The sequence below is a fragment of the Oncorhynchus mykiss genome, chromosome 23 (assembly GCF_057628025.1).
Source record: "Oncorhynchus mykiss isolate SJ-2025 chromosome 23, ASM5762802v1, whole genome shotgun sequence".
NCBI classification, from domain to species: Eukaryota; Metazoa; Chordata; class Actinopteri; order Salmoniformes; family Salmonidae; genus Oncorhynchus; species Oncorhynchus mykiss.
The window spans coordinates 4,016,884-4,088,972 of record NC_143044.1 but is presented as its reverse complement, the minus strand read 5'-3'; the positions used below and the strand labels follow the sequence as shown (position 1 = coordinate 4,088,972).

Below are 72,089 nucleotides of genomic sequence, written 5' to 3'. Positions count from 1 at the left end.
GCCTTAGATTTTGTCACCGGACTGCCTTCGTCAGCGGGGAAGACTGTTATTCTTACGGTTGTCGATAGGTTCTCTAACGCGGCTCATTTCATTCCCCTTGCTAAGCTTCCTTCTGCTAAAGAGACGGCACAAATCATCATCGAGAATGTTTTCAGAATTCATGGCCTTCCGTCAGACGTCGTTTCGGACAGAGGTCCGCAATTCACGTCTCAATTTTGGAGGGAGTTTTGCCGTTTGATTGGGGCTTCCGTCAGTCTCTCTTCCGGCTTTCACCCCCAGTCTAACGGTCAAGCAGAACGGGCCAATCAGACTATTGGTCGCATCTTACGCAGTCTTTCTTTTCGCAACCCTGCGTCTTGGTCAGAACAGCTCCCCTGGGCAGAATACGCCCACAACTCGCTTCCTTCGTCTGCGACCGGGCTATCTCCTTTTCAGAGTAGCCTCGGGTACCAGCCTCCGCTGTTCTCATCTCAGTTCGCCGAGTCCAGCGTCCCCTCCGCTCAGGCTTTTGTCCAACGTTGCGAGCGCACCTGGAAGAGGGTCAGGTCTGCACTTTGCCGTTATAGGACGCAGACTATGAGGGCTGCTAATAAGCGTAGAACTAAGAGTCCTAGATATTGTCGCGGTCAGAGAGTTTGGCTCTCCACTCAGAACCTTCCCCTTAAGACGGCTTCTCGCAAGTTGACCCCGCGGTTCATTGGTCCGTTCCGTATTTCTCGGGTCATTAATCCTGTCGCAGTTCGACTTCTTCTTCCGCGATACCTTCGTCGCGTCCACCCGGTCTTCCATGTCTCCTGTATCAAGCCCGTTCTTCGCGCCCCCGCTCGTCTTCCCCCCCCCCCCCCCATCCTTGTCGAGGGCGCACCCATCTACAGGGTCCGTAGGATTTTGGACATGTGTCCTCGGGGCCGTGGTCACCAGTACCTCGTAGATTGGGAGTGGTACGGTCCTGAGGAGAGGAGTTGGGTTCCCTCTCGGGACGTGCTGGACCGTGCGCTGATCGAGGATTTCCTCCGTTGCCGCCAGGTTTCCTCCTCGAGTGCGCCAGGAGGCGCTCGGTGAGTGGGGGGGTACTGTCATGTATTGTCATGTTGTGTCTTTCTGTCCTTTCCTTTCACCCTGTCTCCCTCTGCTGGTCGTACTAGATTACCGTTTCTGTCCCTCTTTCCCCCAGCTGTTCCTTGTCTTCTCTGACTACCTCATTCACCCCTTTTCCCACCTGTTCCCTTTTTCCCTCTGATTAGGTCCCTATATCTCTCTCTGTTTCTGCTCCTGTCTTTGTCGGATTCTTGTTTGTGTGTCTCATGCCTGAACCAGACTATCATCGTGTTTGCTGCAACCTTGTCCTGTCCTGTCGGAATCTACCTGTCCATCTGAGCCCACGTGTGTTCATCATTAAAGAAACTCTGTTTGTTAATTCGCTTTTGGGTCCTCATTCACGCACCGTGATATGAAGAGACAGATACTATCTTTCAGATTTATTATAAGTCGATAGGCATAGATACAAGAACTATTGTAATTTATCAATGATCTTAACTTAGTATGTCATTTTTACCCAATACAGACTAGGACAGAAGCAGAAGTGTAAAGGTTTAATGCAAGTATTTTACTCAGCAGCTTCAGTGTCTGTCAGAGGCAATCTGAGCTGCTGAGTTGGGGGCTACCAGCCACATGCCACAGATACTTTAACCTTTATTGTATTCAGAGCCAGTGAGCGTGTGCAGAAGAACAGAGACACTGAGCGCGTGCGGTGAAACTGAGCGTGTGCAAAGGACAGGGGTACTGAGAGGGTATACAAAGGAACTGATCATGCACAAGGAAGGGCATTTGATGGGTAGAGGCATTAGCGTATGTCATCAACGCGGGGCTTGAAAGAAGGCATTGATAGCAAGTCTGTCTAATAATCGAGAGACAAATACATTCTTATCTTCACTATCTAAATTCTATAATTAGACCCGTTCATTGAGTTCTATTATTAGAATATAGATGATTTGATTATGATTCATGATTAACAGTGTGTGTAGGACTACATAATGTACGAATGGCCAGAGAGAGATCGATGGCTGTTTTTGGAAAGGTCACATTTGAAAGGTTGTGTGGTACAGTATGTGCAAGGTCTACAATGGACTTGTTTACAGAGAAGTCATTTAAGCATTTCAACAGTAACCGATAGGACTAAGAGAAGAGAAAGAAACTAGACATAGTTTCAAATATATTCTTTGGTAAATTGGTTGTGCAATACACAGTGTGATAAGTCATCTTCCTTGACCTATGCATGAATTTATTTATTTAAAAGTGTTTACACACCCATGTGGTGGAATTTAATACTTTGTAAGTCAGTCAGCTGCTATCTGAATACTTTGTTTATCAGGAATCAAGGTAATACCCAAGTACAGACTGTGTGAAGTAAACAATGTTTATTGTAACCACAGGGGCAGGAAAACGACAGGTCAAGGCAGGCAGGGGTCGATAATCCAGATTAGGAGCTAAGGTACGGCACAGCAGGCAGGCTCAGGGTCAGGGACAGGCAGAGTTCAGTAATCCAGAGGTGGAGCAAAAATACAGGATGGCAGGCAGGCTCAGGGACGGGTAGAGTGGTCGGGGTGTACAGGGTCAGGACAGGCAAGGGTCAAAAACCAGGATGACGAGAAAAAGAGAGGCTGGGAAAAGACAGGAGCTGACAGGACGAATGATGGTAAGCTTGACAAACAAGATGAACTGGCACAGACAGACAGTAAACACAGGTATAAATACCTAGAGGATAAGTGGGGAAGATGGGCGACACCTGGAGGGGTTGGAGACAAGCACAAGGACAGGTGAAACAGATCAGGGCGTGACATTGGTAGTCATTCAGCTACAGTCCATGTGCAGAGGTGCCTTATACAATGGCCGGTCATCCATGACTCATTTTCATCTGTTTTATTCATTTCTGTTAGTCCCATTATGGGTTTGTTACAGTGTAAACTATCACAACCTCAAAACCTAACTGGTCATATTGTAGAATGTGCCACAGCCAGGGCAGGGAGAGAACCCCTAAACGGGATATCCTGATTCTCCTGCAGGACAGATCGAAAGGACATCTACACCTCTCCCATCCATGTGGTTAGGATTTGTCCTGGGCTGGGGGTTGGGGGGAGGGCGATATGGGTGCCGGTTTGGTCCCTTCGCTCTGTCCTGTCCCAGGTATTGGAGTAAATCAGTGGTGCAGAAACATCCAACCAGCTCCATCTGGGCCTGGTTATCTGCAATTCCGGAGCTAAGAGAAGCTGTCAGTCAACCACCACTGACACAAAGAAAGGGATCTCTGTAAATACATTTTATACAGAGAGGGCATAGACTGAAACATACACACACAGTCTTACTCCCCTTAACAAAGACATTCGCACAAAGTGTGTACATACTATAGATGCATACCTGTATATCGTGTGTGCCTGTGTGTGTGTGTGTGTGTGTGCGTCATTGGATATCTGGAGTTTATCTGAGTGTACACAAAGCAGAAACATTCACCCAAACGTTCTCTCCGTTCTTTTCAGAACCGTACAACACATTTAACTCACTCAGGAAGGCTATACAATGTTACACAAATGCTTCTTAGGTTCCTCTTCTAACAAAACTGCTCTGTGCAGAGTTCAAGAACTTAGCAATCTTCTCTCTTTGCCGGATTGTGAATTTATGTGTTCCATTTGGTTGAATTCAATGAGCCACTTCCACGTTTAAACAAACTCTGAAGTGATGTGGCACTCTACTCTGTTCTTCCTGGAGACTTATTAGTAAGAAGTAGTCTTACTTTATATGATTGTGCTATCAGGAATATTAGCATCCGTGGAATGTCTTTGTCATATGTTTCATGAATTTCTCTCTAATGATGTTGCCATTTCAGGATGTGAGAAATGTTCATGTCACGAAGACACGACATTTCTAATTTTCCATGACCCTCTCATTACTCTTTGTGTTCCCTCTTTCTCTCCTCTCCTCCCCCTCTTCTCTCGCTCTCTACACCTCTCTCTCTCTCTCTCTCTCTCTCTCTCTCTCTCTTCCCAGTTCTTTATCTGTGTGGAGTGAGTGCAGCTGGACTTGGAGGGAGAGGGAGAGACAGAAATAGCTGAGGGCGTGCAGGCCGGGCCCTGACCACTGGCATGTATAAGGAAGCAGCAGACTCCATTCCGCTGGACGGAGTATGGTTGAGGAGCACTAAAGAGCACCTAGTCGGCGGCCCACATGCAAGTATACAGCCCTTCCCCACCATCTGCTATTCCGGGCCTCGCTGCCACTGTGGTAGTTCTACTCAGCAACCACATACATAGAGAGTGTGAGAGAAAAACATGAAGAGGAGAGAGGGTTGTGGAACGGTACTGTATTTATTGCTTGTGTTTATAATCTTCTTCTCAGTGAAAGAAGGAGTCGTAACAGCACTAATTTCCCGAAATAACATTATTTTCACTATTCACATTAAATACACAGGCAGGTACTGGGCCACTTTGAGCTGTTGACACTTCATGCTGAAAAACAGTTATTTGGAGGATGCTCTGTCATAGACAATTAGCTAAACATAATTCATCATATTTTTGTTTTAACTTCACAACGCCATGTGGAGCAGTTTGGGTAGCGGGTAGACATGACTTCACCTCCGATGTCAGGTGTTCCACAGAGGTTAATGAGTTATGCTGATGCAAAGCTGCTCAAAGTGTTTATGACAGCCCCTTCTCCTCCCTTCAGCCAAGGCCTTGTCTGGGTCGTATTCATCAAGGCACACCATTAAAACATTGTGCAACAGAAATGTGCATTTGCAATTGGACAGGTGCAGATAGTCCCTCCCAGTTTTAGTTCATTTTCTTCTGTTTGTTGCCAGTTGAATATGACCCTGGTGTTTTGTAATGTCTAATTAAATCCTAGCTACCTGATAAGTGGAGACATAACAAACCTGTGAGATGACTCAGGCCTTCTTAACCCACACAGACATACAGACATTGCTCATTTTGTACCAAAATGAGACACAATACTGAGATACCAAGAACGATGGGCAACTCATTAGGTACAGTCAGCATATTTGCGTTGTGTGTAATATCAGATTACCATAATTGTTGTCTTACCTTGCACCCAGACAATGGTGCAATGGTGTCAAATAAGGGGCTGATCTGAGAAATGGTGACCACAAAATGTTGATCTTTTGAAAGACATACACATTACAACAAAATATATATATATATATTTGCAACATCCCTCATTTCATTGGTTTACTCCTCTAATGTGTCCTACACTAGTGGTCCCATAGTCCCAACAGGTGAGCTGTTTAAAGTTAGTTCTTTAGGCGCCACCTGGTGGGAAAGTTTGGACTACAACGAAAAGCACCTTATGTCAACTTGACTTGCCTTCGGTCTCCAGTTTGTTTCGTGAGTATCTTGAAAAACTTTGGCTGAAATCATCTTGAATATGACTATTTCTGAGGAACTGTGAGAAGATCATTCCAACAGAAATTCTTCTATAGATCAGCTAAGACAAAAAATGAAATTAGCAGTCAACTAGGAAAGCATTCAAGGATCCTCATAAGATTGTTTTATAAGATTCTGCAATTTAAAGAAGATTCTTTAGCAAAATGCTGGAAAGTGTTCTGGGGCTAAAGTCCATATTCATTTGGAAATGAATGATAGAGCCTTCTCTGGATGGTCCAAAGAGCCAGTCAAAATGGTTATATGGTTGCGCAAATTGCTGTGGCTAAGAACAAAGTTCTAGGCTAGGAAGGTTTTTAGCATGGAAGATTATATTAAAGAAAATCTCTAATAATTATGTAAAAAAAAAAAAAATGTAAAAAAGCACCTCTCTCTCTCTCTCTCTCAATTCAATTCAATTCAATTCAAGGGCTTTATTGGCATGGGAAACATGTGTTAACATTGCCAAAGCAAGTGAGGTAGACAACATACAAAGTGAAAATATAAAGTGAAAAACAACAAAAATTAACAGTAAACATTACACATACAGAGGTTTCAAAACAGTAAAGACATTACAAATGTCATATTATATATATATATATACAGTGTTTTAACAATGTACAAATGGTTAAAGGACACAAGATAAAATAAATAAGCATAAATATGGGTTGTATTTACAACTCTCTCTCTCTCTCTCTCTCTCTCTCTCTCTCTCTCTCTCTCTCTCAAAATCAGCAAATGTGTGGCGTAAGTGATGTTTAACTGCTGTAGAAGGAATGCAATGCCACTGCCATGACTGACATATCGTCCCAGACCCACTGGAGAGGAAGTGAAAGGGAATGAAAATCCTAATCTCAGGTGCCAACGGGATTCAGTCCCTTGTCTAGTGATGTCAGTGTAAGGCCACTAGGTAACAGGTAAAGGTCACAGTTTGGCTGCCTTTAATTAGCCACCATTCATTTGGAACTTGAATTAACAGTATTGCTACAAATACCAATAGATGACAACGGTGTGCCCGGTAAAGTTACAATATATGACTCTAAGCAGCTAGTGCTCAAATAAAGAAATGTGTCACCTTAGCGTTTCATGATGAGATTTCCAGAGTTAAATTTTTAACATTTGTTGGCAGGCAGTGTGAGAGGAGTAGATAGTGTAAACCTCTATTTCTCTGTCAGCCTCTCCATCTGCATGATAACAAATTAGCCTTTTCCTTTTCGTTGCATCTCCTCCGTCTGCCACATGGGTTAACAGGAAATGTCTGGCAAGAGAAAGCAGGAGACTGGCAGTAATTAAGGTAGTGTTAAAATAAAGCTGTGTGTGTGTGTGTGTGTGTGTGTGTGTGTGTGTGTGTGTGTGTGTGTGTGTGTGTGTGTGTGTGTGTGTGTGTGTGTGTGTGTGTGCGTGTGCGTGTGTGTGTGTGTGTGCGTGTGCGTGTGCGTGTGTGCGTGAGACAGAGCGAGCGAGAGACATATATGCAATACCACCTGCAGAGGGGCAGTGTTGTCTTAGTTCACAGGTTTGAATCTGCTTTCTCAGGGCATCCCAGAGTTATCATCAAACACCTGTCAGGAGCTGTCAGAGGAATTTACTTCTGAACTTGCTATTCCTGTCTTATCATGTTGGACCTAAGTTACTGACACGGCATGATGGTCTATAGTTTGATTGACATGTAGTTATTTTGATAATAGACATGTAGTCCTTGATAATAGAAGCTAACAGTGTTCCAGAAGTTGATACTTGAGTAATACAACATGCAGCCCTGTGACACTCGGGGGCTGCAAAAGTCTGACAAAGCACAGCCTGTGCTGCACGGGTCATAACAGCGTAGGCAGGGGTGACCTGCCATGCCAAGCTATGCAGTGGGCGAGAGGGCCGGGATTACACGCGTGATGTTGCCCCGGTAATGGAGAGATAGCTAATGAACGTAGTATTAATTTGGTCATGTGACACACAGAGACTGGGCCCCTGATATATGCAGTCATCTCTCGACCCATGGGTGTACATCTTGGGATGTATTTTTATGTCAACCTACCTTTGTTTTCTCAGCAACAGTTTTGACAACCATCCAACACAACCACCAGCACCAGCTATAATAATGGGGGTGAACTTCTGAATCTATATGAAAAAAGTTGATGGCATGTCCAAGAAAACCATGCCTTTTGTCATAGGTAAGATCTAACAATCAAAGAAACTACAGTTTCATGTGTATCTTGGTCACGATTAACAATTAGAACAAGCTGGCTGAGGGCCCATGGCTGGACTGGGATTTGGCAAGACAGTAACATAGTAACCCACTGTGCCCATGGATATTTTTTTTGACATAACAGAGGACTGGTTGATTCCTTTTTACGTTCATAATTATGCTCAATCATGTTTTTGGTGCACTTAAAAGGAGTGTGTAAATCACAGACCCATCCATTAATAGACTATCACATGTAAAAGTAATGCTTAAACTGTCACCTCCTCTGCCTTGGAGATGCTTCTGCTGCTTGGGTACATCAAATTTGTTTTTGCCACATACACATGGTTAGCAGGTGTTAATGCGAGTGTAGCGAATTGCTTGCGCTTCTAGTTCCGACCATGCAGTAATATCTAACAAGTAATCTAACCTAACAATTTCACAAAAACTACCTTATACACACAAGTGTAAAGGAAGGAATAAGAATATGTACATAAAAATATATGAATGAGTGATGGCCGAACAGCATAGGCAAGATGCAGTAGATAGTATAGAGTACAGTATACACATATGAGATTAGTAATGTAGGGTATGTAAACATTATATAAAGTGGCATTGTTTAAAGTGGCTAGTGATACATATATTACATCAAGATGGCAAGATGCAGTAGATGGTATAGAGTATAGTATATACATTTGAGATGAGTAATGTAGGGTAGGTAAACATTACATAAAGTGGCATTGTTTAAAGTGGCTAGTGATACATTTATTACATACATTTTTCCATTATTAAAGTGGCTGGAGTTGAGTCAGTATGTTGGCAGCAGCCACTCAATGTTAGTGATGGCTGTTTAACATTCTGATGGCCTTGAGATAGAAGCTGTTTTTCAGTCTCTCGGTCCCTGCTTTGAGGCACCTGTACTGACCTCGCCTTTTTTTTTTACCTTTATTTTACTAGGCAAATCAGTTAAGAACAAACTCTTGAAGGCCTAGGAACAGTGGGTTAACTGCCTGTTCAGGGGCAGAACGACAGATTTGTACCTTGTCCGCTTGGGGATTCGATCTTGCAACCATTCAGTTACTAGTCCAATGCTCTAACAACTAGGCAACGCTGTCCTTCTGGATGATAGCGGGGTGAACAGGCAGTGGCTCGGGTGGTTGTGGTCCTTGATGATCTTTTTGGCCTTCCCATGACATCGGGTGATGTAGGTGTCCTGGAGGGCAGGTAGTTTGCCCCCGGTGATGCGTTGTGCAGACCTCACTGCCCTCTGGAGAGCCTTACGGTTATGGGCAGAGCAGTTGCCGTACCAGGCGGTGATACAGCCCGACAGGATGCTCTCGATTGTGCATCTGTAAAAGTTTGTGAGTGTTTTTGGTGACAAGCCATATTTCTTCAGCCTCCTGAGGTTGAAGAGGCGCTGCTGCGCCTTCTTCACCACGCTGTCTGTGTGGGTGGACCATTTCAGTTTTTCCGTGATGTGTACGCAGAGGAACTTAAAACTTTCCACCCTCTCCACTACTGTCCTGATGATGTGGATCTCCTTTGTTTTGTTGACATTGAGGGTGAGGGTATTTTCCTGACACCACACTCCGAGGGCCCTCACCTCCTCCCTGTAGGCCATCTCGTCGTTGTTGGTAATCAAGCCTACCGCTGTAGTGTCGTCTGCAAAACTTGATGATTGAGTTGATATACAAAATACTGCACAGTTTCCTACGAATGCGAAGCGGGGGCGGCCATCTCTGTCGGCGCCGGAAGTCAAGTGTAACATATACAAGCAAGGAGTTTTGCTGATTCTTGTTCTGGTAATGTTTTCTCTGTGCCCAACAAGAATTTTGAAAGTAAGGCTAAGGTCATTGAGATTGAGATAGACATCAATGGAATGAGTGTGAGCATGCTTTCCACCCGAACACCTGGATGGCAAATCCTTGGCAAAATGAATACCTCCATTACATGGCAGATAAGTGATACTGAAGGTCACTTTATCAATTGTGCACAAGGTTTATCCCAACACCTCCGAAAGACACACATAAAGTTGAAGTTGGAAGTTTACATACACCTTAGCCAAATACATTTAAACTCAGTTCCTGACATTAAACTCAATTCCTGACATTTAATCCTAGTAAAAATCCCTGTCTTAGGTCAGTTATATCACCACTTTATTTAAAGAATGTGATATGTCAGAAAAATAGTAGAGAGAATGATTTATTTCAGCTTTTATTTCTTTCATCACATTCCCAGTGGGTCAGAAGTTTACATACACTCAATTAGTATTTGGTAGCATTGCCTTTAAATTGTTTATTTGGGTCAAATGTTTCGGTTAGCCTTCCACAAGCTTCCCACAATAAGTTGGGTGCATATTGGTCAACTCCTCCTGACAGAGCTGGTGTAACTGAGTCAGGTTTGTAGGCCTCCTTGCTCGCACACGCTTTCTCAGTTCTGCCCACAAATCTTCTATGGGATTGAGGTCAGGGCTTTCTGATGGCCACTCCAGTGCCTTGACTGTGTTGTCCTTAAGCCATTTGGCCACAACTTTGGAAGTATGCTTGGTGTCATTGTCCATTTGGAAGACCCATTTGCAACCAATCTTTAACTCAAGACTGATGTCTTGAGATGTTGCTTCAATATATCCACATTATTTTCCTACCTCATGAAGCCATCTATTTTGTGAAGCGCACCAGTCCCTCCTGCAGCAAAGCACCCACACAACATGATGGGGTTCTTTGGCTTGCAAGCCTTCCCCCTTTTCCTCCAAACATAATGATGGTCATTATGGCCAAACAGTTCTATTTTTGTTTCATCAGACCAGAGGACATTTCTCCAAAAAGTACGATCTTTGTCTCCATGTGCAGTTGCAAACCGTAGTCTGGCATTTTTTATGGCGGTTTTGGAGCAGTGGCTTCTTTCTTGCTGAGCAGTCTTTCAGGTTATGTCGATATTGGACTTGTTTTACTGTGAATATAGATACTTTTGAACCTGTTTCCTCCGGCATCTTCACAAGGTCCTTTACTGTTGTTCTGGGATTGATTTGCACTTTTCGCACGTTCATCTCGAGGAGACAGAACGTGTCTCCTTCCTGAGCGGTATGACGGCTGCGTGGTCCCATGGTGTTTATACTTGCATACTATGTTTGTACAGATGAACATGGTACCTTCAGGCGTTTGGAAATTGCTCCCAAGGATTAACCAGACTTGCAGAGGTCTACAATTGTTTTTCTGAGGTCTTGGCTGATTTATTTAGATTTTCCCATGATGCCAAACAAAGAGGCACTGAGTTTGAAGGTAGGCCTTGAAATACATCCACAGGTACACCTCCTATTGACTCAAATGATGTCAATTAGCCTATCAGAAGCTTCTAAAGCCATGACATAATTTTCTGGAATTTTCCAATCTGTTTAAAGGTACAGTCAACTTAGTGTATGTAAACTTCTGACTCACTAGAATTGTGATACAGTGAATTATAAGTGAAATAATCTGTCATGCACAAAGTAGATGTCCTAACCGACTTGCTAAAACTATATTTAGTCAACAAGACATTGGTGGAGTGGTTGAAAAATGATTTTTAATGACTCCAACCTAAGTGTATGTGAACTTCCGACGTTAACTCTATAATGTATGTTTATCGTATGGGGCTAGCCAATTTTCATAAATTACAGCCATGCGTTATGTACCGTTAGTACATGATTTTGCAAACTAGCAGAAAAATATAGTCAACATATCATTACAAACAAAAACACATGGCATACCTGATAAAGAAATAAACATCCATAAATTAAATGTTGTGCTGCCCTTATGCACCAACTCCTCTGTAAAGTACAAAATAACAACAGGGGACATGACGCAATGACAACATCTACTGTAGCTTAGCGGGCATGTACAGCATTCACAAATCAACAGATTAAAAGTTCATAAATGCAAAAAGTTAATAAATCTTAACATATTTTTATGGGACATTTTTCAGTAACCTACCTCTTCCACATGGAGACAGTACACAGGGAGAAGGAAGTGTGCGACATTAAAAAGGGCACTTACAACAACAAAAGGAATGTACAGTAATATCAGGCATGTGAACTATTCAGATTTGGTGTAATTATACAACATGAAATGCAAGACATGTTACACAGGGTTAATTGATAGGGCAATTTTTCACAAAGTGTAATGAATTCATACTACAAAATTGTAGGCTGATAATACACAGCCAATACTGTAGGTGGCAGCATTCACCTATAACATTTGTTTGCCGACCGCCATTATACCAACAAATACGAAGAAGAAGAAGAACTTGTCTAAAGATAGGAAGAGTGATGTTGGAAAGATGGCGGAAGCGGATGATGAAGTGGATTCTGAACACAATGGCGGTAGAATCAAGGAGAATTGGAGTATTGTCCAAAATAATAGAAAATGGAGTAAAGTAGTGTACAGTGATGAGAAGGACCCATCATATCTAGTAGGAGTACAGTTTGTTAATGAATGAGCAACTGAGCAGAGTACCAATCTTGAAGAAACCATTTGTTATCCAAACTGGTGGAGAGAGTGCTGGGTAAAGTGAAGGCTGTGAGGATCACGAGAGGTGGCCCTGTTTATATTTTTTTTGCTTCCGCGGATCAGAACACTACAGAGTGTGTTGTGTCTGAACCGATTTGATCTGTTTGAAATGTAGTGTGTGTCTCTTTGGAACAGGGCACCCCTCAAGGGGGTTATATTTGGCGTCTTGTGGTCGATTTTGAAGAGATTACAAATATTCCTGGGGTGACTTGAAGCACGTTGGATGAATCGTGTAGTGATTGGTGAAAAAGTGAGGAGTCTGTGTTTGTTTTAAAAATGGAGTCTCTCCCTACTCAAGTGCAGTTAGGGTATAACTACAGAGTCAGAGCATTTATCCCAAGACCAATGCAGTGTTATCACTGTGAAGCTTTTGGTCATGTATCAAGTGTTTGCAGATGAGAGAAGCCGAGATGTCCAAGTTGTGGAAAAAAACATATGTGTTTATAAAAGTAATGAATGTTGCAATTGTGGTGGGAACCATGAAGCCATGTCTTTTGAATGCTCCACAATTGTGAACGAGAATGAGGTGGCCAAAGTCAGGGCTGTGCAGAGCATTTCATATGCAGCAGCTGTGAAAAGGGTTGAGGGTTTGAATGGTGCACCAGAAGAGTCCATGGTGGTGGATAGGCCTGCATTGCAGGCTGCAGGGGTTGCCTTTCACCAGCAGGATCCTGACATTTTAAAGGTTAAGAAGGTGGACTTTTTGGCCTTTATTGCTATGGTAATTAATGGCAACTGCATAGGTGGAGAGAAGGTCCAGGAAGATCAAATTCATTGTGGATGCACCTCAGAGCGGTTCCTGGGGTTGAAAGATTTCTCAGCGAAATATTTACATGGAATATTGGCGCAAGCCGTACCTCCTTCTCAGGTCTTAGAGCCTGAGAAGGGACACATGTTGAATTGAAAGAAGGAAAAAATTGGAGTTTTGTTTGTTTCGGCAATGTACAATTATATTAGGGTGGATTAAGGTTCACTATTACTTATGGATTTATTATTTAATTGTATTTTGGGGGAGGGGGGGTTTCAAACCGTCCAGTTGGTGGCGGCAATACACCTTTTTGGGTGTAGTCTGCCATAAAACCCACAAGAAGAAGAACTTCTCAAACGGGAGATATAGAAGAAAGACTGATCGCTTCTCCGCAGTAAGGTCACTGACAGACACAATTTCAAACTTTTTGGAGATCAAAATATATAGAATTGTTTGATATTATTTAATAGGTTAATGAAAGTAACAGATTTTTATGTTTAGTTAGCAATTTTATCTGTGTGCTTATAGCTAGCAGACACCACATATAGTTAACACTCATGTTTGGCACTAACGTTAAGTTGGCAAGCTAGGTGACTGTCCATGCCATGGCATGCCTTTTTCTTTAACATTATTCTGGCTCGCGAATTGACTAGATAAACTAGTTTGAGTATTAGCTAGCGTGCTAATCCTGTTAACGTTAACCCGTTGCGCAAACGTAGCTAGCTAGTCTAACATTGAGGTGAATGCGAGGACATTACAGGAGAGTGACTTATTTCTCCCCAGGAGGTCGTCGCCAGCTGTAGCTTGACAGCTAGCTACTAGCTAGCTAAGAAGGTCACTTTCTCAAACTCATCTTTGCTGTCACTGTATGGTTGCTGGGTTGCAGAAGTTTCGTGTCTTACTAGTTACAGTAGCTACATTTTTATATCCCAAACTAGCTTGCTTGACCTTTCAAGTGAGGCACTCCACATTTTGACAGGTAGCTGACCATTCCAATTACAATACTGCCCTGAACAATGACTGTCTGTTGATTAACAGTGACCTTAATTGGCTTGAGGGCAATTTATCCGTAGGTCTCACCTCAGTGTTAGTAGAAACTGCTAAGAGCTTAGACAAATACCCTAAATGGTATTATTTTAGAGGCACTGAGATTATACCTGCTCATCTGACAGAAGCTATCAAATCCATTTGGATACAGACTGGTAGAATGGAATTAGGTTAGAATGGAGGTGCGGATTGGGTTAGGCATTTACATCACAGGTGAAAGACTACAAGAGCTGAGGGCTGGCTAACTCCGCTCCTTGCTCAGTCAACTCTGCTGTACCCAGATCTTGGACCTTTGCTGATATGTATGTTAACCTAATTTCTCTGTGCCGAATATTCAAGTAGCCTAAAGGATTCTTAAAATCAGAAGTTGTTCCTGCACAACAAAACATTCATTATTAATGTGTTATTAATCTTTCTCATTTCTCCCCTTTCTCCAGGCCGGCAGGATGGCCCTGTCAGACAAGGCTCTGGTCCTGGGTGTGTTGGCTGGAGCGGCTGGCCTCAGCCTGGGCACTGTGGTGTTGTACAACAGTAGGAGGGCCGTGCCAACGAGTGGACATGGTGTGCACAGTAAGCTGTACCTCAGCAGTAATGACCAGCGGGTGGCTGGAGCCAGTATGGTGGTCAGGGAAATGCCGGGTCAGGCTGAGGTTTCTGATCGTCTTGCAGCGCTGATCCAGTGTGTGTCAGAGCTGAAGGATGAGGTGCGGGCCCTAAAGAGTGCCATCCCAAAGCTGCAGGATCACGTCAGGGATGAGCTGAGAGGACGCAGCGGCCGGGCTGAGGGGGCTGTGGCGCGCGTAAGGGCAGGCCCACCAAACCGAACTACACCCACACGCAGGAGGAAAGTTGCAGGGGGAGTGGCCAGAGCTGGAGGCCAAAGCTCTGAAGAGGAGGCTGAGAGTGAAGGAGGGTGAGTCCCATCTCTCGCTCTCTCTCTGGGATATTCACATGTTTGGTTCAGATACAGGGGGGAAATCCACCCATCAGTATGATTTCATAAATAAAACAAGGCACTGTTCATAGTATTTCACATGCCTTTATTTCTATGCTAGTGCTGAGCGATTAGTGCTTTGAGATCGTTTCGGATTGATTATATCACGGATTTTGGGTTTGATTGAATAATCATAATTTATTCACATTACTTTAATAAAATTTGTTTTATTTTATTTTATTCCAAGTCATCTCATCTCTATAGAGCTGCTGCCTAAGGCAGAGTGGCGCAGTGGTCTAAGGCACTGCATCGCAGTGCTAGCTGTACCACTAGAGATTCTAGGTTAGAGTCCAGGCTCTATTGCAGCCAGCCACGACCGGGAGACCCATGGGGTGGCGCACAATTGCCCAGCGTCGTCCGGGTTAGGGGAGGGTTTTGCCAGCACTAGCGACTCCTGTTGAGGGCCGGGCGCAGTGCAATGGTGTTTCCTCTGACACATTGGCGCGACTGGCTTCCGGGTTAAGTGGGCATTGTGTCAAGAAGCAGTGCGTGCGGCTTGGTTGAGTTGTGTTTTGGAGGACGCACGGCTCCCGACCTTCACCTCTCCCGAGTCTACGGGAGTTGCAGCGACGAGACAAGACTGTTACTACAAATTGGATATTGGGGAGGAAAAAGGGGTAAAAAAAAGAGCTGCTGCCTATGATGTCTGACAAAAATCACAATTTGAGGAAATACGGCATACTTTTATGACTGCTGAATATCACCTATCAATCACTTAGATCATGTGTTTTCAGGCTCACGAAGCAACTGCTTTCTATCTAAAAAAATATCTATCTATTCATCTATTCATCTATTCATCTATTCATCTATTCATCTATCATCTATCATCTATTATCTATATCTCTCTCTAAAAAAAACTGAAAGAAATGGAATTCAAATAATTGAACCGACGTCGGTCAATTAGTTGTTTAAAAAATGAAAAACAACAGACATTTTGGTTAATGACTCAGTACTATTTTATGTTCAATGGCTCAAGCTCCTTTTACATTTCCTACAATACATAATATTCACTGATATTAATATATGATTGCAGTAGGCTATGTCATCTCCTCTATCAAAGCATCCACCATGCATTTTATACTCAAATGCTGGTTTCCTCTGCCAGCTGCACCACCTTAACCCACCTGTACTTGATCAGTGAGCACAGTTGAATGCATTTAATTTAAAACATGTACATGCTTTGCAATAATGATTTCCCTAATAAGCCTAAGAAGCACATGGACACATCTGAAATAAGGCTACTGATGGGACTTTTGATAAACGCAGGAAATCGTCAATCAAAATAAACGTTCTGCCACAGCGACTGTTATTTTTGTGAAGACTATTTGATTGAGTTCAGACATACAAGGTTTCTATTAGAGGTCGACCGATTGTGGGCGGTTACATTGCACTCCACGAGGAGACTGCGTGGCAGGCTAACTACATGTTACACGAGTGCAGCAAGGAGCCAAAGTAAGTTGCTAGCTAGCATTAAACCTATCTTATAAAAAACATTAAATCTTAACAATCACTAGTTGACTACACATGGTTGATGATATTACTAGTTTATCTAGCTTGTCCTGCGTTGCATATAATCGATGTGGTGCCTGTTAATTTCTCATCGAATCACAGCCTACTTCGCCAAACGGGTGATTTAACAAGCGCATTCGCTAAAAAAGCATTCGCGAAAAAAGACTGTCGTTGCACCAATGTGTACCTAACCATAAACATCAATGCCGTTATTAAAATCAATACACAAGTATATATTTTTAAACCTGCATATTTAGTTAATATTGCCTGCGAACATGAATTTCTTTTAACTAGGGAAATTGTGTCACTTCTCTTGCGTTCCTTGCAAACAGAGTCAGTATATGCAGCAGTTTGGTCCGCCTGGCTCCTTGCGAACTGTGTGAAGACCATTTCTTCCTAACAAGATCGTAATTAATTTGTCAGAATTGTACTATGGAATAACATTGAAGGTTGTGCAATGTAACAGCAATATTTAGACTTAGGGATGCCACCCGTTAAAATACTGAACGGTTCCAAATTTCATTGAAAGAATAAACGTTTTGTTTTCGAAATGATAGTTTCCGGATTTGACCATATTAATGACCTAAGGCTCGTATTTCTGTGTGTTATTATGTTATAATTAAGTCTATGATTTGATAGAGCAGTCTGACTGAGCGGTGGTAGGCAGCAGCAGGCTCGTAAGCATTCATTCAAACAGCACTTTCCTGCATTTGCCAGTAGCTCTTCGCTATGCTTCAAGCATTGTGCTGTTTTTGACTTCAAGCCTATCAACTCCTGAGATTAGGCTGGTGTAACCGATGTGAAATGGCTAGCTTGTTAGCGGGGTGCGCGCTAATAGCGTTTTCATTTGGTGACGTCACTCGCTCTGAGGCTTGGAAGTAGTTGTTCCCCTTGCTATAGAAGGGCCGCTGCTTTTGTGGAGCGATGGTAACAATGCTTTGAGGGTGGCTGTTGTCGATGTGTCCCTGGTTCGAACCCAGGTAGGGGCGAGGAGAGGGACGGAAGCTAAACTGTTACACTGGCAATACTATAGTGCCTGTAAGAACATCCAATAGTCAAAGGTATATGAAATACAAATGATATAGAGAGAAATAGTCCTATAATAACTACAACCTATAACATCTTACTTGGGAATATTGAAGACTCATGTTAAAAGGAACCACCAGCTTTCATATTTTCTCATGTTCTGAGCAAGGAACTTAAACGTTAGCTTTTTTACATGGCACATATTGCACTTTTACTTTCTTCTCCAACACTTTGTTTTTGCATTATTGAAACCAAATTGAATGTTTCATTATTTATTTGAGACTAAAATGACCCAATATGACTCTGTCTTCATCATGTGATATAGTATATGATCTATTTTTGTATTACACTTCCATTCTATTAGCTTTAAAGTAGACCATCTGATTATTATTTATGTATTATATAAAGTTAAAATAAGTGTTCATTCAGTATTGTTGTAATTGTCATTATTATAAAAATATAAATCAGCCGATTTAATTGGTATAGGCTTTTGTTGGTCCTCCAATCGGTATCGGCGTTGAAAAATCATAATCGGTCGACCTCTAGTTTGTATGTGAACTATTTCTAGGATGCGTACTTTTAAGTTTTTCCAAAACTCACTTCACTTGCGCGTAAGAGGGAGTCTTGTGTTACTGGAGCCGGCACATAGGCGGATCAAATGCACCGATTTTATAAGCTGTTACATGTACTAATAATTTTATGATTGCTCAGGACACCAGATGTTTTACCCTTGTTAGAGAAAAGGTGGGCTATCAAGGGCTGATCACACTCTTGGTCCTGACTCGCTATTGAATCCTACTGGGGAGAAATAATGGGTTTTGAAACATTCATTTAAACAAACATTAATTTCTCTGTATTTAGGTGAAATACTTACACAATAGAGACCTGTTGAAGGTCCTACTTGCAGCCAGCCATCTCCCGACAGGAACACAGAACCTATCAGGTGGAGGCTGGGGTTGTGGTGGGAGCAAGAAGCCAGCACATATTAGCAGTGAGTGAGCAGATCCGGTCAGCTTAAAAAGACCGTCAAATACTGCTTAATCAAACTGAATCATTAGCTCATCATGAATCATTAGGTTAGCTCCAGATTTATCTCCTGGCAGAGCTCTGGCAGCAGTCGCCTGGAGCAATTCTTGCTGTAACAACATAACAAGCAGGCCAACAGCCAGCCAGAGTACTCTGGGTAGTTAATCATTGTTGTTTTGGTGTCTTAGTTCAGTCTGTCTGTTGCTGTGCCTCGCACTTCCTCGTTTAGACTTTGAGGGCCTATTCACTGTTACTCAGGCCATCATTTACTACAGGGTGTATGGTTCAGACTGGTGGAACCGGTCCATACTTGAGTGATATAGTTTGGTGTGATAGGAACCAAAATAATAATCAGATGGTCTACTTTAAATCTAATAGAATGGAAGTGTAATACAAAAAATAGATCATATACTATATCACATGATGAAGACCGAGTCATATTGGGGAATTTCTGTTACCTTTTGTAATCAATGGAGTTTGCCTCTCCAACAGGGACGAGGGTAAACTAGTGTTGTCATGATACCAGAATTTTGACTCCGATACCACATTGATACCATGGCATAAAAAGGTGTATTAGCCAAAGTCACAGAATGGCACTTGATCCAGACAGGTCTTTTGAGTTCATATATCATTACATTTAAGTTTTTTTTATGTATGTATTAATTAGTCAGTTATAGAATCATACAATCAATTTCACTTTGGTCAACAACAAAATAAAAACATCTAACTACATAACATGATAATCATTTATTTGAATGATACATTTCTAATCTATTGATAAACTGGGTAAATCAAGATGTCGCCTAGGCCTATTTGCAATAAAGTTATTGCATTGAGTTATTGGGCTTGTTTTGGCTGATTTCATGGAGCTACGGATGAAAAACAAGTGGTTTCGTTCCTGTTGGGACTTATTTTATTGTACTGATCAACAGGCCACTCTAAAATGTGCAGTTTTGTCACAACACCATGCCACAGATGTCTGAAGTTTTGAGGGAGCATGCAATTGGCATGCTGACTGCAGGAATGACCACCAGAGTTGTTGCCAAAAATTGGATGTTTATTTCACTACCATAAGCTGTCAATGTTGTTTTAGAGAATTTTGCAGTATGTCCAATGTGCCTCACAACCACAGACCACATGTAACCGTGCCAGCCAAGGACCTCAACATTCGGCTTCTTCACCTGCGGGATTGTCTGAGATCAGCCACCTGGACAGCTGATGAAATTGTGGGTTTGCACAACTGAAACATTTCTGCACAAACTGTCAGAAACCGTCTCCGGGAAGCATTGACATTAGAGGTCGACCGACTATGATTTTTCGACACCGATAAGATTATTGGAGGACCAAAAAAAGCCGATGCCGATTTTTATATATACAGTAGAGGACAGGACAATAGGCAAGCAGCTTGGTGAGAAGGCAACAACTGTTGGCGCAATTATTAGAAAATGGAAGAAATTCAAGATGATGGTCAATCACCCTCGGTCTGGGGTTCCATGCAAGATCTCACTTCGTGGGGCATCAATGATCATGAGGAAGGTGAGGGATCAGCCCAGAACTACACGGCAGGACCTGGTCAATGACCTGAAGAGAGCTGGGACCACTGTCTCAAAGAGAACCATTAGTAACACACTACGCCGTCATGGATTAAAATCCTCGTGTTTGGAGGAAGAAGAAGGATGAGTACAACCCCAAGAACACCATCCCAACCGTGAAGCATGGAGGTGGAAACATCATTCTTTGGGGATGCTTTTCTGCAAAGGGGACAGGACGACTGCACCGTATTGAGGGGAAGATGGATGGGGCCATGTTTCGCGAGATATTGGCCAACAACCTCCTTCCCTCAGTAAGAGCATTGAAGATGGGTCGTGGCTGGGTCTTCCAGCATGACAACGACCCGAAACACACAGCCAGTGCAACTGAGTGGCTCCGTAAGAAGCATCTCAAGGTCCTGGAGTGGCCTAGCCAGTCTCCAGACCTGAACCCAATAGAAAATCTTTGGAGGGAGCTGAAAGTCCGTATTGCCCGGCGACATCCCCAAAACCTGAAGGATCTGGAGAGGGTCTGCATGGAGGAGTGGGCCAAAATCCCTGCTGCAGTGTGTGCAAACCTGGTCAAGAACTACAGGAAACGTATGATCTCTGTAATTGCAAACAAAGGTTTCTGTACCAAATATTAAGTTCTGCTTTTCTGATGTATCAAATACTTATGTCATGCAATAAAATGCAAATTAATTACTTAAAAATCATACAATGTGATTTTCTGGATTTTTGTTTTAGATTCCGTCTCTCACAGTTGAAGTGTACCTATGATAAAAATGACAGACCTCTACATGCTTTGTAAGTAGGAAACACTGCCGATTTTGCAGGTTATCAAATACTTGTTCTCCCCACTGTGTATTTGTAAAAATGACAATTACAACAATACTGAATGAACACTTATTTTAACTTGATATAATAAATAAAATCAATTTAGTCTCAAATAATGAAACATGTTTGGTATAAATAATGCAAAAACAAAGTGTTGGAGAAGAAAGTAAAATTGCAATATGTGCCATGTAAAAAAGCTACCGTTTAAGTTCCTTGCTCAGAACATGAGAACATATGAAAGCTGAAAGCTGGTGGTTCCTTTTAACATGAGTCTTCAATATTCTCAGGTAAGAAGTTTTAAGTTGTAGTTATTATAGGACTATTTATCTCTATATCATTTGTATTTCATATACCTTTGACTATTGGATGTTCTAATAGGTACTTTAGTATTGCCAGCCTAACTTCGGGAGTTGATAGGCTTGAAGTCATAAACCGCGCAATGCTTGAAGCAGAGTGAAGAGCTCCTGGCAAATGCAGGAAAGTGCTGTTTGAATGAATGCTTATGAGCCTGCCTACCACCGCTCAGACTGCTCTATCCAATATCAAATCATAGACTTAATTATAATAACACACAGGAACAATATAGGTCATTAATATGGTAAAATCCGGAAATTATCATTTCGAAAACAAAACGGAACCGTTCCGTATTTTAACTAACGGGTGGCAACCCTAAGTCTAAAAATTGCTGTTACATTGCACAACCATCAATGTTGTGTTATAATTGTGTACAATTCTGGCAAATTAATTACGGTCTTTGTTAGGAAGAAATGGTCTTCACACAGTTCGCAACGAGCCAGGCGGCCCAAACTGCTGCAATACCGTGACTCTGCTTGCACGGAACGCAAGAGAAGTGACACAATTTCCCTAGTTAAAATAAATTCATGTTAGCAGGTAAGATTAACTAAATATGCAGGTTTAAAAATATATACTTGTGAATTGATTCTAAGAAAGGCATTGATGTTTATGGTTAGGTACACATTGGTGCTACAACAGTGCTTTTTTTTTTGCGAATGTGCTTGTTAAATCACCTGTTTGGCGAAGGAGGCTGTGATTCGATGAGAAATGAACAGGCACCGCATCGATTATATGCAACGCAGGACAAGCTAGAAAAACTAGTAATATCATCAACCATGTGTAGTTAACTAGTGATTATGTTAAGATAGGTTTAATGCTAGCTAGCAACTTACCTTGGCTCCTTTCTGCACTCGCATAACAGGTAGTCAACCTGCCACACAGTCTCCTCGTGGAGTGCAATGTAATCAGCCATAATCAGTGTCCAAAAATGCTGATGACCGATTTTGTTCTGAACACTTGAAATCGGCCCAAATATTTTGGCCATGCCGACTAATCGGTCGACATCTAATTAACATAGCTAGTTTTCTTCTTAGGCCTAATTGTCATTGTCTGGAGATAATACATCTGGCAAAATGTGCAATGAATTGATAAATAATGTAATGATTGTTTAGAGGCATGGGTGCATAACGTGTGGCCCAGAGAGACACTTTTTTATTTTAGGCCATGTCATTTTGGGATTATTCAGTAGCAGAAGGACAGGGTAAAAGGGGCCTGGTAAAAACAATGTCTTTGGTTGTTATCCTTGATCTTGTTTTAAAGAAATGCTGGAGCATCACCCAAGTAAAGCACATGAGAGCAGTGTAACCTGTCTCTTTTGAACTTTAAAAAAAGTTATTTTAGCACAATACAGCCACACAGTAACTAGAAATACATTATTCCTGTGAAGATGCCCATACTTCTCTTTCCGACGCTGTCGGCCCTCATTTTTTTTATTGCCCTTTTTCAGTCTTGTGTTGTGAAACCTACAATTGGCTTTTTCTGGTGTGTTTGCAAAGATATGCAGATCGTGACCAGTGTTGAGGTATTACAGATTGTGCTTGGTCTTGCAAAAACACGAAGTGCCTATTACTGGGAACAGACTGTACTCTGTGCTGCACAGACGTGTGACAAGGAAGGAGGCTTAATTATTTAGCAGGTTAAGGAGTGCATTTGCTCAGTTTAGACATTTGCAAGGAGGAAAGCTCAATCAGTCATCTGTCATAGCTTCCTTGAACTTACCACCTCAACTGAGCAGGCCCATCAATCTCCCAGTCTGTATGCCGAGCTGTCAAAGGCCTCGTTTTAAAGCATTATGTCGGATGCATTTTGTCTCCATCTCTTGCATTCGGAACTTCACGAAAGGCACTGATTTACACGATACAGTCCATTCAGAAAGTATTCAGACCCCATTAATTTTTTCACATTTTGTTACTTTTCAGCCTTATTCTAAAATGGATTAAACATTTTTTCCCCCTTCTCAACCTATACACAATAACCCATAATGACAACAAAAACTGTTTTTTTAGAAATGTATGCAAATGTATTACATGTTTTTTTTATTTTTTATACCTTCTTTACATAACTATTCAGACCCTCTCCTATGAGACTTGAAAATTAGCTCAGGTGCGTCCTGTTTCCATTGATCATCCTTGATGTTTCTTCAACTTGATTGGAGTCCACCTGTCGTACATTCAATTGATTGGACATGATTTGGAAAGGCACCTCTATATAAACGGTCCCACAGTTGACCGTGCATGTCAGAGCAAAAACCAAGTCATGAGGATGAAGGTATTGTCCGTAGAGCTCCGAGACCGGATTGTGTTGAGGCACAGATCATTTTTATTTATTTAATTAAGGCAAGTCGGTTAAGAATAATTTATTATTTTACAATGACAGCCTACCCCGGCCAAACCCTAACCTGGACGAAGCTGGGCCAATTGTGCATTTCCCTATGGGACTCCCAATCAAGGCGGTTGTGATACAGCCTGGAATCGAACCAGGGCCTGTAGTGAAGCCTCTAGCACTAAGATGCAGTGCCTGACTGCTGCGCCACTCGGGAGCCCTGCAGCATTGAAGGTCCCCAAGAACACTGGCCTCCATCATTCTTAAATGGAAGAAGTTTGTAACCACCAAGACTCTTCCTAGAGCTGGCCCCCTGCCAAACGAGGGAGAAGGGCCTTGGTCAGGGAGGTGACCAAGAACCCAATGGTCACTCTGACAGAGCTCCAGAGTTCCTCTGTGTAGATGGTTGTCCTTCTGGAAGGTTCTCCCATCTCTGCAGCACTCTACCAAGCAGGCCTTTTATGGTAGAGTGGCCAGAAGGAAGCCACTCCTGAGTAAAAGGCACATGACAGCTCGCTTGGAGTTTGCCAAAGGGCCCCTAAAGGACTCTCAGACCATGAGAAACAAGATTCTCTGGTCTGATGAAACCAAGATTGAGTTCTTTGGCTTGAATGCCAAGTGGCACATCTGAAGGAAACCTGGAACCATCCCTACGCTGAAGCATGGTGCTAGATCAGAGGATGTTGGGAGTTTAAACTCTTCATGTTGGTTTTTACACTTTACCATGGTGACCACTGCTGCTTAAGCTCCCTTGGAACACTCCAAACTGGATTCTCCGTCTGAATGTTAAATGTACAATCCCTCTCACTGAGAGAATGTTGTCTGTGTAGAACTAGCATTAGATCTTAAGACTTTAATATGGCATTTACAAACCCATTCATTTGGTGCCAAGGTTAAAGTAGCACTACATCAAAGTACAGGGCAACTATTTGTATCATGTTTAGTCCTGTACACTAATTAGTGTGTGCTCTACACACAGTGCGGTTAAAACATTGCACCCAAAAGGATAGGTGATGATTGGCCTTAAAGGTGTTAAGCACTGTCATTGTGTCATCAAAGCAGCTGGAGGGAATTTCTTTCATCCTTCATCTCTATTAAGCTTTTGAAAATATGCTCCGCGACAACATTACTGGAACGCTCTATGTATTAAGGGAGAGTAGCAATCCACAGAGCCAGTGCTGAACATGTCCCATTGGCCCTTTTGATGTTTTAAGCAGTGTTGTATTACAGTAAGAAATGCTAACCCAAATCTGAGCCTTCAAGACAAGTGTAAAATGGTGTACGTAGTACCTGTACTTTTTTTTTTCTCTCTCAAAATGTTCATCATCCTTCTCAACCTTTTATAAGGCACCTGCTGCCACTGTAGTAGGCCTCCACTCTCTTTACCCTTTCGCCTTGTCCCCTAACTAGACCTAAATCGAACTGGTACGGAACACAGTCAAGTTAAAGATGGCTATGTGTGTTTTTGTTTAGTGTTGAAACAGCACCGCGGGCCCTGTGATGATTGTTCCCCATCTGTAAATGGAGGAAGCACAAACAACACACAAATGCATCCTGGTAGGGATGTTATGATGACCATATTACCGCCACACTGGTGGTCACTAGTCATGACGGCAGTCAAATTCCACGTGACCATTACGTCACAGTAATTAGGCTTCTCCAAGCTGTAATGGTCATTAGTAACCTACCAAACTTGCTAGCAGCCTTGTACTCAGCACTCTATTGTCCCTCTAATCACTCTGACATCAATGCAAACTTTATTAAAAACCTAATCAAACACTTAAATGTTTTATAGGCAATGCAATTGTGTGAGAGAACCAAGTTATGGACTCTTATGACTGGAAAGAGCTTCTGGAGAACAGATTTACTTGCCTCGAACTGGACCAATATTTTTTCTTTAAGAGGTTAATGAGTCCGACGTGAAAGATGTACTGCTTCCCGGAGAACAGGTCCAAATCCCTGTCATTCGCGTGAAGAAAATACTGAGGTTGGAGTGCCTTGTGAGGAGTCGTAGGCAAGTGAGTGAATCACCACCACCATCACTTCTATCTGCCAACATGTAATCACTGGAAAACAAACTGAATGATCTACGGTTGAGACTATCCTACCAACGAGACAAATAACTGTAATATCTTTTGTTTCACGGAGTCATGGCTGAATGACGAAATGGGTAGTATAGAGCTGGCTGAGTTTTCCGTGCATCGACAGGACAGAGCAGCTACGTCTGGTAAGGCGAGTGGTGGGGGTGTGTCTATTTTGTCAAAAACACCTGGTGCGCGATGTCTAATATTAAAGAAGTCTCAAAGTATTGCTCGCCTGTGGTAGAGTACCTCATGATGAGATGTAGACCACACTATCAACCAAGAGTTTTCAGCTATGTTATTTGTAGCCGTCTATTTACCACCACAAACCGATTCTGGCACTAAGACCGCACTCAGAGCTGTATAAGGCCATAAGCAAACAAGAAAACGCTCCAGAAGCAGCGCTCCTAGTGGCCGGAGACTTTAATGCAGGCCAACTTAAATAATTTTTACCTCATTTCTACCAGCATGTCACGTGCAACCAGAGGGAAAAAAACTCTAGACCACCTTTACTCCACACACAGAGATGCATACATAGCTCGCCCTCCCCATTTGGCAAGTCTGACTAGAATTCTATAATCCTGATTCTGCTTACAAGCAAAAACTAAAGCAGGAAGTACCAGTGACTTGCTCAATGCGGAAGTGGTCAGATGACGTGGATGCTACGCTACAGGATGTGTTGCTAACACAGATTGGAATGTGTTCTGGGATTCATCCAATGGTATTGAGTAGTATACCACCTCAGTCATCGGCTTCATCAATAAGTGCATCTGCACCGAGCTAAAGGCTAGAGCTGCCGCTTTCAAGGAGCGAGACACTAATCCGGACGCTTTTAAGAAATCCCGCTATGTCCTCAGACGAACCATCAAACAGGCCAGTGGTGTAAAAATACTTTAAAGTACTTGATACTTAAATATATTTTAAACCAAATACTTTTACTCAAGTAGAATTTTACTGGGTGACTTTTACTTGTCATTTTCTATTGAGGCATCTTTACTTTTACTCAATTATGACAGTGGGTACTTTTTCCACCACTGAAAAAAAAAGTGTCAATACAGGCCTAAGATTGAAGCCTACTACACCGGCTCTGACACTCGTTGGATGTGGTAGGGCTTGCAAAAAATTACGGACTACAAAGGAAACCCAGCCACGAGCTTCCCAGTGACGCGAGCCTACACTGAAGCATGCATGAGAGCACCAGCTGTTCCGGATGACTCTGTCATCATGCTTTCCTTACCCGATGTGAGCAAGACCTTTTTTTAAAAGGTCAGTGTTCACTTGGCCGCGGAGCCAGACGGATTACCAGGACGTGTAAGAGCATGCGCGGACCAACTGGCAAGTGTATTCACTGACATTTTCAACCTCTCCCTGACCAAGTCTTTAAAACCTACATGTTTCAAGCAGACCACCAGCATTATGACCACACAAAGGGAGTGCTGCCGGGAAATTCAAGGCATTATCCAGTGCTTGTAAAATTGTGAATGAGAGACTGATGTGTGCAGCCTGAGCAAAAAAACAAAGCAGAGCTCTGCTTTGCATGCCTTTTCATGCAACTTTTTTTTCAAATCGTTAGTTGCATCATGCAGCCTTAGAATGTATTAAAAGTTAAAACATGAAGCCCAATGTTTGTATTACAACTAAAGTTGCATAAATAACTCTAAATTAAGCGTAATAAGGGACACTTTTTCTTTTAAGCGCTCAACACAGAATAGCCGCATGTATGTGCACTCCATCATCCTTTTGAGAAAAAATCCTCTCTATTCAGCTATGTTCAGTTGTATTCATCATACTATAAAACAATACCACAGAATTCTAAGCAAATCTTGGCTGCTAAGTGAACTAGTGTAGCCAACAGCCTTATAGCATAGCCAAATCAGGGCTTAACATAATGACAACTCTGAGTATGCTATTCTGTTCTTCTGAAATAGATGATATGAAGTAAATGTAGTCTTTCTATAGACCAGTCTAAAATAATGGATTTATTGTGATGTTGTAGGCTATATTACATGGATTTGAGTTTTTAAAATGTAGATTGTTCCAAAGGTCTGCATCAGTGGCTTGTAGGCTATGCGTAGAAGCCAGGAGATGCTAAATGTGTTTTGTTAATTAACGGTCAATTACCGTGAGGCCGGCAGTTATTTGCTTGACAATCACCGGCTGACAATTTCATGACCTCCACAGCCCTACATCCTGGGCTTTTTTTCTGTCTCGACTCTAGTGATTCAATGGCCGTGGAATGGTGTGACAGGAATGCATTCAGTGCTCAGCATTGCTGCCTCTCACCATCTTTCATTGAGTAAACAAGCGCGAGAGGGAAAGAGAGGACTGCATGAACGAAAGAAAAAAGGAATGACTGGACAAGTGAATGAATCGGTAAGGCATGATGGAGAGCATGCAACTGGGGAGGTCTCCGCTAGGGATCTGGATAAATACTGTGAATCACTCAATGTACAAGTACATTGTGTGCAAGCGCAAAAAATAAATACACCACAATTTGGAGAATGGTCATCGCAGCTCAAACAAGCAAGTCCATTCATAATTTTAAGTCCTGTTGTATTGGCCGATTTAACTGAAAAAAAATAATATATATTTGAAATAATATAAAATAAAAAATGAGTTCAGCACTAGCCTACAGGTTTGGAGCTTACTCCGAGGTCACTGTGCAGAGAGGGGTTTAGGAACCTGGGTTTGTTTCAGCAGTAGGGAGGGGAGGGGTGAGTTTGGAGCAGGGGTTGGTGTGTGTGACAGTGTGTGGCACGGAGGGAGAAAGACTAGCCAAACTGACTCGCTCTAGTTAGAACTTATGGCAGCAACCCGTTTTTCTATCATTCCATCTGGTAGCCTGTCCTCACTGCATCATCGTTGTAGCGAAAGAAGCTAGCCAGCTAAGTTAGCCTCAATTAGCCTTGCTACTTTAGCTAGCTGGCTATTTTGCTGTGCTCCCCAACAACTCCATTCATATGAAACAACAGCCTAACGGTTGGTTGATCATTGTAGCCAACTCCTCGTTTAGCCTTAATTCTTTAATTTTAATTCCTTTTTGCTTTGATAAGAAATCCCCCACTTCATTGCTACACATGGAGCCTCTGGCTGTAGCCACTTTGATTGGCCGACAGCAACAATAAGCACCATGTCTTTTTCCCCCTTTTTTTTTATGGGGCACACTCATAAAAACAGTCATGTTTTGAATGTAATGGTCTATCGTTGTAGGCTAAATAGCAATGTCACATAGATACTTTTATTTCAATTTATACCAAGCCTTTTCATTGTCAAAATAGGCCTATATTTTTTTTTTGTGAAAATAGAATTCCAACATTGGCTTGCCAGGTTCTTACGTCATTGAATTTTGCTGCCTGCCCTGCAGAGAAGCAGTGTTGCAGTTTTCCTGCAAACACATACTTTTGTCTCAAAGGCACTGATTTAAGTAATCAGCTATTCGGGCCTGAGGTGAGGTATGTGGGGTGAGAGGGATCTAAGATGGGGCCTCCAGTTGTGGGCCCAATATGCACCTGTCAGTAGCCCACTCCAACACACCTCCCCCAGAACCATCGCTCCCAGACACAAACTTTCCCAGAACCACAGATGACGCACACGCAGCTGTTGCCGGACCTTTAATGGAGGCCTTTCATGTTTGAACTTTTTCACTTTCAGTCCTCCATGTCTTTTTATTTCTACCTGACTGTCAGCTTTTTCCCTTCCCCTACTCAAGTGTTAGCTGTGGGTGTAAGTACATCCTTAGCTACAGTAATGGAAAGGGGACCTTTTTCGAAGGCCTAATGCGGGCACATTGTATGCCTCACAATGACCGAGACAAGTGTCCGACACTGAGTGCCATGACAGAGACCAGTCTCCCTGTGTTTGGCACGGGAAACCCTTCAAGTGTCTGTCAGACTTTTTAACTGCTAGTGACAAAATTAAGTGACCCACTTGTGTAAACAAGCATGTCGCTGTTTGCGTGTAAATATGCAGTGAATGTTAATCCGTTATTGGAAGTGTCTTGGAAGCTCCCTTTCTGGAGATACTTTCACCCTTCACTTTACGTTTTATTTCACCTTTATTTAGGGGCGGCAGGTAGCCTTGTGGTTAGAGCGTTGGGCCAGTAACCGAAAGGTTGCTAGATCGAATCCCTGAGCTGTCTTTCTGCCCCTGAACGCAGTTAACCCACTGTTCCTAGGCTGTCATTGTAAATAAGAATTTGTTCTTAACTGACTTGCCTAGAACAAATTATTATTTACAATGCTGGTCTACATTTTTAGGAATGCTCCACTAACAGTAAATTAGAGAATGATCTCCAGCTCAGGACTCCCAGCTATGCATTTGGTTTGCTAACGTACTAGCTTGCAAGATTGAGCTTCTCGGTTACAATAACCAATCCCCTCCTGGATCAAGATCCCTACTGCCTAAATTGGTTTTGTGCGTAATTACATTGTGTGCACTGCCGTACAGGAACGGTATGAAAATCTTCAACCATAGTTTGAACCACCTTCATTCAGTTCATCTTCCTCACACCTATGTTTACTATGAAAACACATTCCAAGGGAACTGAGAATATACACTGATTGTACAAAACATTAGGAACAGTGCTCTTTCCATGAGACTATCCAGGTGAAAGCTATGATCCCTTATTGATGTCACTTGTTACATCCACTTCGATCAGTGTAGATGAAGGGGAGGAGACAGGTTAAATAAGGATTTTTTTAAACCTTGAGACAACCAACTGTGTTCCATTCTGAGGCCATTCTGAGGATGAATGGGCAGAACAAAAGATGGAAGTGCCTTTGAACAGAGTATGGTAGTAAGTGCCACACACACCTGGTTTGGGTGTGTCAAGAACTGAAACGCTGCTGGGTTTTTCACACGTTTCCCATGTGTCTCAAGAATGGTATACATTTAACGTAGAACTATAACTAAACAAAATACTACCCTGTCACTATGAATGTATGAATCTTATTATAATCAAAACACGGAATATAATGTGTGTAGTTTTAGTCAAGAATTAGAACAAAGACTTTCTGTTCCTTGTTAGAAACGAATGGAGCTATTGTCAGACGGCTGGAATACTGTGTTTCTTACAGGACATTCTGTCCCCACTCAGGGAGGGGAGAGACCTTGGGCTTGTAGTAGATCGTTTAACAGGTGTTAGACAATGTGAGAAGGCTTGAACCATATTGCCATTGTATCTGAGAGGAGGGACATTTATGACAATGTGAGGTATATAAACCAATGTACATGGTGTTATGAGCAGAGCTCTCGAGAATAAACACTATTGGGTAATGTTGATGACTGGTCTCTGTATTTTATGTAAATGAGAACCATTCAAATTCTTATAAATGGACAGAGTGTTTTAATGGAATTGGTTAATGAACACGTAGGAACAAAATTCCTCTAACAATTACCTGATAAATTGAGGCTGTTTTGAGTGCAAAGGGGGGTGCAACTCAATATTAGGAAGGTGTAGGCTGTGGTGCTAATGAATGCTTTTTATGTTTCAGGTACATAACAGCTTTAACCGACTCTGAGGAAGAAGAGCAGATTGAGGCTGAGGGTCAGAATCCGTATGAAGTGACTGTGATCGAGCCTCTGAAGGAGTTCTCAGCCCTTCTGGAGAGGGTGGACGCTCTACACGAAGGCAGCGATGGAGACAAGAGGGAGTGCCTCCGCACCATGCTGGATAAGCGGGAGCAGGTGGGCCACATCAACCAACTTTCCAAGTCTTGAGTTTGGATGTCCTAGGGCTAGTAGATATCTGTATTTCTTAAAAATCACAGCAGTAGCAGACATGGGTTCACATAGTATTTGCTTTCTTTCAAAAAATGTCCCATGCGCTTGATTGAGCTTTGCTTGGGTTTGCTTGGTGCAATGCAACAAATTGAATAGTTCCAAAAGAGCAAATCTTGTTCATCTGGCACTGTAGACAGGCCTAATCCAAAGGTGCTTACAGTATTTGAAAGAAAGCAAATACTATTTGAATCCAGGGTGGCGCAGAAGAGCGCCTAGGTGAAGCCTGCCTCCAAATAAATGTCAAAAATATGAAGTTTGACACGAACACCTCTTTTCTTCAGTTTGGACAGAACACTACGTTCTTATGGCGACTAGTTCGGGCCTACGTGGATGTTCATGACATCACTACCAACCTAGAGCAAAAGAAGACCCAAGCAGAAACTGGTAATAAACCACATACTGATCCTTAGCATTCACACCATTTACCAAAGATTAGGATTATACAATTCCAGAAGCTTTTCAGAAATGCCCAGGTTTTTATTTCCCAAAAATCCGAAGGTTTTCAGAAATCTCCCAATTCCGAGGTTAGTGTCCAGAAATGTGCATCCAAAACAGAGCTCCTAGCAGCTCCTGGTATTGGAGCCATGTAAGGTCATTTTTACAGCTGGTTCTGCAGGCCACCCACTTGTTGGCATTGTCCACTTCTCGGAGTGGCCTGAAAGTAGTCCTGAACTGAATGACACCTGGAAAACTAACCCAGTTGACATGAACCTCTAGTAACCATACTATGACCTCAGTCAGCCAGTTTGAGATCTGGCCACAGAGCCAATTGAAAGGGTCTGAGTTTTGGCTATGTTTTTGAGCACATGTCTTCTGTCATCCGAAGGCTTATAATGAAGTACTCACAACTACATGTGCATCACCAATAATGCACGATGAACAATTGACAGGGTCTATTCCTCCATATTAAATTATCTTAAGGAATAGGACAGTTGTGTGTGTGGGGGGGGGGGCTTATTTCCCCCCCCCCCATGCAATCCATCCAGCATGTTCTCATTCTTAGTTTGGCCAAAACAACACTACAAATAACCGTGATCTTTTCACGCTTTTCAGATGTGCAGAATAGTATGACGTAATGCTGTTGTCAAAACAGAAACCTCTCTAACATAGCTTCTATAAAAGGCAATAAAAAAGTATGTATTCTCTTTAAACACACAACCATAATGTTTGTACTATACAGCTGTGATATCATGCACCACTTCCAAGTGAACAGAGGTGTTCCCTCCCCCCAAAAAATGTTTAATGCGTTATGTTTGCATGCTTTTCTTTTTTCCCTGCCTTTGCCAAATACTCCATCCCTGCATTGCTTGTCAGCAAAGTTACACATCTCAGCGCTCTTTGCATGTCTTGTGTTACACTAACTAGTCTCTCATTGCCGTACCACCAAAATCATATTGTCATGCCTCCCTCTGAGATTTGTTGTATTGCAAAAATGGTTTGAATAGTCCACTGGCTCCCAGCAGCAAGATTTTAATTGGATGTTACATTTCAAGAACCCTCCCCCACATGCCCGTAGAAGAGGTGCTGTGCGTTATGTGCGTCACTATTTTCCGTAGGACACCGTTTGTAGATTTGTTACATGTGCTAGTTTTCAAGTTATCAAGTGTGGCTAACTGTCTGCGATTTTATATTTATTGAAAGTGGATTACGCTGTTTAAAGTCAAACGTCACAACACGTTCTAAACTGCTCTGGTGACACACACTTTTTGCCTCGTCTCCATTAATCCACATGGCTGCGCTTTGCTGCCACCGAAAAAATCCTGCCCATTTTTTACATTTTTTGTAAGGACCCAAAAAACAGGCGGTGGGAGGACTTATTCAAGTAAGTAAATACATTTGGAAAAGTAGGGTAACTCAACTGAGCTGCTAGCTAGAAAACTTTACACACTGTTTAGCTAAGTTAAATTAAATGTCAGCAGCTAGCTAATGTTCTATTACCTAGCTATCTTGACATACTCATTGTTTTAAATTTACAGTCTCCAAATGCATTTGTAGATAACATCCATGGAAGAGGGTGAAATTGTAGCTCCGTGAAGGGAGAGCTTAGGCAACTGGATAGGGCAGGTAACTTTGTGGGAGGACATTATGAAAAGTTTACAGATTCAGTTACTGTACTAGAGTAAAACTTTTAGGACAGAGATACTGTAATACCAACTTAATATTCAGTGATGTATAATGAAGCCTGTTTTCTTTTTTATGTTTTCTGTCCTCAAATATGGAGCACTGTGAAAGCCTGTGTTTGCAGATGAAGCGAGAAATCCCAATGAATGTCCCAAGAGAGTAATGGCGCATATCCATACAGTGTTTTACTCAAAAGGCTCAGACTTTTCGGTTTCCATCTACACTTGCCGGCACCCGTGTCTCACTGGGCCATGGCTCCGGCAGACCTACTCTCACTTGGGGCCAAAGCAGGGCCACTGGTACTTTTCATCTTGCATTTCCATAACAATGGCTAACTGTGAACCTGAACACCTCACAAAGCAACTGTGTATACCAGCAGTATTTTTGTATAGAACATTTGCTAACATGGGTAGTATGTGTAGGCCGACCTAAATTAGCACATGCTGTATACAAAAATACAGTTAAAACATCACACAAGCAATGTATAAACCGATTTTATAATTGGAGAAGTCCAACCCTTGTTGGAGGTCTGCTGGGTGTGCAGGGTTCTGTTTCAGCCCATCAGTAATGAGTTAATAATCAAGTGTGCTATTGTTGGGCTGGAACAGAAGTCTGCTCACCAAGTGGATCAGTGGAGCAAGGTTGGCCACCGCTGGTATGGAGTTATTTTGTTAACCCTAAATGATGCTTTAGTTATAATTGCCTACTTATTACTACTCAAGTATCTATTGTTTAGACTAAGATGTCTAATCCTTACATACATACGAGATAGCTTATTTGTACATTTTGTAGTGAAATGTTTAAACTTGTTTTGTTAGATTAACATTGACATTTTTAATAATAGTTGAACTATCACAATCCTGCAATAAAGAGGGGAAGTGGTTCTGTCTTTGTTTCTGTGTTGTATTCTCAAATTAAAATGTCCTTTTTGTCTAGTTGTAAGATCTAGTTGATGTTATTCTTTAACACAGACCCCAAAGCAAATCAGGAGGAGGAAAGAGGTTTATTCAAAGAGGATAAATCATAGATGTTATGGTAGATGGATGTTTCTCCCCTGTCCTCAGGGATTCTCTCCTATGATTCTCGCCAGTGAACAAAGGGACAGGATGTAGTTTATAACCCAGCCCTAGCCTGTGGTTGACCAATTAGAATGCCTTCCAATAAAACTGGGCCAATGGCCAGTATCCTATTTCAGGTTGAATATTTCTCTTCTAAATATTATCTCCAATATGTTTAATTTAATTGTCATTGTCTGTGTATCAGCTGTCTCAATGAATTTGGCAGCTTATCATATGGCATAAACACTGAGTGTACAAACTTAGGAACAGTTTGCCTTCATTGTATTACAGAAACTTTATTGACCTGAAATTAGTATTGAATGTAGGTAAAACTAAGTATGTTCTCTAGAGTCCATAAAAATAACTGATGATTTAAGCATATGAACAGTGCGTTCGGAAAGTATTCAGACTCCTTCACTTTTTCCACATTTTGGTACGTTACAGCCTTATTCTAAAATGGATTTTTAAAAATCCTCAATCTACACACAATACCCCACAATGACAAAGCAAAAACAGGATTTTAGACTTTTTTGCAAATGTATTAAAAAAATAAACTGAAATCACATTTACATAAGTGTTCAGACCCTGTACTCAGTACTTTGTTGACGCACAGTTGGCAGAGATTACAGCCTCGAATCTTGTGTATGACGCTTGACACGCCTGTATTTGGGGAGTTTCTCCCCTTTCTTCTCTGCAGATCCCCTTAAACTCTGTCAGGTTGGATGGGGAGTGTCAATGCACAGCTATTTTCAGGTCTCTCCAGAGATGTTAGATAGTGGTTCAAGTTCGGGCTCTGGCTGGGCCACTCAGGGACATTGAGACTTGTCCCGAAGCCCCTCCTGCGTTATCTTGGCTGTGTGCTTAGGGTTGTTGTCCTGTTGGAAGGTAAACCTTCACCCCAGTCTGAGGTCCTGACCGCTCTGGAGCAGGTTTTCATCAAGGATCTCTCTATACTTTGCGCCGTTCTACTTTCCTTCAATCCTGACTAGTCTCCCAGTCCCTGCCTCTGAAAAACATCTCCACAGCATGATGCTGCCACCACCATGCTTCACCATAGGGATGGTATTGGTCAGGTGATGAGCGGTGTCTGGTTTCCTCAACACGTGATGCTTGGCATTCAGGTTAAAGAGTTCAATTTTGGTTTCAAAATTTTCTCATGTTCTGAGAGTCCTTTAGGTGCCTTTTGGCAAACTCCAAGCAGGCTGTCATGTGCCTTTTACTGAGAAGTGGCTTCTGTCTGGCCACTCTACCATAAAGGCATGATTGACGGAGTGCTGCAGAGATCGTTGTCCTTCTGGAAGGTTCTCCCATTTCCACAGAGAAACTCTGGTGCTTTGTCAGTGACCATTGGTTCTTGGTCACCTCCCTGAACAAGGCAATTCTTCCCCGATTACTCAGTTTGGCTGGGTGGCCAGTGCTAGGATGAGTCTTGATGGTTCCAACCTTCTACCATTTAAGAATGATGGAGGCCATTGTGTTCTTGGTAACCTTCAATGCTGCAGACATTTTTTTTGGTACCCTTCCTCAGATCTTTGCCTCAACACAATCCTGTCTCGGAGCTCTACGAACAATTCCTTCGACCTCATGGCTTCGTTTTTGCTCCGACATGAACTGTCAACTGTGGGACCTTATATAGACAGGTGTGTGCCTTTCCAAATCATGTCATATCAATTGAATTTACCATCTCAATGATGATGATCAATGGAAACAGGATGCACCTGAGCTCAATTCCGAGTCTCATAGCAAAGGGTCTGAACACTTATGTAAAGTTAAAAAACAAGGTATTTTTTAGTTGTAATAGATTTGCAAAAATTTCTAAACTTGTTTTCGCTTTGTCATTATGAGGTATTGTGTGTAGATTGATGAGGAAATGTTTTATTTAATCTATTTTTGAATAAGGCTGTAACGTAACAAAATGTGGAAGAGGCTTACAAATATCTGGGCATCTGAATAGATGAAAAGCTGTCTTTTTAAAAAGTTTATTGTACTTCTATAGAAATAGGTCCTGCCTCTCGCTAAATAGTAGAAAGCCGATTATTCAGTCAACGTTCCTAGACTATGGCGACATCATCTATATACAGTTGAAGTCGGAAGTTTACGTACACTTAGGTCAGAGTCATTTAACCACTCCACAACTTTGTTTAAAAAAAAAACTATAGTTTTAGCAAGTTGGTCTACTTTGTGCATGACAAGTAATTTTTCCAACAATTGTTTACAGGCAGATTATTTCACTTATAATTCACTGTATCACAATTCCAGTGGGTCAGAAGTTTACATACACGAAGTTGACTGTGCCTTTTAAACAGCTTGGATTTTTTCTATTTTTTTTTAATCATGTCATGGCTTTAGAAGCTTCTGATAGGCTAATTGACATAATTTGAGTCAATTGGAGGTGTACCTGTGGATGTATTTCAAGGCCTACCTTCAAACTCAGTGCCTCTTTGCTTGACATCATGGGAAATTCAAAAGAAATCAGCCAAGACCTTCAGAAAGACAATTGTAGACCACAAGTCTGGTTCATCCTTGTGAGCAATTTCCAAACGTCTGAAGGTACCACGTACATCTGTCCAAACAATAGTACGCAAGTATAAACACCATGGGACCACGCAGCCGTCATACCGCTCAGGAAGGAGACACGTTCTGTCTCCTAGAGATGAACGTACTTTGGTGCGAAATGTGCAAATCAATCCCAGAACAACAGCAAAGGACCTTGTGAAGATGCTTGAGGAAACGGGTACAAAAGTATCTATATCCACAGTAAAATTAGTCCTATATCGACATAACCTGAAAGGCCGCTCAGCAAGGAAGAAGCCACTGCTCCAAAACCGCCATTAAAAAGCCAGAGTGTGGTTTGCAACTGCACATGGGGACAAAGATTGTATTTTTTTGAGAAATGTCGTCTGGGCTGATGAAACAAAAATACAACTGTTTGGCCATAATGACCATCGTTATGTTTGTAGGAAAAAGGGGTAAGCTTGCAAGCCGAGGAACACCATCCCAACTGTGAAGCACGGGAGTGGCAGCATTATGTTGTGGGGGTGCTTTGCTGCAGGAGGGACTGGTGCACTTCACAAAATAGATAATTTTATTTCCTCATAATACCATGTGAATATATTGAAGCAACATCTCAAGGAAGGGTACCACATGAGGGAGGAGGACCATGATGGACCCTCCACCTCCAAATCGATCCCGCTCCAGAGTACAGGCCTCGGTGTAACGCTCATTCCTTCGACGATAAACGCGAATCCGATCATCACCCCTGGTGAGTCAAAACCGCGACTCATCATTGAAGAGCACTTTTTGCCAGTCCTGTCTGGTCCAGCGACGTTAGGTTTGTGCCCATAGGCGATGTTGTTGCCGGTGATGTCTTGTGAGGACCTGCCTTTAGAACAGGCCAACAAGCCCTCAGTCCAGCCTCTCAGCCTATTGCGGACAGTCTGAGCACTGATGGAGGGATTGTGCGTTCCTGGTGTAACTCGGGTAGTTCTTGTTGCCATCCTGTACCTGTCCCGCAGGTGTGATGTTCAGATGTACCGATCCTGTGCAGGCGTTGTTGCATGTGGTCTGCCACTGCAAGGACGATCAGCTGTCCGTCCTGTCTCCCTGTAGCGCTGTCTTAGGTGTCTCACAGTTACAGACATTGCAATTATTGCCCTGGCCACATCTGCAGTCCTCATGCCCCCTTGCAGCATGCCTAAGGCACGTTCACGCAGATGAGCAGGGACCCTGGGCATCTTTCTTTTGGTGTTTTTCAAAGTCAGTAGAAAGGCCTCTTTAGTGTCCTAAGTTTTCATAACTGTGACCTTAATTGCCTATCGTCTGTTAAGCTGTTAGTGTCTTAACAATCGTTCCTCAGGTGCATGTTCATTAATTATTTACGGTTCATTGAACAAGCATGGGAAAGTGTTTAAACCCTTTGCAATCAAGATCTGTGAAGTTATTTGGATTTTTACGAATTATCTTTGAAAGACAGGGTCGTGAAAAAGGGACGTTTCTTTTTTTGATGAGTTTGGTAAAACTAATGTATCATACAAGGTTCTGACTTTTCTCAAAAAGAACTTCATTGTGGCTAGCTACTTCTTGTCCCTCATGGTAGCCTGCACAGCCAAATAATCACTCCAGCATTGTATACCATTTCTCCCCTCTTGCTGCAGCTTTGCTGCAAAAACATATTAGAACAGTTGCAGCACATTGGTTTTCTCACCAGCGCTTATTTAGGTAACATTTTTAGTCCGCGCGCACTGTTGCTGCTACGGCACTTGTCTGGTGAGCACCCTTGGAGCTCCGCCCAAGCAAAGCATGTGATTTGTTTGACGTGTTGCGAGGCGTCACTGGGTTTCCACCCCTCTAGCTGATTTCTGCCATTGAACTTCCCCTGGCTTCTAGTGATGGGAAGTTTGGCTCTTGTTAGTGACTTTTGGACTCGTTCAGTCAAAATAAATATTTTTACTAATTTCGTTATTTTAGTCCAGAGCACGCAGGACCCCCTACCAACGAACGATTAACTTAAAACTCAAAAGAGTCATTATTCTACAAGCCTCTTTTTCATGTTGTTCACCATGAGCAGAAAGGAAGAGGCGAAGTGAAAGGTTTGACTCTCGACAAAATCTGTCTAAAATATATCCAATGCCTTTCTATGGGCTTATTTTGGACCTAAGCTTGTTGCCTGCTTTGACGCTTTTGGGACAACGACTCCCATTTGTTAGGGCGGAGAGGGGCTTGGTGAAGCTGTCATTTCTGACTAAGACTTGTAAAAGTATGCTTTAAACAATGTAGATTTTGTTCATTGCTAGGCATACAAATCAGATTTATTTATTGATACATTTGAACCGAGGTCTAGTTATGGCCGCAACCGGACTACATTGTGAACGACTCTTGGTGGAATGCATTGCTTGACTGGTGTGAGGGTGATAAGCACATTCGCAAACTGCAGCAACCCAAGTGATTTGTGTTAGAGTTCGTTGAGCAAAGGCTGTGTGCATGTTTTGGTTCTACAAAGATTTCTCAATAACATACATTTGCATTTGTTCTTGCGCCATACAATCAATTATCAGTTCTTCTCTATGCTGCCTGCAGCATGATCTTTTTTCCTGTGCTCATACAGTGGATTCGGGAATTATATACACTTTTTTTTACCCGTTTTTCTCCCCAATTTCGTGGTATCCAATTGTTTTTTAGTAGCTACTATCTTGTCTCATCGCTACAACTCCCGTACGGGTTTGGGAGACGAAGGTTGAAAGTCATGCGTCCTCCGATACACAACCCAACCAAGCCGCACTGCTTCTTAACACAGCGCGCATCCAATCAGGAAGCCAACCCGGAAGCCACCAATGTGTCGGAGGAAACACTGTGCACCTGGCAACCTTGGTTAGCGCGCACTGCGCCCGGCCCGCCACGGGAGTCGCTGGTGCGCGATGAGACAAGGATATCCCTACCGGCCAAGCCCGCTAGGCCAATTGTGCGTCGCCCCACGGACCTCCCGGTCGCGGCCGGTTACGACAGAGCCTGGGTGCGAACCCAGAATCTCTGGTGGCACAGCTGGCGCTGCAGTACAGCGCCCTTAACCACTGTGCCACCCAGGAGGCCCCTATACAATTTTTTTAAATACACATTTTTACTACTCAATCTACACACACTACTCCATAATGACAAAGCAAAAACAGGTTTTTAGAAGCGTAAAGAATAAAATAAAAACAAGTATTCAGACCCTTTGCTATGAGACTAAAAATTGAGCTCAGGTACATCCTGTTTCCATTGATCGTCCTTATGATGTTTCTACAATTTGATTTGGAGTCCACCTGTGGTAAATTCAATTGATGGTTGTCCTTTCAGAATGTTCTCCCATCTCTGCAGCACTCCACAAATCAGGCCTTTATGGTAAAGTGACCAGATGGAAGCCTCTCCTCAGTAAAAGGCGCATGACGGCCTGCTTGGAGTTTGCCAAAAGGCACCTAAAGGACTCTGACTATGAGAAGCAAGATTCTCTGGTCTGATGAAACCTAGATTAAACTCTTTGTCCTAAGTGCCAAGCGTCACGTCTGGAGGAACCTGGCACCATCCCTACGGTAAAGCATGGTGGTGGCAGCATCATCCTGAGGAGATTCTTTTCAGCGGCATGGACTGGGAGACAAGTCGGGATCGAGGCAAAGATGAACGGAGCAAAGTACAGAGAGATACTTGATGAAAACATTATCCAGAGTGCTCAGGACCTCAGACTTTGGCAAAGGTTCACCTTCCAACAGGACAATAACCCTAAGCACACACCCAAGACAACACAGGAGTGGCTTCGGGACAAGTCTCGGAATGTCCTTGAGTGGCCCGGACTTGAACCCGATCGAACATCTCTAGAGAGACCTGAAAATAGCTGTGCAGCAATGCTCCCCTTCCAACCTGACCGCTTGAGAGGATCTACAGAAAAGAATGGGAGAAACTCCACAAATACAATTGTATCAATTTTAGAATAATGCTCTGACGTAACAAAATGTGTAAATAGTCTGAATACTTTCCCGAAGGCACTGTATATATGCCTAATACATTTGTATATACTGTATATGACGTGAACAAACGTGCTTCCGGTATTGTGTATACTGAGCTTGTGTTATCCTGCAGTAGCTTTGTTAATTTCCTCATTCTCTCCCCTCAGGGAAGAAAGTTGGAGAGGAAGCTGTAAAACTGAACCCTATGTGTGCCGAAAGTCATCAGTGGTGAGTCTTTTTCACTCTAGCCATACACTACACATACATCGTCTTAAACCTATGTTCCAATCCTAGATGGGAAACTCGATTAGTTTGTAACCCTAAAGTTATGTAACTTATGGCTTGGTAATATGTACATTTATCCACTCAGATCCCAAAAGAGTGAAATGTTGTTACCTCTCCTTGCATGTCCACTCCATTGATTGCATATATTTTAGCCTCATTGTTGTTAGCATAAGTACATTTGACTCAGCCGGTTAGTGAGTCACTCTTCCTCCAACACCCATCTATGAGCACATTGGCTGTGTAGTGTGCACTATGCACACACCCACATTTCCAGACATGTACAAGCACATTGAAATGAACTAGGTAAACAGAGGCTAGTGTTAAAACCTATTTGAGGTGTGTGTGTGTTTTAACTATACTTGTCGGGACCTTGAAGTCCCCAGAAGATTAGTAAACTGACATTTTGTTAGTCCCCACAAGGTCAAATGCTATTTCTAGGATGTTTAGGGTTAAGGTTAAAATTGTATTCAATATATGAATATTTATTTCAGTCTTTTACCATTCTAATTTTCGGAGTGGACACGTTGTTTGCAGAGCCACAACCTATGCTACACTTGTGAAAAACACGTTTTAGTTCCATTTACGAGTTTTGTCAATTTAGTCATTTGTTTGGAGTGCTCCTGTCAATGTTGAGTAAGGATGCCCACATAGAAGTAGGGCCTACATGCTACTAGGCCTGCATGCAAATGTAGGCATATAAATGTGCCCATTTGTGGATCTGATAGTATTTCTGATTGGCTTCACGCACCACCACTAATAAGCTGTGGAGCTTCTTTTTTCACCACAAACAGCAAGCAAACAAAGTCTGTTTTTACATCCACCGAAAATGACAATAGTTCCTCTATGTATTTGAAAAACCTTTCCAGCTCTCCTTTTCGATAACCACTTAGTGTGAAGGGGAAAAATGTCATGCTCTTATCCAGTGGAAACATCAAAAAATGATTACTTCTTATCCCTTGCTCAAATAGCCTACAGCTGTGTCTGTCCCGGAGCTCACTGGTGCTGGAAACTCTGAGCGGCAGAATATTTTATACAATGTTGCAAGTTTGCTAGCACAGCTTTGGGCCAGACCAAAGTTAATAGTTGATACAATGTTTCAAGTTGCAGACAGGCCATGCATAGCCATAGGGCGCCACACAATTGGCCCAGCGTCGTCCGCGTTTAGCTGGGGTAGGCCGTCATTGTAGGTAAGAATTTGTTCTTAACTGACTTGCCTAGTTAAATAAAATAATTTAACAAAAAAAAATGATTTCTAGAATGATTTCTAGGATATTATTTTATTTATGTTTTATTCTACCTGCAGGCTGCAATTGTTTTATTTGTTGGCTCTATGGGCTATTATTACATAGTTGGAAATGGCAATAGAAGTTACTTTTTAGGTTTGTCATTTTCGTAAAGGCATGTGGGAGACTCGCCAAACTTATGAAAGAAGGTACTCTGGTCAAATGAAACTAAAATGTAGCTTTTTGGCCATCAAGGAAAATGCTATGTCTGGCACAAACCCAACACCTCTCATTACCCCAAGAAAGCCATCCCCACAGTGAAGCATGGTGGTGGCAGCATCATGCTGTGTGGATGTTTTTCGTCGGCAGGGACTGGTCAGAATTTAAGGATTGATGAATGGTGCTAAATACAGGGAAATTCTTGAGGGAAAACTGTTTGTCTTCCAGAGATTTAAGACTAGGACGGAGGTTCACCTTCCAGCAGGACAATGACCCTAAGCATACTGCTAAAGCAACACTTGAGTGGTTTAAGGAGAAACATTTAAATGTCTTGGAATGGCCTAGTCAAAGCCCAGACCTCAATCCAATTGAGAATCTGTGGGGTGACTTAAAGATTGCTGTACACCAGCGGAACACATCCAACTTGAAGTAGCTGGAGCAGTTTTGCCTTGAAGAATGGGCAAAAACCCCAGTGGCTAGATGTGCCAAGCTTATAGAGACACACCCCAAGAGACTTGCAGTTGTAATTGCGGCAAAAAGTGCATCTACAAAGTATTGACTTTGGGGGGGGTGAGTAGTTATGCACACTCAAGTTGAGTTTTTTTGGTCTTATTTCTTATTTGTTTCACAATAAAAAAATATATATTTTGCATCGTCAAAGTGGTGGGCATGTTGTGTAAATCAAATGATACAACCCCCCCCCCCCCCCCCCCCCAAATCAGTCATGGATGAATTTATATCCAATGAATATCTTTAGTTAGTACAAGGCCTGAAACTTGCAATAGGACTTGCCCATGATAGAGGTTCAGAAGCCTCTGGTTTTGGGTGAGTGACAGAGTAGCCCTGCAGCTGTCCCTAGAACAGTGACTCATGCCTTCTTGGGCTGCAGTGTGTGGTTGGAATGTTGTCCTTACAAGCATCTAGTTTTAGAGTGCCTTGCAATCCCTGCCAGGTAAAATAGGACAAGGCCAATCATCACTCTACTGATTCAAAAGGAACCACTCAGGAAAATTCTCAGGTACTACATATTGATTTGATTTAAGATTGTGTGTGTCCTCGTTATGCTGCCAAAGCACACAAGGCCATGGCAGGAGATTGTCTGTGTGAACTAATCTTGATGATAACCAACAGTGACTTCAGAAAGTATTCACACCCCTTGACTTTTTCCACATCTTGTTGTTACAGCCTGAATTACACTTTGGATGGTGTAGCAATAACCCAGTCACTACAAAAATACAGGCTTCCATCCTAACTCAGTTGCCGCAGAGGAAGGAAACCACTTAGAGATTTCACCATGAGGCCAATGGTGACTTTAAAACAGTTATTTGAATGGCTGTGCTAGGAGAGAACTGAGGATGGATCAACATTGTAGTTACTCCACAACACAAACCTAAATGACAGAGTGAAATGAAGAAAGCCTGTACAGAATACAAATATTCAAAACATGCATCCTGTTTGCAATAAGGCACAATAGTAAAACTGCAAAACGTGGCAAAGAAATTAACTTCATGTCCTGAATACAAAGTGTTATGTTTGGGGCAAACATCACTGAGTACCACTCTTAATATTTTCAATCATGGTGGCTTCATCATGTTATTAGTATGCTTGTCATCGGCAAGAACTAGGGATTTTGGGGGGGATAAAAATACATGGAATAGAGCTAAGCAAAGGGCAAAATCCTAGAAAGAAACCTGCTTCAGTCTGCTTTCCAACAAACACTTGGAGACACCTTTCAGCAGGACAATTACCTAAAACACAAGGCCAAATATACACTAGAGTTGTTAACCAAGATGACATTGAATGTTTCTGAGTGGCCTAGTTCCAGTTTTGACTTAAATCGAAACTTGAAAATGGCTGTTTAGCAATAATCAACAACCAACTTGACAGGGCTTGAATAATTTAAAGAATAATGTGCAAATATTGTACAATCCAGGTGTGCAAAGCTAATAGACTTATCCAGAAAGACTTACAGCTATAATCGCTGCCAAAGGTGATTCTAACATGTATTGACTCAGGAGTGTGAATACTTATGTAGATGAGATATTTCTGTATTTCAAAACATGTCTTAGAACATGTTTTCACTTTGTCATTATGGGGTATTGTGTGTCGATGGGTGAGACAAAAAATATAGTTAATCAATTTTGAATTCTGGCTGTGACACAAAATGTGAAGGCATACAGTGAGCTCAAAGTATTGGGACAGTGACACATTTGTTGTTTTGGCTCTGTACTCCAGTACTTTTTTATACAACAGTTTAAGTGCAGACTGCCAGCTTTCATTTTTGGGTATTTACATCCATATCGGTTGAACCGTGTAGAAATTGCAGCACGTTTTGTACATAGTCCAAAATTATTGGGACAAATTCACTTGTGTATTAAAGTAATCAAAAGTGTAGTATTTGGTCCCATATTCGTAGCACGAAGTGACGATATCAAGCTTGTGACTCTACATATTTGTTGGATGCATTTGTTGTTTTTGGGGGTTATTTCCAATTTGTTTTGTGCCCAATAGAAATTCATGTTAAATAATGTATTGTGTCCTTTTGGAGTCACTTTCATTGTAAGTAAAAAATATGTTTTTAAACACTTCTACATTAATGTGGATGCTACCATGATTACGGATAATCCTGAATGACCTTCCTAGTAAAACTGACTATCCTACCGATCCTCGACTTTGGCGATGTCATCTACAAAATAGCTTCCAATACTCTACTCAGCAAACTGGATGCAGTCTATCACAGTGCCATCCGTTTTGTTACCAAATCACCTTATACCAACCACCACTGCGACCTGTATGCTCTAGTCGGCTGGCCCTCGCTACCTATTCGTTGCCAGACCCACTGGCTCCAGGTCACCTATAAGTCTATGCTAGGTAAAGCTCCGCCTTATCTCAGTTCACTGGTCACGATAACAACACCCACCCGTAGCACACGTTCCAGCAGGTATATCTCACTGATCATCCCCAAAGCCATCACCTCATTTGGCCACCTTTCCTTCCAGTTCTCTGCTGCCAGTGACTGGAACGAATTGCAAAAATCGCTGAAGTTGGAGACTTTTATTTCCCTCACCAACTTTAAACATCAACTATCTGAGCAGCTATCCGATTGCTGCAGCTGTACATAGTCCATCTGTAAATAGCCCACCCAATCTACCTACCTCATCCCCATACTGTTTTTATTTTATTTACTTTTCTGCTCTTTTGCACACCAGTATCTCTACTTGCACATCATCTGCTCATTTATCACTTCAGTGTTAATCTGCTAAATTGTAATTATTTGCTCCTATGGCCTATTTATTGCCTACCTCCTCATGCCTTTTGCACACACTGTATATAGACTTTCTTTTTTGTACTGTGTCATTGACTTGTTTATTGTGTTATTGGCTTGTTTATTGTTTACTCCATGTGTAACTCTGTGTTGTTGTCTGTGTCACACTGCTTTGCTTTATCTTGGCCAGGTCGCAGTTGCAAATGAGAACTTGTTCTCAACTGGCCTACCTGGTTAAATAAAGGTGAAATAAAAAATGAATTGTGAATAATGATGAGTGAGAAAGATAGACGCACTAATATCATAACCCCCAAAAATGCTAACCTCCTCTCTTATTGTAATGGTGAGAGGTTAACATGTCTTCGAGGTATGATATGTGTGCGTCTGAATCAACTCAAACATTAAGAAGAATTGTGTATTAAATAACTGGGAAATATTTTTGCTAACCTATTTTCAGGCAACAATATACCATCTGTGTTTGATGATGAAATGACCCAACTTAAAGAATGGGTTAAATTGGGAAGAATAGGGCTCGATACACCTCAACTCATTCCTGAATGCTGTTGATAAAGCAAAAAACACAAAAGCAACAGGAATGGAGGAGCTGTTTTGAAAATGGTATCGTCCCTTCAACTTGGTACATGTCTATCATTTAACCAATCCCAAAGTCATCAAAGAATGATCCACAGGTTCCATTAAATTACAGAGGTGTCAGCCTTTTAGCAGTCTACACGTTATTCTCTTGTATCTTAAACAACAGGTTGACTCAGTATTTAGAAATGTCAGGTTTACTTGAAGATGAGCAGAACAGGTTTCGTAAAAACAGGGCTTGTATAGATCACATTTACATTGTATCCACTGTGATTAGAGCCAGACAACAATAATGTAAACCTACATGGCTTGGTTTTTGCTCCGACATACACTGTCAGCTGTGGGACCTTATATAGACAGGTGTGTGCCTTTCCAAATCATGTCCAATCAATTTAATTTACGACAGGTGGACTCTAATCAAGTTGTAGAAACATCTCAAGGATGAGCAATGGAAACAGGATGCACCTGAGCTCAATTTCGAGTCTCATAGCAAAGGCTCTGAATATTTATATTAATAAGGTATGTGTTTTTTTTTGTGTTAAAACAGTATTTGTGTTCTAAAAACAGTATTTTGCTTTGTCATTATAGGGTATTGTGTGTAGATTGAGAAATTGTTTAAAATGTAATCCATTTATAATAAGTCTTTAACTTAACAAAATGTGGAAAAGGGAAGGGGCCTGAATACTTTCTGAATGAACTGTGTATAAATTAAAGTATGTGGACACCCCTTCAAATTAGTGGATTTGTCTATTTCAGCCATGCCGTTGACTGACAGGTGTATAAAATCGAGCACACAGCCATGCAATCTCCAGAGAAAAACATTGGCAGTAAAATGGCATTACTGAAGAGCTCAGCGATTTTCACCGTGGCACCGTCATAGGATGCCACCTTTCCAACAAGTCCATTTCTGCCTTGCTAGAACTGCCCCGGTCAACTGTAAGGGCTGTTATTGTAAAGTGGAAACGTCTAGGATCATGGATCATCACTGGATGCTTCGTGCCATGGATCATCACTGGAGGCTTCGTGCCATGGATCATCACTGGAGGCTTCGTGCTATGGATCATCACTGGAGGCTTCGTACGTGGAGCTGGAACAGGTCTCACCGGAGGAGACGCACTGGAGACCATGACCGCTGAGCCGGCACCATCCATCCTGGCTGGATGCCCACTCTAGCATGGCAAATGCGGGGAGCTGGAACAGAGCGCACCGGGCTGTGAATGCGCACTGAAGACACCGTGCACATCACCGCATAACACGGTGCCTGACCGGTCACACGCTCCCCACGGTAAGTACGGGGAGTTAGCTCAGGTCTAAACCCTGACTCCGCCAATCTCCCTGTGTGGGCTGCCTCTCGTGCTTGCGTCGAGGTTGATCTAACTCCTCGTATCGTCGCCGTTCTGCTCTCCCTGCCTCCATCTGCTCCCTTGGATGGCGATACTCTCCGGCCCTTGTCCAGGGTCCTTCTCCATCCAGGATTTCTTCCCATGTCCACTCCTGGCCACGCTGCTTCGTCCGTTTTTGGTGGGATCTTCTGTAACTACTCTCGTTGGTGGTAGGAAGAGTGGACCAAAGCGCAGCGTGGAAAGTGTTCATGATTCTTTTATTTAAAAAAAACACTCAAACAAAATAACAAACGTGAAAACGAAAGCGCACAGTTCTGTCAGACAGAAACACTAAACAGAAAACAGAGACAAAGATAGACAGCTGCCTCTGATTGGGAACCACACTCGGCCAAAAACAAAGAAATAGCAAACAGACTTTCCCACCCGAGTCACACCCTGACCTAACCAAACATAGAGAATAATAAGGATCTCTAAGGTCAGGGCGTGACATTTTGCTTCCATCTTTGTGGCAACAGTTTGGGGAAGGCCCTTTCCTGTTTCAGCATGACAATGCCCCTGTGCACAGAGCGAGGTCCATACAGAGATGGTTTGTCGAGGTCGGTGTGGAACGTGACTGGCCTGCACAAAGCCCTGACCTCAACTCCATCAATCACCATTGGGATGAATTGGAACACCTAATTGCCCAACATCAGTGCCCGACCTCACTAAAGCTCTTTTGGCTGAATGGAAGCAAACCCCCTCAGCAATGTTCCAACATCTAGTGGAAAGCCATCCCTGAAGAGTGGAGGCTGTTAGAGTGCGCATCCGGACCCTTCGTTAGCATTCATAGTGGAGGTGGATGCGTCCGAGGCTGGGGTTGGAGCTGTGCTGTCACAGCAATCGGGCACGCCACCGAAGCTCCATCCCTGCGCTTTCTTTTCCAAGAAGCTGGGTCCGGCGGAGCGGAACTATGATGTGGGGGACCGGGAGTTACTATCTATGGTAAAAGCCCCGAAGGTGTGGAGACACTGGCTAGAGGGGGCTAAACACCCTTTCCTCATCTGGACTGACCACCACAATCTGGAGTATATTCGAGCAGCGAGGAGACTGAATCCGCGTCAGGCTAGGTGGGCCATGTTTTTTACACGCTTTAGATTTACGATCTCTTATAGACCAGGTTCCCTTAACACTAAGGCCGACGCGCTGTCCCGTCTCTGACACCGAGGACCGGTCCATCAATCCCACTCCTATCCTTCCAGCCTCTCGGCTGGTGTCCCCGGTGGTATGGGAGGTGGACGCGGACATCGAGCGGGCGTTGAGGGTTGAACCTGCGCCTTCAGTGTCCGACTGATCTTAGGTACGTGCCGCTTGGTGTCCGTGATAAATTGATTCGGTGGGCTCACACACTACCTTCTTCAGGTCGTCGTCGCCGGCCTACTAGCTGCCATCGATTCCCTTTCCTTTTGTTTCTGTTAGTTGGGTCTAATTGGTTACACCTGTTTTGAGTTTAGTTTTGTTTGTAGGCTATTTAAGGGCACTAGGCCCGCTAGTTATTGAGCGGGCTTGTTCTCTGTTTTATGGTGTTGGTTGATTATTGTGATCTCTATTTTTCCGGACAGTTTTAGTCCTGTTTATTTGGACGGGTTGTTTCATGCGCCCTTGTGTTTTGCATGTCCGTTTTTCCGCTGTCATTGGAATAAAATATCCACGTACGGAACTACCTGCTCTCTGCGCTTGACTCCTCCAGTCATAACAGAATCATCAGGCCATTATTTTTAATGGTCTCACTTAGTCCAGCTGTGGTCACTGTTCATTCAATTCCAGTTACATGTAATAGTTCACACCATGTTGGAAGTCGGAACAACCCAGTTATCATCAATCCACTGACGTGTTTCTTCATAAGAGGTAGCTAGCCGGTCGGTGGTGCATAACTTGCTAAAGCTCATAATCACACAGCAGAATGTTTTCATTGGAAACCAGTCGGCTAAAAGCTGGAGATAGGATCTCTGCTCCTGTGGTATTGTGGAGCTCCCCACTCATCGAGCGCCAACCAGCAGTGGTGTGGCCGCACCTTGCACTACCATTAGACCATAAACAAGCACCTTTTTGTTACAGTTATACACAACTTGCCCACCAATGCTTTGGCAGAGAATAGACAAAGGTTCTCTTGAGTGTGGTGTGGGTGGCACTTGACTTCTCTTTGTCTTATTTGAATAGGTGGCTTATAGAAAGTATTCAGACCCCTTGACTTTTTCCACATTTTGTTACGTTACAGCCTCATTCTAGAATGAATACAATTGTTTTTTCTCTCAATCTACACACAACACCCATAATGGCAAAGCAAAAACAGGTTTTTAGAAACATTTGCAAATCTATTAAATAAAAAAACGGATATCACATTTACATAAGTATTGTGAGCGGACCAAGTAATTGGGCGTCACTCTAAAGCGGGAAGGTGGAATAAACGAGTCAGGAGTAAGTTTTCTTGATTGAACACAGTTCTCTATTGAGGGCATTGGGTCAACACAAACACTCCAACATGATCAATGAAAATCTTCCCAGGAAAAACATACATCTTCTTCTCCAGATGAAACAAGAACATAATAGGATTATCTTTAAACTACAACAAAAAGTCACGGGATTGTCACCGTCTTAGTGGTTCTTCCTGGATAGCTCCTCTCTCTCGGTGGCCATCTTCCAGAGATAGTTTTTCCCTCTCTCTGCTGGTTCCATTCTCTCTCTTATAGGGGAAGGAGAGTATGTCATTAGTACCGTCAGCTGTGCTTAATTGCCTCTGGTTACCTTGTCTCCCATGCCTTGTTGGGCTACTATCCATGAGCCCAGCCTGCCCTCTGGTGGTCCTTCCACATACCTTCCCCCCCAGAACCGAACCGGAGGGTCGGGCGCCAGACGCACCGTCTTGGTCGCGTCGGGACAGCGCGTCTGCATTCCCGTTCCTCGATCCGGCCCTGTGGATGACATGGAAAGAGAACGGTTGTAAAGACAAAAACCATCTGCCTATTCTGTTGTTATTGTTTCTCTTACCAGCCATCCACGTGAGGGGCGCATGGTCAGTAACTAATGCAAACCTCCGACCCAGTAGGTAGTACCGGAGATAATCGAGGGCCCACTTGATGGCTAAGGCCTCTTTCTCTACGGTCGCATACCTCTGTTGCCGATCGCTGAGCTTCCTACTAATGAAGAGAATCGGCTTCTCTTCTTCACCTTTACCCTGAGCTAGTACGGCCCCGAGCCCTGTATCCGAGGCGTCGACCTGCACAATGAACTCTTGTGAGAAGTCCGGAGCCTGTAGAACGGGATCAGAACACAGGCCATCTTTTAGCAATTGAAAGGCCTCTTCCGTCTCGTCTTTCCACTCTACCTGGTTTGGCAGGTTTTTCCTGATGAGGTTTGTGAACAGGCCCGAACATCTCGCTTGGTCCGGGGTCGAGGCCAGTCACGAATTGCCCTTGTCTTCTCTGCCTGTGGGCGTATTTTCCCATTCCCCACGGTGTACCCCAGGTATTCTGCTTCGGACAGGCCCAGGCAGCATTTATTTAGATTGGCTGTCAACCCTGTGGCTTCCAAACTCACAAGCACCGCCCGTAATCGCAGGAGGTGACTATCCCAGTCCTCGCTGTGGATGACCACATCGTCTATGTACGCCGCTGCATACTCTTGATGGGGCCGTAGAATGGCATCCATGAGGCGTTGGAAAGTTGCAGCGGCACCGTGCAGTCCGAAGGGCATCCTCACATACTGGAAAAGCCCCTCTGGGGTGGCGAAGGCAGTCTTTGGGCGATCCTCCGGAGCCACCGGCACTTGCCAATATCTCTTCGTCAAATCCAGGGTAGTGAGGAACTTGGCCTTTCCTAAGCGCTCCAAGAGTTCATCCACGCGGGCCATGGGATATGCATCGAATGTAGAGATGGCATTCACGCCCCTAAAGTCGTTGCAGAGTCTCATACTACCATCGGATTTGGGGACCAGGACTATGGGACTGGACCACTCACTCGTCGAGGGCTCGATCACGCCCATCCTCAACATTTCCCTCACCTCTTTCTTAGCGATGACTCGGCGAGCCTCAGGAATCCTGTAAGGGCGGATATGCACCTTCTTGCCGGGTTCAGTGTGGATATGGTGGAACAGGACATCTGTTTGTCCTGGGAATGGAGAGAATATTCGACCGAAGTTCATAATCAGCTTGTCTAGCTGTCTTGACTGCTCCGGTAGGAGAGTTTGGCCACGGCGCACCTGTGGTAGAGCCTCCTCTTTTCCTTTGCCCTCCAGGGCCATCAAAGCCACCTCCTCCTCTCGTCCATGGTACGTCTTCAGCAGGTTTATGTGATAGAGTTGGACCTTCTTCCTCCTGTCAGGTTGCTTGATGAGGTAATTGACCGGTGAGACCCTTTTCATTACCTCGTAGGGCCCCCTCCACTGCGCCAGCAAGCGATGTTCGGCCGTGGGCACAAGCACCATCACTTTCTCTCCCACGGTGAACCCACGGGGGGGTCGCGGACTTATCATAAGCCCGGCCTTGGGTCCTTTGGGCCTTCTCCATATGCTCCTTGACTATGGGCCACACTGCTGACAGGCGGTCTCTCATCAGGGTAACGTGTTCTATTGTGGATCGAAAGGGGCATGGTTGGGTCTCCCAGGTCTCCTTGGCTAAGTCGAGGATCCCTCGACAGGGTCTGCCATAGAGCAATTCAAACGGAGAGAATCCAGTGGATGCCTGGGGTACTTCTCGCAGGGCAAACATTAAGTGTGGGAGAAGCATGTCCCAGTTTTTCCCGTCTCGGGACACCACTCTTCTCAACATGCTTTTAATCGTTTTGTTCAAGCGTTCACACAACCCGTCTGTTTGAGGATGGAATATGCTTGTACGTATCTGAACCTGATATAACCGACACAAGTCCTTCATCAACCGGGACATGAACAGGGTTCCTTGATCGGTTAAGATGTTCTCTCGTGTGGGCCTCCCCAAGACTATCAGGAATAACTCCTTGGCAATTCCCTTTGACGACATGTTACGCAGGGGTATGGCCTCCGAGAACTTGGTAGCGTAATCTATAACCACTAGGATGTACTCGTGTCCTCTGGCGGATTTTGGGAGGGGTCCTACGAGGTCCATAGCTATGCGTTCAAAGGGAGTCTCTATGATGGGGAGAGGAATCAAAGGGTTACGTAGGTGTGGCCGTGGGGCTGTACATTGACATTGATCACACGTCCTACAATACCTGGCCACATCCCGGGTGACCCGGGGCCAATAGAATCTCTGCATGATTCTGTCAATAGTCTTGTCTCGTGCCAGGTGTCCTCCTAGGACGTGGGAATGGGCTAACTGTAGAACTGTATCCCTTTATGGCCTAGGCACCATTAGTAATTCCTGGTTTCCCCCCCTTCGTCGTACGACCCAGTATAAGAGACCCCGCCTGATTGCATAGTAAGGAAGAGGGGGCTCACCTGATCCGTCGACGTTCCCCCCATCGATCACCTTCACCTTCCTCATGGACTCCCTTAGGTCTGGGTCTCTATGCTGCGTGGTGCCGAACTGTCCCTTTAATTCCTGGGGCAGGTCGACCTCGGTAGAGGGATGTGGAGGATGTTCCACATCCCCATCAGGGGTGACCGAGGAGAATCCCTTCCAGGTTCCCTCCTCGGATGGAGCTTCAAATATATCCCTTAGCGCCTGGTTGCTCCTTTCTTCCTGCGTTGTGTATAACCCTTCACATGTGTCTTCATCTGTGGTTTCCTGGAATATCTGTCGTAAACGTTGGGTCGCTATTTCTTCCTCTGCTGCAGAGGACGAGGACACGGCTACGTCTCCTTGTAAGGACTACTACCTTGGGCTTGGATTTTCTCTTCTTTCCTGTCCCCCTTCTTCCCGTACATAACGTCATCTGCCGAAGCTCCTTATATAGGGGACAGTCTCTCCCGATCAATAATGGCACCTTCAGCTGGGGCACTTTCCCTGCTGACTGTACACCTTCCTTTTGGAGTGAGAATAGGCAGATTCACAGTGGGGTAATAGTGGGTGTCTCCATGGATACAGGATACGGCTACTTTGTCTGGTAGCAGTGTTGCGGAGGTCACCATCCGCTCCTCTACTAACGTAACCATACTTCCCGAGTCGAGAATAGCTACCACATCTTGTCCTTCGACTCGCACCGGAATCTCTGAGGCTGGGGCTATCTCTGCTAACCAACAGTGTTGATCCTGCCCCCTCAAAACGGGATGTGTGGGGATAGGCAGTAATGACTCCGTGACCATGGGCTCATCCTTGCTAGGACATTGTGGGGCATAATGGTTGGGAGACTGACATTTATAACACCGACCCTGCTGTGTGGTGGCTGACTTCTCCCACCTCCGGGGGGGGTTTGGACGTTTCGGTGGCGGGCGCGCCGGGGTGAGTCGTGGTACGGGATTAGAAGACTCATTCCGTTCCTCCTTGTCACTTTTTAACAACTCCCCTGTAGACCGATATGTTTCCACCGCCTGGGCTATGTCGTCGGCTGACAACGGGTTGGCTTGCCCCACAACCCTTTTTAAGTCACTGGGTAATTCTCTCAATATCTTGTCCACTACGAGAGTCTCTATCACATGTCCTACTCCCTTTCCAGGTTCTAGCCACTGTTTCGTCAGTCATATTAATGCGAAGATCTCGGCACGGACGGGTTGATCAGCTGTATAGGTCCATTGATGGAATTTTACAGCCCTATCTCTGGCAGTCAGCTGGTACCGGGACAGGATCTCGGTTTTTAGTCGCCCATAGTCCGCAGCTTCGCGGGAATCCAGGTCAAAATAGGCTTCCTGAGCCACCCCGGTCAAAAGAGGGGCTAATGCGCTCGCCCATTCTGTGGGCGGCCACTCTTCCAAGGTGGCCGTCCTTTCGAAGATCATGAGGAAGGCCTCAATATCATCCTCCTTGGAGAGACGAGGTAAGATGGCGTGAGCAGCCGCTCTTGGCTTAACTCTAGGTTCTTCTCGTCGGCTCAGCTGTTGTTGCAGGAGTTCTATGGTTGTCTGCTGTGCCGTGATCAATTGTTGTAGTAGGGCGTTATCCATCGTTCTTGAATGGTTCCTCCGGGTCTACTGGAAGAATCTTGATTTACTCACTTATCCTTGTGTCACTCGTCCACCTAATGCCCGCATCCTCCACCAATGTGAGTGGACCAAGTAATTGGGCGTCACTCTAAAGCGGGAAGGTGGAATAAACGAGTCAGGAGTAAGTTTTCTTGATTGAACACAGTTCTCTATTGAGGGCATTGGGTCAACACAAACACTCCAACATGATCAATGAAAATCTTCCCAGGAAAAACATACATCTTCTTCTCCAGATGAAACAAGAACATAATAGGATTATCTTTAAACTACAACAAAAAGTCACGGGATTGTCACCGTCTTAGTGGTTCTTCCTGGATAGCTCCTCTCTCTCGGTGGCCATCTTCCAGAGATAGTTTTTCCCTCTCTCTGCTGGTTCCATTCTCTCTCTTATAGGGGAAGGAGAGTATGTCATTAGTACCGTCAGCTGTGCTTAATTGCCTCTGGTTACCTTGTCTCCCATGCCTTGTTGGGCTACTATCCATGAGCCCAGCCTGCCCTCTGGTGGTCCTTCCACACTATTCAGACCCTTTACTCAGTACTTTGTTGAATCACCTTTGGCAGAGATTACAGCCTTGAGTCTTCTTGGGTATGACACAACAAGCTTGGCAAGCTTGTCTCCCAGTCCCTTATGCTGAAAAACATCTCCACAGCATGATGCTGCCACCACCATGCTTCACCGTAGGGATGGTGCCAGGTTTCATCCAGACGTGACCATCAGGTTCTTGGTCACCTCCCTGTCCAATGCCCCCCGATTGCTTAGTTTGGCTGGGCCGCCAGCTCTAGGACGAGTCTTGGTGGTTCCAACCTTCTTCCGTTTAAGAATGATGGAGGCTGCTGTGTTCTAACCTTCAGATTTGTGCCTTGACACAAACCTGTCTCTGAGCTTTACGGACAATTCCTTCCACCTAATGGCTTGCTTTTTGCTCTGACATGCACTATCAACTGTGGGACCTTATATAGACAGGTGTGTGCCTTTCCAAATCATGTCCAGTCAATTGCATTTACCACAGGTGAACTCCAATCAGGTTGTAGAAACATCTCAAGGATGATCAATGGAAACAGGATGTACCTGACCTCTGTTTCGAGTCTCATAGCAAAGGGTCTGAATACTATAAGTTATTTCTGTTTTTATTTGTAATGAATTTGCAAACATTTCTAAAAACCTGTTTTTGCTTTCATTATGGGGTATTTCTTTAAATCAATTTTAGAATAAGGCTGTAAAGTAACAATGTTGAAAGTCAAGGGGTCTGAATACTTTCCGAATGCACTGCACATGTATAAATCACAAGGAGCATATTATATTGGTACTTACACAGATCATACACAAAATCCTTCTAGTTTCCTGCTAATCAGGCAACATAATTTAACATTGGCAGTTGGCACAACACACTAGATAACCCGGTAAGTTTTTCACTGTTTTCGTTAGGAGCTGCAATCCGGTGAAGTAGTACGCTATGCCTGCATCATTTTATCGGATTAAAGCCCAGCAAGAGAGAGTCTCTATTTCATGGCCTGCCAAAAAAGGCTTTCACAGGCTACCAGACACCGCTCACTAACACACACACATCCCCATCTACCATCAGTACCAACCTCTTCACTGTCAGGAGACCTTTTCACCCCCTTGATTCTTTGTAGTGTTTGTGTCCCGCTGTGAGTAACCAGCAGGATTAGAGACCTTGTGGTGAAAGGACTTTGATCACCTCATTCTTCTTCTCTCCAAACCCACAGCCTCAGGCTACAGACTGTTTTTACTCCAGTCTTCCACTGTACGGACCAAACTGTTTCATTTAGCCTCTTCCTTGTTCCCTGTATAATAAAGCCACATTCTGGGATTCTGAAAACAGAACACCAGCCCCTCCACTTGTTTTGGACTGACAATCCATGATGTCCAAGTGATCGCTTGAACCATATTTTGACGCTATACACTGGGTACACATCTATAATTGAAATTACTGTTGAACAGCTTCCTAAAGCTTAGACTGTAGCTTTAATTGGGAGTGAGAACAAGGGAAAAGAGTCAGAGCTGCATATCTTATCTCTCCTCCAAGTTGCTTAGTGAGGAGCTTGTCTGGGAGGTTGAGTTGTCACGTATGTTTGTAGAGACGGACCAAGGCGCAGCGTGATCTGGGTTCCACATCTTTATTTTGTGAAACACACAAAACAATAAAGAATAATGAAACGTGACGACAATGGAGTGCTGACATACAACTACCCATAAACAATATCCGACAAAACACAATAGAGAAAAATGCTACTTAAATATGATCCCCAATTAGAGACAACGATTACCTGCTGCCTCTAATTGGGAATCATACAAAATCACCAACATAGAAAAACAATACTAGAACCCCACATAAGTCTAGCCTCTAACCCCCAGTCACGCCCTGACCTACTCTACCATAGAAAATAAGGGCTCTCTATGGTCAGGACGTGACATGAGTGTTGTTGACTTCCAGCGCCTTCTGGGTTGAGATGTGGCTAGTGATCCAGGAAATGGGTGGTGTAAGTCAGGCAACCACCCCAACACATCCCTACTCTGCATCATGCCTGACTCCTGTTGGAGAAAGTTGCCTGGGCGTGCTTTATCGATTTAGTTAACATTTCAACATACAGTATTGTAGTTTTTATTATTAAGACTGAACTGAAGGACCCCTATACAAACCCTCCTCAATATTTCTCTCTCTCTCTCTCCACCTGTCTCTTCTTTATAGCCATCTCTCCGTGATCTGTTTCTTTCAAATTCAAAAGGCTTTATTGGCATGACAAATTTACAAAGCAAAATGTTTTGAACACTTCTCTCAATTATTTGTCTCTAGTAGGGATTTGGGGTTTGAAATCATTTCACTTCAAATAGTATCTTTTTTCTTGTTGTCTGATATACAAATATTTTTAAAAAAATATTACCTATATATATATATATATATATATATATATATATATATATATATATATATATATATATATTTAAAAAATATATATATATATAATTAATTATTATTATTTTTTATTTTTTTATACCTGAGCACTGTTGCGCGAGGGACATAGGCTGGCGCTTTATTGCTGCAGGAGTGGGCTGTGTGTGAGAGATGGGAGCGACAGAGGGCAGACAGAGGGGGAGAGAACCAGACAAAGTAACAGTAGTCAAGCCAATTCGGCTACAGCCAAGACTAGCTAACTTGTAGCAGCCACAATGTTATTTATCATCTCATATAATAGTACCTGTCTTGACTGTAGTAGCCTAGAGTAGCTAGCTAGCCAACAATAGCTAGCTAGGCTAATTGAGGCTACATGCAGCGCCACCTCCCCAACCCCATTCAGATAAAACAACTAACGTTACCTGTTTGTTGCTCGTTTTAGCCTATGCCTACTCCTCATTTTGCAAACCTTTTAATTCATTTTATTACGTCTTGCATTGCATTAGTGAACGCTCACTGCACTTGCTACACATTGAGCCTCTTTTCCGCTTTGATTGGCCAACATAGGCAACAAGCTACACACAACTGCCAGTCTTTTTATGGGGCACACCTCATAAAAACTACATTAAAAAGTTTGTTGTTTTATTAAATTAATAATTAGAAATATGGTACATTATCCTTGTAGTATGCAACAATGTCACATGGATATTTTAATTACATTTAGAAAAAGCCATTTCGGTGTTAGGCCTATAGTTTTTTGGCCTCGCAAAAATGAATAGCCTACTCACACAAGTATTTGAATACTAACCTCTGTTCGGATGTTTGAATAACCATGCACATCCCTATTTTCTAGGTACGCCATAATGTGTGGCATCATGACAGAGTATGAGACTGTGCAGAACAGGATAAAGAATGGCTACATCTTCAAAGTAAGTGATTTTCTGACACCGTCTACACACAAAGCTATATTTTCATGTGGTCACCGATTTCAAGTGTTTGTTTTGTGTACTTGAACCATGTCAGACGTTACCTACTATGCCTTCAGAAAGTATTCACACCCCTTGACTTTTTCCACATGCTCTTGTTACAGCCTGAATTTAATTTGGATTACATTAAGATTTTGTGTCACTGGCCTACACACCATACCCCATCATGTCAGAGTGGAATTATGTTTGTTTACATTTTTACGAATTCATTAAAAATGAAAATCTGAAATGTCTGGAGTTGATAAGAATTCAAACCCCTTGTTATGGCAAGCCTAAATAAGCTTTAGGGGTAAACATGTGCTTAACAAGTCACATAAGTTGCATGATTTTTGAATAACTACCTCATCTCTGTACCCCAAACACAATTTTCTGTAAGGTCCCTCAGTCGAGCACTGAATTTCAAACACAGATTCAAGCACAAAGACCAGAGTGGTTTTCCAGTGCCTCGCAAAGAAGGGCACCTATTGGTAGAAAATAAATACATTTTAAAAAAGCAGACATTGAATATCCCATTGAGCATGGTAAAGTTATTAATTACACTGGATGGTGTATCAATACACCCAGTCACTACAAACGTACAGGTGTCCTTCCAAACTCATTTGCTGGAGAGGAAGGAAACCGCTCAGGGATTTCACCATGAGGCCCAATGGTGACTTTAAAACAGTTAGAGCTAATGGCTGTGATAGGAAAAAACTGAAGATGGATAAACATTGTAGTTATTCAACAATACTAACCTAAATAACAGAGTAAAAGAAGGAAGCCTGTACCGAATAAACATATTCCAAAACATGCATCCTGTTTGCAGTTTTGACTTAAATCTATGGCAAGACTTGAAAATGGCTGTCTAGCAATGATCAACAACTAGCAACTAGAACATTTAATTCATTTTTTTCTGGGGGGGGGTCTTGGATGGTTGAGGGGCAGCTCTTGGGGAACTGTGGGGGGGGGGGGGGGGGGGATCTTGGAGGGCTGGTGGGAGATCTGTCGACGTGCCCTTGAGCAGGGCGTTGACCCTGGTTGCTTCTGTGTGTTGCTCTGGATGGGAGGCTGTTAGATTACTAATGTGATGTACTTGCGGCTTCACTGCAAGTATATTGTATGTTTTAATTATAATAGTAAAATAACTTGACAGAGCTTGAAGAATTGTAATATTGTACAATCCAGGTGTGCAAAGCTCTTAGAGACTTACCCAGAAAGATTCACAGCTGTAATCGCTGTCTAAGTTGATTCTAATATGTATTGACTCAGGGGTGTGAATACTTATGTAAATGAGATGTCTGTATTTCATTTTCAAGAAATATGCAAAAATGTCAAAAAACATGTTTTCACTTTGTCATGATGGGGTATTGTGTGTAAATTGGTGAACAAATATTAATATTGAATTCATGTTGAATTCAGGCTGTAACACAACAAGATGTGGAGTAAGTCGAGGGGTTTGAATACTTTCTGAAGGCATTGTACATTAGTAGCACCTGAGGTGATAGCAGGCACACAGATTGATTGGTGGAATTAATCATAATAAGAGAGAGTAACTGAGGTCAGGGCTTGTACTTTTCCAGAACCTCCCCTGTAGTCTGTGTCTATCAGTGTTGAGTCTTATCTGTGTCTAGAGGGTCCTCCCATCACCACAAGTTGACAGCCAGAATCACCCTCTGTGTTATTTAGGTCAGGTGTTGTTCAAATGAAACGTAAAAAAGTGTTCCTATACACACAGTTGTGGACAGCGCCTCTATACATTGACTGCTATACATGTCTTAGCCTTATTGGCAGGAAACTCCCCTCACTAACTCTCAGATGTAAGGGTTGCATAACAGCAGAGACTGAGACAACCGCACGCAGCATTTATCTTATCTGTGAGTTGCTTCACAAACTCTGTTTACCTGCAAAGCCTTGAATGGTGTGGAGGGAGAGGGGGGCGGACATGATGAACATGCAGTGTATGGAGAGAAAGAGAGAGGGGGAGGAGAGTTGGAGGGAGACCAAGTGAGCAAGAGGAGAGAGAGAGCGAAAGAGACTGATTTTGCGATAGAGTGGAAATGGAACAGGGGGAGGGGAAAAGGAGAGGGTTGCATGACAAATAGGAGCTTTTTATACATTCATGTAAGTGTGTGAGTGATTTGTGAAATAGTTGTGGGTGGTTGGGTACGTGGAGTAGGGCCGATCAGGTCATAGGAGAATGTCTGGTCTAATGAATGAATGCTGTACTCTTCTGTTTCCTCCCTCTCTTCCTTTCAGGATCATTTGGATAAGGCCATTGAGCTGAAACCACAAGATCCTATGTCTTACTACCTGCTCGGCCGCTGGTGCTATGCTGTATGTGACACACACACCCACTCTAACCCAAGTCAACCATACAGTGAGGAATACACTCCCTGAAAAGGGGTCAGTTTAGAAAATTAAACGGGCGTCATTAGCCTATAGAACAATGGCGGCGGTCAACACACACACACACACACACACACCCTCCATATACCCTTTTGCTCATATTACTTTCTTCTGCAAAACATTGTCAGAGTTCCCGTTTTTATTTAAATCTACTTGAAAATCTATGACAAGACCTGAAAATGATTGTCTAGAAATGATCAACAACCAATGTGACAGAGCTTGAAGAATTTTGAAAATAATAATGGGGAAATGTTGCACAATCCATGCGTGCAATACTCTTAGAGACCCAGAGAGACTCCGATGTTAATGCTGCCAAAAGTGCTTCTACAAAGTATTGACTTATGTAAATATAGTATTTCTGTATTTTATTTTCAATACATTTGCTTTCTTATTATGGGTTATTGTGTGTAAATGGGTGTGAATTCTTTTGTTGATTTAATCAATTTCGAATTCAGGCTGTTACACATCAAAATGTGGAATAAGTCAAGGGGTATGAATACTTTCTGAAGACACTGTACATAATTTACACACACACACACACACACACACACACACACACACAGAGAGAGAGAAGTCAGCCCCGAGAGGCCCAGCTCATGACCTCCATCAGCAGCAGATTTTAATTTAGAATTTAAAATGGCTGTCTTTATGCTGAAAATGTTAGTGCATCGAATTGTAGTGCATCTAATTAAATCGCATCGATTCGTTCTCTAAACAAACTGAATCGCACTGAGTCATTTCAAAGTAAAACGTATCGTATCGGAGCACTTATATCGAATCGTCTTGAAAGGGAAAGATGCACATCTCTAATTCTCACTGTTTGTCATGATGGGATGGTGTGTGTTAAGATTAGAAACTGCTTTTATGGTAGATTATATTGTCTCCAAATCATGAGCGACAGGGCCTTGGCAGCAGTATTTTGGAAGATTCTTTGTACAGTGAAAAATGCACCTTTACTCCCCTGACATATCCCTTGATATTCCCCGCAAAACACCAGACTCAACTTCAAAAGTGAAGAGGTGACTCCGGGATGCTGGCCTTCTAGGCAGAGTTGCAAAGAAAAAGCCATATCTCAGACGGGCCAATCTTCAGCTCTTGGTAATTTCTTGCATGGAATAGCCTTCATTTCTCAGAACAAGAATAGACTGAGTTTCAGAAGAAAGTTCTTTGTTTCTGGCCATATTTAGCCTGTAATCGAACCAACAAATGCTGATGCTCCAGATACTCACCTAGTCTACTTCTTTAATCAGCACAACAGTTTTCAGCTGTGCAGACATAATTGCAAAGGGGTTTTCTAATGATCAATTAGCCTTTTAAAATGATAAACTTGGATTAGCTAACACAACGTGCCGTTAGAACACAGGAGTGATGGTTGCTGATAATGGGCCTCTGTACGCCTATGTACGTAGATATTCCATTAAAAATCTGCCGTTTCCACCTACAACAGTCATTTACAACATTGACAATGTCTACACTTTATTTCTGATCAATTTGTTGTTATTTTAATGGATATGAAATGTACTTTTCTTTCAAAAACAAGGACATTTCTAAGTGACCCCAAACTTTTGAATGGTAGTGTACATAAATAAGGTATTTCTGTTTTGGCTTTGTCATTATCAGGTATTGTGTGTAGATTGATGAGGGAAACAGGTAATTTAATTGTTTTAAAAATAATGCTGTTACAAAATACAAAACGTAACAAAATGTGTAAAAAGTCAAGGGGTCTGAATGCTTATCGAATGCATTGTAAATACTACTAGCACAGATTTAAATGCTACTTTACCCACCATGTTTAAATGCTACTTTACCCACCATGTTTAAATTCTACTTTACCCACCATGTTTAAATTCTACTTTACCCACCATGTTTAAATTCTACTTTTACCCACCATGTTGAAATGCTTATCTGATTTGCCATGTTCTGAAACGGCTTTATACATTGGTTCTGTTCAGGTGGCTCAGCTGTCGTGGATTGAAAGGAAAGTTGCTGCTACATTGTTTGGAGAGCCTCCGAGTGCCACGGTCCAAGATGGTCTGAAGAACTTCCTCAAGGTATTGTTATTCTCCACGCTACCATGGAGTGCAGTGTCGAGCATAAGCGTTTGACCCAGTATGTATTGATTGCTCTTCCCTAAACCATTATCAAAAATCAGTCCGTAGATCAGTATGCTTCTCCGCGATTCCTACTAATGTCTGGATCAGCTGAGCGCAGCAGCAGCTGACTGGAGGTTTACTGCACTGACTCGCAGCAGCTAGCTGCTTCTTCAAAACTCGTCCAGAATATCTTGTATTTGGTACAAGTCATTCCCTAAGTTCTAGACCTCAGCTGAATCTGTTAATGAATGGTGTTGCTGTTGAACAAGTTGAGGCGACTAAATCACTTGGCGTTACCTTAGATTGTAAACTGTCACGGTCCAAACATATTGATTCAGTGGTTGTAAAGACGGGGAGAGGTCTGTCCGTAATAAAGGGATGCTCTGCTTTTTTGATACCACACTCCACAATGCAAGTCCTGCAGGCTCTAGTTTGAGCTTATCCTGATTATTGTCCAGCCATAGGGTCAAGAGCTGCAAAGAAAGACCAAGTTAAGCTGCAGCTGGCCCAAAAACAGAGTGGCACATCTTGCTTTTCATTGTAATCAGAGGGCTAATATTAATACGATGCATGCCAGTTACTCTTGACCAAGAGTTGAGTAAACACTTCTTCTTCAGGCTGTACTGCAGCGCCAGCTGTGCCATCAGAGTCCCTGGGTTCGCGCCCAGGCTCTGTCGTAACCGGCCGCGACCGGGAGGTCCGTGGGGCGACGCACAATTGGCCTAGCGTCGTCCGGGTTAGGGAGGGATTGGTCGGTAGGGATCTCCTTGTCTCATCGCGCACCAGCGACTCCTGTGGCGGGCCGGGCGCAGTGCGCGCTAGCCAAGGTTGCCAGGTGCACGGTGTAGCCTCTGACACATTGGTGCGGCTGGCTTCCGGGTTGGATGCGCACTGTGTTAAGAAGCAGTACGGCTGGTTGGGTTGTGTATCGGAGGCCGTACGGGAGTTGTAGCAATGAGACAACTACAACAATTGGATACCACGAAATTGGGGAGAAAAAAGGGGTAAAATTAAATAAAAAAAAAACACTTCTTCTTCAACTTGTTTGCATAGTCAACTTACACAGCACTGACACACACACTTACCCCACCAGACATGACACCGGGAGTCTTTTCACAGTCTCCAGGTCCAGAACAAATTCAATTCTTGTAAAATGTACTGACACATGCGTAACTGACAGATAAACACACACACTACGTGTTAATGTTTTTAAATTTATGTAAATTGTACAATCTTTTGTCTGTAATGTCTTTTTCATTATGTGTCGGACCCCAGTAAGATGTCGCCGTTAGTATTGGCTTATAAACCTAATTAACCTAATAAATCAAATCACTCATTGTGATAAAATAATATTGCTAGAGTAGCTTGATCTTATAGAGGAAGCATTTGGTGTTCAGCATTGAGTGTGTGCACTAGATTAAGTTAGTTGTCGTGCACATTGTCAAATTCCGGAATTACTGCTCCTTCAAGCACCAAACTTCTTAGCTAGATGTAAAATTGAGCAACTAAGAAAAAAAGTAAATTACCTGATTTATCGTTTTAGCTTAACAACTCAGCAAAAAAAGAAACATCCCTTTTTCAGGACCCTGTCTTTCAAAGATAATTTGTAAAAATCCAAATAACTTCACAGATCTTCATTGTAAAGGGTTTAAATACTGTTTCCCATGCTCGTTCAGTGAACCATAAACAATGAATGAACATGCACCTGTGGAACGATCATTAAGACACTAACAGCTTTACAGACGATAGGCAATTAAGGTCACAGTTATGAAAACTTATTACACTAAAGAGGCCTTTCTACTGACTCTGAAAAACACCAAAAGAAAGATGCACAGGGTCCCTGCTCATCTGCGTGAACGTGCCTTAGGCATGCTGCAAGCGGGCATGAGGATTGCAGATGTGGCCAGTGCAATAAATGTCAGTGTCCGTACTGTGAGACGCCTAAGACAGTGCTACAGGGAGACAGGACGGACAGCTGATCGTCCTTGCAGTGGCAGACCACGTGTAACAACACCTGCACAGGATCGGTACATCTGAACATCACACCTGCGGGACGGGTACAGCATGGCAACAACAACTGCCCGAGTTGCACCAGGAACGCACAATCCCTCCATCGGTGCTCAGACTGTCCACAATAGGCTGAGATAGGCTGGACTGAGGACTTGTAGGCCTGTTGTAAGGCAGGTCCTCACCAGACATCACCGAACAAACCCACTGTCGCAGGACCAGACATGACTGACAAAAAGTGCTCTTCACTGACGAGTTGCGGTTGTGTCTCACCATTGGTGATGGTCAGATTCACGTTTATCGTCGAAGGAATGGGCTTTACACCGAGGCCTGTGCCCTGGAGCGGGATCGATTTGGAGGTAGAGGGTCCGTCCTGGTCTGAGGCGGTGTGTCACCGCATCATCAGATTGAGCTTGTTATCATTGCAGGCAATCTAAACGCTGTGCGTTACAGGGAAGACATCCTCCCTCATGTGGTACCCTTCCTGCAGGCTCATCCTGACATGACCCTCCAGCATGACAATGCCACCAGCCATACTGCTCGATCTGTGCGTGATTTCCTGCAAGGCAGGAATGTCAGTGTTCTGCCATGGCCAGAGAAGAGCCCGGATCTCAATCCTATTGAGCATGTCTGGGACCTGTTAGATCGGAGGGTGAGGGCTAGTGCCTTGGTGGAAGAGTGGGGTAACATCTCACAGCACGAACTGGCAAATCTGGTGCAGTCCATGAGGAGGAGATGGACTGCAGTACTTAATGCAGCTGGTGGCCACACCAGATACTGACTGTTACTTATTTTGACCCACCCTTTGTTCAGGGACACATTATTCCAGTTCTGTTAGTCACATGTCTGTGGAACTTATTCAGTTTATGTCTCAGTTGTTGAATCTTGTTGTGTTCATACAAATATCTACACATGTTAAGTTTGCTGAAAATAAACGCAGTTGACAGTGAGAGGACGTTTCTATTTTAGCTGAGTTTATTCATTCTGACTTTTTGACGGTGAAATTGGGTTCATTTGGCAAAGTCACCTATGCAATACAGTATTTTCCAATGTTATGACAGCCCATTGAGCCGGACTCCTTTTGATCTATCCCATTACCCTTTGCGAGATACGAGACAGATCAGTGCAGGCGGAATCGTCGTGCTATATGACGTGTGTTTGATGGCGTAAAGCGTGTCAGGCCTTGCAAATGTAACTTCACCAGTACATTTCTCATTTACCCAAACAACTGGTTCTGAATGTGGACGGGTACCCTGTTTCTGTTACTTTTATGGTTCTGCTGTACTTTAGCCTGTTATAATCACGCAGTCTTTCTAAGTCCTTGCTTTAACTTATCTTGCAAAGCCATAGGCTCTACTGTCTTTCATGCTCTCTCTCCAAACCATTAAAACATGTAGCACACAGCAGCCTATTTGTTTTGTGTTAAATCAGAATTTGCCCAGAGGTCGCTTCTGCACCCAGATTTAAAGACCAAACCCCAAGTATTTAAAGAGGCGTAATCTGTGTTAACACTTTTCACATGTTTATATAAAGAGAAATGAAATCGCTCCTGGCCGGGATTGCTCCTGGCCTGCTGCATGCTTCTTCCTCCTGTCTTGTGTATCTCACCCATCAATTTGATTTAAGTGGTCTCTGTTGTAACTTGTTGCTCCTAGCCGCAAGGACTCTGGTAGAGGCTGTCTAGCTTCAATAAACACATCCTGCTGAGTTATGCAACATGTGCCGCAACAGCCAAGTGCACAAACAGTGGCTAGTGCCCAGGTGTTGTCGTAGCACTTTTTTCACTGTATGATTAATGCTAAGGCTACATAGGGTCAGAATAAAAGGTTGAGTCAAGTGAAATATACAGTACATAGACATATTCATTTGTGTCTACATATCAATTGCTAGAGGTATGACAATGCTATGGTTAGTCCTGTCTATGATTGCATGTGCTGAGCAAGTTCTATGTTCAGTTGCACTCATTTGCCCAAATCCTGTACCAACGTCATACCTGTCCTGGACTGATTTGATGCATTTAGAACATAAACTGTCAGTGTTTTTGTCAGTGGTGTGTTTTTGGTGCAGGTCCAATGGAAGAATACAACCGTGTTTTCTAGCTTTATGGTAACACTTAACTTCGTCATCGTCGTGTCCGAGGGATGATGTTTGTGCCTCCAAGTCTCAGACTGGGCTACCTTTTCACGAGGGTTTGATTCCAAATCACCTCCGCTTCATACTGGAATCAGGGATGAATCCCTTTAGGGCTGACACATTACAGAGATTCTGGACAAGGAGAATCCATTTTTTTCCCATCCTCGGGAAGCTTAACTCGAGGAAGAGTTGATTCTAAGCATGTGCAGTGTTCTCAAGTTTACCTTATATTTTCATAATTTTCCACAGGTGGAGGAGATCAGTCCCAAGTACTCCAAATTAAACTATGTGTTTTTAGCCAAGGTAAGTTGGGCTGCCATTGTTCTTGTTATGTGTGCATCTTATATTTAAGCAATACGGCATCTGTAGGTGTGGTATATGGCCAATATACCACAGCTAAGGGTTGTTCTTAGGCACGACCCAACAAACCCCCAAGGTGCCTTATTGCTATTATAAACTGGTTATCAATGTAATTAGAGCAGTACAAATAAATGTTTTGTCATACCCGTGGAATACGGTCTGATATACCACGGCTGTCAGCCAATCAGCATTCAGGGCTCGAACCAAGCAGTTTATAATAATCGACATATATTTATATCCCGTAATCAAATGGCTTTTTATGTGCACCAGTGATGATGTTGATTATGATGAGGAATGTGATTTTGATTGGTCAGTGCTACAGAGACCTGGGGCAAAAAAGTCAGGCCAGGAAGATGTGTGATGCTGCTACTTCAATGGAAACCATTTCCAAAGAGGTAGGTACTGACTGTAATGTCACTGGCTTACGCTTGTGCTCTAAAGTCTTAGTTTTATCACATTTGTAATTGTTGTGGTTAAAAAAAGAGATGAATTCATCTTTCTCTCCCCCCCAAGGATGAGGAGGCACAGAAGGAGCTGGACACCCTTCTCTCTGCTCTAGGTGTTAATTGAGGATATTGTGGAATGGCTCCATCCTATTGCTAGGGAGGAACCCAGGATCCTCTTCACTGGAAAACACACTATGAAGGGAAGCCAATCCATGTCTTCCTTGATTACTGTTGGGACAGTATCTTCCTCGTGCTCTCTGGGATTGGAGATGACTGGATCGGCTGTGCATACTAGGGAACAGTGTTCTGGAGAACAAACTTATCACAGACATGTCATGATGTCTTATGAATGCATAGTGCTTTGACATCTGTTCGCTAAAGAGATTGTGGTAAAATGGACAGTTGGACCTAAGTCAATCAATGGTGTTGGTCCCAATGGGATATACATTATCTTCCACCTCACATCAATACAGTCAGCAATTAAGTGTAGGGGACCAGGCAATACATTTTATGAAGATTTTAATAATTATACTGAAGTTGTTTTCAATACGATTGGTCACCTGTATCAACCCAAACAGATATATCCAAAACAAAAACATAATAATTTCAAACCTTGCTTACATTTGTATACAATCACATTATCTCTATAATGCGTGGGAATACTTGGGAACAGATTTTCTAAATCAAAATCACTTGAAGCTGATGTCCTGGTGTATTTAGTCTTTAATGTCCAACAATGAAAATTCACAATAATAAAAACATGTATTCATTTTTGCTGGGTAGCCTAGTGGTTAGAGCGTTGGACTACTAACCATAATGTTGCAAGTTCGAATCCCCAAGCTGACAAGATACAAATCTGTCGTTCTGCCCCTGAACAGGCAGTTAACCCACTGTTCCTAGGCCGTCATTGAAAATAAGAATTTGTTCTTAACTGACTTGCCTAGTTAAATAAAGGTAAAATAAAAAAATAAGGAAGGAAACGTGACCCCTAAACGGCTCCTTGGGTCCTCACATTCACACAAGGTCGGGGTTCTGCTCATTACATTCCAGCTAGCTAGAGGACATTTTTGAGCATAGAATGTCATTTGAGATTAGATCTTGTAGCCTAATAGTCCATGGGCAATGTACACGTCAGAGATTTTATATCGTAGGCGATAGCTTTTACAGAATTTTGAATGCTGTTCTATTCATTTTTTTTGTGTGTTAAAAAAATGCAAATGGTGAGATGGATTTTTATACTTTCAGTATTTTTCATTTGTATGGTTTCTTTTTGGGATTATTGGGAGGAAAGTATGGGCTATAAGAATCTGTGGTTCTTTATTATTTCTCTTAAGTATAATTTTGTCTTCTGGAAACCATTAACTGGTGTGTACTTTATCCAACAGGTGAACTACAAGAATGGTACTTGTTTTTGTTTTTGCCTAATAAGTTTTTCTATATTCCAGCAATATGAATGTATGCTTTAGTTTTATCTAGGGTGGTGCACATTGCAGTGAAGTAAATTATATTGTAAATGAAATACATTAAACATTATATAGACACCACTGATCAATGGTATTTGAGTCTGCCATTAGTTAATAAATATGTGCAATCTTGATATGTGCCCCAAGTTCTGAGTCCCAAGTTCTGAGTATGTGCCTACTGTTTATGTGCATGCTTGTGTGAGAGATGATGTTCCTGCTGCTGCAATTCATGCACACAACTATTTTTACTTTATTAATATGTAATGGGGATATTTTAATTATATTATCAACCAAATATTTACCCATCTCTCAGTCCAAAGATAATGGAAAAGCAAGGTATGTAAGCAAGTTCTGACCTGACTGTCATCGGTAGTGTTGTTTTTTTTGTAAGGCCCGCTCCCCTTCCCCTTTTTGTGCAGACTACAGTTTGTGCCAGAGCCATTTGGAATTTGTCACTGGATCATATTCAGGCCTACTTCCCTCTAGTCTGGTCATGTTTTAGGGTATTGCCATGGCACAGACTCACTCTAAATAGCTACCTCCCGAAGGAACACTATTCAGTATTATAACAACTCAAAAGAAATCCTGGGAAAGATGGTTTAGCCTGATGATTTGAACCAAATTTAATGGAATTTGCCTCAACACAGCAAGGAACTACAGTATTCCATGTCAGTGAAAGTAATCCTGTTGCAACTTCTGACCAAATGCTTCCTAATTTTCATATTGGACTGACAAGTTGATTTTCATGTGTTTTAATCGCAGTGTTGCATTCTGTGGCTGAAACCAGATTTGTGTCAGAGAAGTGGCTATAACGCTATCTCTGACCGTGATGTCTGCATGCTTGTCTTGAAGATGAGACTGCAGATGGAGTAATAGACTGGGGACTGTTGTGGGTTACGAAATGTTCAGGTGACACCTGGAACAGGGAGAAATTACAGAGCTTACTGCTCAGATGAGGAGGTGCCAATTGGTCTGGAACATGACTAGTTTGGGGGGGAAGTAACTGACCTTCCTTTGGTGCTCCCACCCTTTCCCTGGGAGCCTTGGGACAAACATCAGTGACTGCATACCACAGTTGGGGTGCATTTCATTTGAATTCAGGAAAAAAAACTGATGTTTGTCCCAATCTGGGGTCTCGTTAGAACTCTACATAGAAGAGGATACAGAATTATTGCATTGTGATTGTCCCTTAGCCCAGGACATAGTGTCTGTAATAAACTCATAGTGGCTGTCACAAACTCTACATTCAACACAGTTGTCACTGACTAGCTGAGCCAACATTTCCTGTACTATCAGCACAAAATGCATTTAAATGAATGTTGGGATTTTGTTTAGTGGACCTCATTTTTTAATTAACATTAGTCAATAAAAGTCATGAATGCAACTTCATGTCAAATTGTTTTTCATTAATAAAATGGTAAAACACTTAAATGTGAGGCTAAATATGAGAGCTATACAATACATTTCACATATAGCTAAGCTGTTTGGTGCAGTATTTCTCAAGTAAAAAAACATTGCGAGGTATTGTCTTACGTAAACAAAGTACGCTACTCTGCTGGGCAGGTCGGTCTCACTGTCTGTGTTCTGCAGTAAGACTGCATCGAACGCAATAAAAAAAAAACATTTTATTGTCACATACACCGCATAGGTGCAGTGAAATGTGTTGTTTTACAGGGTCAGCCATAGTACAGCGCCCCTGGAGCAAAGTAGGGTCAAGTGCCTTGTCCAAGGACACATCGACAGATGTTTTACCTTAACGGCTCGGGTATTCAAACCAGCAACTTTTCGTTGACACGCCTAACGCCCCAACCACTTGGCTACCTGCCGTCCACCAATCACCCCAGCTGTGTATCCCATGTAGTGGGTAAGTGAACGTTTTCGAAATCAAAACGCAACCCTCAAGTAAGTCATTTCAAAACTCTGCTTTGGACGAGACTGACTTTATGACCAAAATTATCCTATGAACACTTTCTAGTCAATTTTGACATTAGAATAAATGTTTCTGACTAATATCGATGCCACATAGGCCGATTGATATCAGAGACGTTGTTTATTACCTTCAGTTGCGCTTTAAGGGTTATTAACATCTGGCAAACACTCGGTAGTAATGTAGCACCAAATTATGATAATATCCTAACTGGAAATGTTCTTTACGGTAGTTGAAAGTAGGGTTTACTGGCAAACGTCTGCTAATGTGCACATTGCTGGTCTGTGGGAGGTTGACACCTATATTC

General features: G+C 42.9%; 1 protein-coding gene across 7 annotated transcripts; it reads left to right on the top strand.

The window, feature by feature from the left end:
- The first annotated feature begins 11,889 nt into the window (after positions 1-11,889).
- On the top strand, positions 11,890-70,001 carry LOC110502298 (regulator of microtubule dynamics protein 2). 7 transcript variants are annotated; one of them, XR_016490910.1, is made up of 12 exons: positions 11,890-13,288; positions 14,379-14,854; positions 31,112-31,304; positions 31,682-31,784; positions 41,223-41,283; positions 58,836-58,911; positions 61,204-61,281; positions 62,351-62,451; positions 63,306-63,404; positions 67,836-67,889; positions 68,261-68,341; positions 68,460-70,001. XR_016490910.1 is itself a non-coding variant. In XM_021580223.3 (11 exons), exons 2-11 carry the CDS (start codon positions 14,388-14,390, stop codon positions 68,514-68,516), a joined length of 1,269 nt encoding a protein of 422 aa, XP_021435898.3. In that variant the 5' UTR covers positions 11,890-13,288; positions 14,379-14,387; the 3' UTR covers positions 68,517-70,001. The 7 variants fall into 7 exon arrangements, 5 of the variants coding, with proteins under 5 accessions (XP_021435898.3, XP_090072774.1, XP_021435896.3 ...); XR_016490909.1 differs by having other exon boundaries at positions 11,891-13,293; XM_021580223.3 differs by lacking the exon at positions 62,351-62,451.
- The last annotated feature ends 2,088 nt before the right edge of the window (positions 70,002-72,089 follow it).

What these genes read in the sequence shown, in the direction of transcription:
- LOC110502298 (XM_021580223.3), top strand. Translation starts at nt 14,388, where the DNA reads ATGGCCCTGTCAGACAAGGCTCTGGTCCTGGGTGTGTTGGCTGGAGCG. An exon ending in TGCTGGATAAGCGGGAGCAG is followed by an intron (nt 31,305 to 31,681) that starts GTGGGCCACATC and finishes TCTTTTCTTCAG; the next exon opens with TTTGGACAGAACACTACGTT. An exon ending in TCGGCCGCTGGTGCTATGCT is followed by an intron (nt 61,282 to 63,305) that starts GTATGTGACACA and finishes GGTTCTGTTCAG; the next exon opens with GTGGCTCAGCTGTCGTGGAT.